General features: G+C 53.4%; 2 long non-coding RNA genes across 2 annotated transcripts in view; both read right to left on the reverse strand.

The window, feature by feature from the left end:
- Positions 1-18,617: 18,617 nt before the first annotated feature.
- LOC141370778 (uncharacterized) lies at positions 18,618-41,453 on the reverse strand. Its single transcript, XR_012375117.1, has 3 exons — positions 41,308-41,453; positions 25,718-25,913; positions 18,618-18,755 (listed from the first exon to the last, which is right to left on the reverse strand). It is a non-coding gene; the product is annotated as an uncharacterized lncRNA (long non-coding RNA).
- A 3,831-nt stretch (positions 41,454-45,284) lies between these two features.
- The window catches only part of LOC141370800 (uncharacterized), a 10,297-nt gene continuing 4,634 nt past the window's right edge, over positions 45,285-50,947 (reverse strand). The window contains exon 3 of the long non-coding RNA XR_012375168.1: positions 45,285-47,015. This is a non-coding gene — a long non-coding RNA (uncharacterized lncRNA). The remainder of the gene's footprint in view (positions 47,016-50,947) is intronic.

Raw genomic sequence — 50,947 nt, forward strand, 5'->3', positions numbered from 1 at the left:
CTCAGAGGACAGTTGCCAGCCGGTTTCCTCATCCTGGCCACCTAGAAGCCTGAACACATGCCCACCTCTGAGGGAGGCGCAGCTGTCCTGCCCCCGGGGAGCCGGATCTGGGCTCCAGGTCTCCTCCGGAGCCCTGGCTGACAGCTCCTCAATCCCAGAAGACAGCCCCAACCACAGAGGGGCTCCACCAGCACGCTGGGACAGTTACAGGAATGCCAGAAGCCAAATGCGGATGGTCGTGTGCATGGTACTCTGGCACCTTCAACATTAGTTACTCCGGTGAGAAAAATGGGAAGCATGAGCTGGAACCAGGCCCCAAACTCTCCTTATTCCTACGAGGCCATGTGTTTAAAACAAGCTTGCAAGCAAGTTGCAAAGTTTACCAGCCTACCCAGAGGAAAGGTTTATTCCCTGCCAAGCCTGCTTGATATTGGGAGTAAAATAAATGAAATCATTTCTATGAACAGTCCCTCTGGCCAGACTGATTAAATGCCTGCGTGTGTGTGTGTGTGTGTGTGTGTTTGTGTGTGTGTGTGTTTGTCCATCAGCCTCATCTGTTCTAACATTTCGGCCCCCAGAGGGCAGGCTGCTAAATCGGATTGAATGATAATCCCAGGGATTTCTGAGGGAGGGTGGGAGGAGACCCATGCCACAGCTTCACAATATGGGTTTGAATTCAAAATAAGCAAACTGATTCATGATGACGCTGCCCTGGACGCTGTCTCCTCCATCCTCAGACCCCTTCACGCCCCCCTTCCCCCCACCCCCAGAGAGGACACAGTGTGTGTCCCTTAAATCAGCAGGCTCCCCACTTCCGGGGGGGAGTGCACAGAACCTCCCCCATCTTCTCCTTGCCCCCCCCATTTCAATGCTGATTAAATGCAGGGTTAAGCACCCAAAACAGGCTGGACCACATTATTTCTGATGTGGCCTCTTTTCCGTGGTGCTACCTCGAAGCCACAGTAATCAGCAGCTTTCAGCCTGTCACTCTCTTAACACTCTTTACTTAGACCCAGAAATGACACATGTGATGGAAAGAACTTTAGTTTTTGTTTCTTTCTTCCCAAGAGAGGAAGTTGGAGGGCAGAGCATCCGGAAGCCACCTCTGCAGATGATGCTCAGACCACAGGCCGGATCGTGGATCCTAGCCCAGGGCCTACCGGCAGCACCTCCATACACAAGTCACCTTCTCAGGGGCCTCAAGGGCCACGGGGGCCGCAGACCCTGCCCTGCCTGCCCCAGAGACCTGCTCAAGGTCCATGCCTGGAAAAGTGCTCTGACCTCAGGGAATCCTGGAGGGCTTCCAGTGCTAGGCCCTGCTCTTTCCCTCAGAGGCCTGCACCCCATTTTGGGTGTGGGTCCAGAAAAGCCTGTGTGAAAATTAGGGAAGGGTGCTTCCTCGGGGCAAGTGCGGTCCTTGCAAGGCACCCATCTTGGGGGTTGGGTGCAGGCCGGATTTTCATCCCCCTGGCCTCTGGGTCTTCACAACAAAGCCCTGAAACGGGCAGGTTGTTATCTTACATGTGGGGAAACCGAGGTACCCATTCTAGGACAAAGAGCTCCCAGGGGCCTAAAACCCATTATCTTACATCTCCTAGGGAGACACCCTGCTAGGCTGCCAACCCATCCCCCCCCCAGAGACTCAGGGGGGTATCGGGACCCAGCTAGTAAAGGGAGCAGGTGACCCCTAAGAGCCCAGGCACCCCTATCTCCAGCAGTCTGGGGAGCTCCAGACCCTTCATGAGGGGGCTGCAGAAAGGCAGGTGGTTTTTATTGAGACTAAACACTGTTTTCTGTTTGTGTGAAGCTTTATCATTGTCAAAGCGTGTTCACCTCCAGGATCTTGTCTGAGCCCCTGAATCCAGTATGCGGGGAAGCTAGAGCGGGATGGCAGTGACCACGTTACAGATGTGGTCCCGAAGCTCAGAGAACGGGGCCCACCCAGCTCCTACCAGACGAAGCTGAGGCTAGGGCCCAGCATTAGTTTCAGAGGGTCCTGGGTCTCCTGGAGCTGGGACACAGTCCCTGATGGGAGCAGTGACTGGGTGCCATGCTCTGGTGAGAGCTGCAGATTCCCCTGCCTACCCGTGCAGATCCTGGCGGTTTACTCACCACTTCATGCAACTCACATTGTCCCCCAGGCAGCGCATGTAATAGAAGACTCAGTCACATCGTTTAGCAGGAAAGTATCTAACCACCCTGGGGCTCAGTTTCTTTGCCTGTGGAGTGGGCGTTTATTATTAATTATTATTAATTAATAATAGCATTATTAATAGTTATTATTAATTATAGTAATTGAATCCAAAGGGTCATTGTGAAGATGCACCGAGGAGTTGTATGTTTTTTGTTTTTTTAAAGATCTTATTTATTTATTTGACAGAGAGAGACACAGCGAGAGCGGGAACACGAGCAGGGGGAGTGGGAGAGGGAGAAGCAGACTCCCCGCTGAGCAGGGAGCCCCTTGTGGGGCTCAATCCCAGAATCTTGGGATCATGACCTGAGCCTAACTAAGGCAGACACGTATAGCCTGTGCCACCCAGGTGCCCCTGTAAAGTGTTTTTGAACAGAACCTGGTTCACAGGAAAGACTCATTCACTCATTACATTGTAGCAATTTGTGTTATGGACCTGGAAGCAGGGATGCAGCTGAGAGGAGACACATAGGCTCCTCCCCTCCAGAAGCTTTGTGTCCACTGAGGGAGAGACAGCCACACTGTGTGACCGGGCAGGGAGGCGAGGCCCATACAAAGGGAAGCCCGTGGAGGGCAGCTGACTCAGCCAACAGGGTCACGGAGGCCTCCTAAAGAAGTGTCCTCGAAGACTGGGTGCGTGCTCAGGAGCGGTCCTGGCAGAGAAGGGGGGGACTGTGCTCCATCAGAAGAAAGAGCAGGTGCGAGGCAGGTGCACTCAGGTAAGGCAGGAGGGAGGAGGCGGCCGCAGCTCCTAAGAAGCCCGTGAGAGCCCCACTGGGAGCCTGGCCTTCTGGGGGCAGCGGGGGCATGGGGACAGTGGAGCTCCGAGAACAGGAGGGTAGGAGGGAGGGTAGGAGAGAGAAGTAGAAGTGCTGAGGAGAGAGGACAGTCACAGGGGAGGAGACGGGGCGGGAGGGCGGCCGGGTTAGCAGGAGTGCCCAGCCAGGGGTGTGGCACCAGCACCCGGAAGTAAGGGGTTAAGGGCAGGGGTCCTCTTTTTTAATGCAAACGGAGGAGAGGTGCCATGTGGACTAGCTCTGGTGCTGCCGGGAACCCCCATGAGCACTCCCCCTGGACCTGAGCCCCTGTCCCAGGAAGGAGTGAGCCCCAGCCCCCCTCTTGGGCTAGTGACCGGGGGGGGGGACAAGAAGGGGGTCCCCTGGTGGCCCCCCCAAATCCTTTCCTCCAAGAGCCAAAAGCCCTGACAGCCTATATTCTGCGTGAACTCACAAAATCCCTTTTCCTGCCTGGGCCTCAGCTTCCTCCTCTGTGAAATGGATCCGTTTCCTTCCTCCCCTCAGTCCCTGGTGTTTATATCCATTCAGTCTGGGTGCTCAGCAGGCCAGCAACAGAGTCTCCCTGCTGCCTTGATCCCTTAATGGCCCACACCCTGGGTGGGCTGTGACCCGCAAATGCAGGGGACAGGCAAGGACCTGGCTGCTGACCAAGCACCAACCCCAAACCTGCTGCTCTGCCCCACACTGGCTGAGCCAGGGTCAGGCCCTCTTCAGGGCTGGCAAGAGGCCCAGGCTTAGTGTCTTTCCTCGGCCGGGGGTAGCCCCTTGTCCTCCCACATCTGACAGGCCTCCTTCTGGTCCAGGCGGCAGCCAGGGCTTGGGGACATCTCTGGCTGGCTGCCTCCCTCCTTCCCCGCTCCATTCCCACAGCTGTGGTTGCACTCCCACCTCTGCCCTGAGCTTTTATTAATGATGAATTCATGTGACATCTCAGAGGGAAGGCTCCTGGGTGGGCAGGCAGATGGGAGGGGGAGATGCTGCAAGGCCCCTTACCCCCGTTCTCCCAGAATGCTCCTCTGCCCTCATTTGCAGGGCCGGAGTGAGCAGGACAGAGTCCCTGAGATGAATGGATGGTGGCATCCTGTGCAGAGTGAGGTGTGCGGCGGGGCCCCCGGACTGGCTGGCAGAAGACAGGCTGGTGTAATTCGGGGAGGCCCCTGTGGGGCCTCACGCAACCTCTGGGGGAATCAGTGATCAATGAGTCCTGAGCAGAAGGGAGTTGGAGCAAATGATCCTAACAGATCTCATGAATGGTCTGAGTTGGGTTGAATCTATAGTCTTCCACTTCCTGGCTGTGTGACCTTGAACAAGTCAATGGGCTTCTCAGTGTTTCAGTTCCATGGTACAAAATAAAAGGAAATAGTGACTCCTACTCTAAAGGGTTGCTATCATGGAATCCATATAAAATACCTAGCACAGCACCTAACATCTAGTAGCTGCTCAATAAATGGTGCTGCGATTATTTTTATTCCCGTGGACAAGTGGCCACCTTGTACATTAGGCCATGGGCACATCGCCTCCCCTCTCTGGGCCATCCGTAAAATGAAGGGCTTCGTAGAGTAAGTCCAAGGCCTCCTTCTGGTATGAGCTTTATGATCTGTGGGCCCTGTGGGTTGCTGAGGGGAGGGCCGTGCTCACTGCATCATTCATATGAACTTCAGGTCCTGGACCCCTGGAGAGATTTGGACATGGGAGGAGAGGAAGTGAGGGATGAGAAGCAGAAGGAGGGAAAGAAAGATGGGGGAGTAGAAGGGAAGGCAGAGGAAGGGGGCAGGAGGGGAGGGAGGAGCAGGGGAGGAGGAAAAATGAGAGGGAAGATCCATCTGGGCTGCTTCAGTCTCTGCGGAAGAGAGAGCAGTGAGTTGGCTCCGGGGGCTCCCGAAGGACTTGAAGCTTGTTGTGGGTGGGGCAAGGGTGGCTCTCCCTAAAGGGCTGCTACCCAGAGCCTGGCCCCTGGGGCTGGGGATGACTTTCTGGGTTCCAGGAGTGGACCGTAAGACCTGCTTCCCCTGACCCAGCAGAAAACAGGTTGGGTGAGAGCCACCGGCCAATGCACCAGCCATTCTTTCCTCCGAGCACTCCCAGGGTGTAGTGCATGAGACCAGAGGTGGTGCCCTCGGTCCCTGTTTGGAGGTGAGGGACCGGTAGAGAGATAAGGGCAAAGAGCTTTTCTGTCCCCTTCCTGGAAGGACCAGAACCTCCCCCACCGAGCGAAGGTGGCCACTCCCAGGGGACCGCCACGGCTGGGTAGTCTGGGCAAACAGGAGGCCAAAGCAGCCGACCCTGGAGCAGCCTCTGTGGCCTTGGCCGTGCAGTTCATCCCTGGATGGCATTCCTGCCCTCTCCCCTGAAGAATGGTTAAAAGCTTGGTCTAAGGAATCAGACGTCCACGGCCTTGAATTTCACTTATGAGCTGGGAGACCTTGAGAAAGTCACTTGCGTCTCTCAGGCTTAATTGTCTACAGGAGGGAAAATAGTGGGAGCGTTGAACACTGTGATGTGGGGACAGGGCTTAGCAGACCAGTGCGTAAAGGCTAAGGGGGAGGGGGAGGCTGGGGTAAAGATCTCCTTCCTTCCTCCTCTCCTTCCTTCATGGTAGGAGCAAGAACCCTGTGGCCCACTTCCCCATCTTACCCACTTTCCAGCTACCTCTTCGGGTGGCCCGGGCTCAGTCCTCCCTAGGCTGCCTGCGTGTCAGCAAACCACCCCCCCAGATGCTTTGTGACAGGTGAGCGGCGTCTCCCCCAGTGTCTAGCAACTTGTGCATGTCCAGGGATGAGCAGTGGATGAGCAGTAAGCCAGTGGCCTGTGTGAATGGCCGTGTCCCTGGGGGGCAGAGGAGCTGATGCGAGCTAGGTGAGCAGCTCTTGGGCCCAGAAGTAGAAGGCCTGGGTCTCTCTGGCTGTCTAGGAGGGGTAGGAGGCTGCCTTCACGAGGAGCCTGGGAAACCCTCTCCCTCCCGGGCCACAGAAGGGGTGGGAAGTCAGGGCCCGCAGTGGCTTTGTACCCTACACAATTGCAGCCACTCTTCTGGATAAAGAGGCAAACAAAGGGGCCTTCGGAAGTGGCCACGCTGCTCAGCACCCGGGGAGGCCCCAGGAAGCCAGTTCTCACTAGCCGCCCACCCAGGCATCCTCCCAACACGCCCCCACCGTCCCACCATGGGGGGCCAGCTGGGCCCCAACCACCCACAGCCTGGCAGCTGGGCTAGGGATTGATGAAAGCTGAGGGAACCTGGCCCCCCCACTCCCCAGGGGGCCTGGAAAGTCCCGGAAGAGAGCCAGTCAGGGGTGGGGGTGGGGGTGGGCAGCTAAAATGCTGCTTTCTCGCTGCCAGGACAGCAACGGGAACTGGCGACCGGTGAGAAAGTTGCCCTCAGGCCTCCGGTGAGCGATGGGCCTCTTGAGGGGCTGCTGGTCTGCAAACAGGGTACAGCCCCAGGAGGCTTGGAAAGAGCTCCTCTTCTGAGGCATCCCCCGCCCCCCTGCGCAGGTCAGTCATACCTATGAGACCCACATCCTTCGCCAATTGAGTTGTCAGACAGCAAACTCCCCCGGGGGGGCCCAGCGCTAGGGCAAGCACTCCACGAGGCCCCGGACTCGGGGGTCGGCAGACCTGGGCTCTGCAGCTCCGGCTGTGGGATCTCTGCGTCAGGGCCCACTGAGTCACGGTTTCTTCCTCTCTAAATAGTGCCTGCATAGAAACAGTGCTTGCTGCATGGTGTGTGCATTGCGTGAGGCGATGGGCATCGGCCCTGACACACGGGACATGCTCTATAAATGGCATTTCACGTATTTCGTAGGCCCTATTTGAACGTTCTAAATTAGTTGTGTGCGGAAGTGGTGCTCAGACAAAGGCTTCCAGAAGTCTCAGTAAAAGAGGTGGGCTGGGGTGACAGGACAGACAAGGGCTCCTTCTTCAGTGTCCAGCTTTTTAAAGGAATTTTTTTTTTTAAATTTTAGAACAACTTTAGACTTACAGAAGAGCTGAAGATTGTGCAGAGTTCCCACAGACCCTTTATCCGCGGGGGGGGGGGTACATTCCAGGACCCCCAGGGGATGCTTGAAACCACGGATAGTATGAACCTATATATACTATGTTTTTTCCTATACTACATTCCTATGATAAAGTTGAATTTATAAATTAGGCACAGTAGGAGATTAACAACAAAAACTAATAATAAAATAGAGCATTTATAGCAACACACTATAATAAAAGTTATGTGGGGGCGCCGGGGTGGCTCAGTCGGTTAAGCGTCTGCCTTCGGCTCAGGTCAGGATCCCGGGGTCCTGGGATCGAGCCCCGCGTCGGGCTCCCTGCTCCGCGGGGAGCCTGCTTCTCCCTCTGCCTCTGCTGCTCCCCCCTGCTTGTGCTCTTTCTCTCTCTCTCTCTGTCAAATAAACAAATAACATCTTTATAAAAAAAATAAAAATAAAAAATTTTAAAAAGTTATGTGAATGTGGTCTGTCTCTCTCTCAAAATACTGTGCTGTACTCAGCTTTCTTCTTTGATAACGTGAGACACTAATGTGCCCACATGAGGAGATGACAGGAAGTGGATGATGTGGGCATGGTGACGTGGCATTAAGCTACTCTTGACCTGCTGACGATGTGTCAGAAAGAGGATCATCTGCTCAGGACCATGGTTGACCTCCAGTGACTGAAACGTGGGAAGCCAAACCCCAGATAAGGGGCAACTACTGTACCATGAATTAAATGCTAGATTTATTTGGATTTCGCCAGTATGTCCACTAACATCCTTTCTTCCAGGGTCCAGTGCAGGCTACCACATTGCCCTTAGCCACCTGTTTCTTAATGGATGAAAGAACAGAAGTGTCTTTCTTCATCAGCTTCATGGACTCTCCAGAGGGAGCACTCTCAACAAAGCTGTCCCCATTGTGGGCAGAGGATCTGCAGGGGCCACCTTGCTGGTGCGCCGGAGTCTCCCCCGCCAGGAGGTGGCTTTACTAAGCTCATTAGTGCATGGAGGAGCAGAGCTCTGGATGCAGGAAAGACTGGGGTGGCTTCTTGCTAGCTTGGAAGTCCACTGGGAGAATTTTGGAGCTGTGCTAGACCACGCACATGGGAACTGGGACCCCTCCCCCAAAGCATCGGAGAGGCCCCGTGTCCCTGCTGCTTGGTGCACACACACCCCCATCAGCCCTAAGGCAGGCCTTCCTATAGCTCAGAGGGTGGTTCTGCATCCAGACTTGAATGGGAATCGGAAGTCCCAGCCCATTCCTCAAGCCCACACCTGTGGTTCCTCACGCAGAACCCAGTTGTGGCACATGACGGTGGGCACCTCTGAGTCACAGCCCACCCTGGGAGCCCAGAGTTGGCCAGGCCCCCAAGAGCCGTGGAGGGAAGGCCCTGTTGGCTCGGCTGAGGACAGGACAATGGGCCCTTTTTCCGGCAGCTGGCAGAAACTTCCAGGCCCTGAGCTTCTGAATGCCCATTGGAGCCAGACACTGGGCTCTGTTTCCCAGGCAGCCCTGTGCCAGGCCCACCACCACCCAGAGAGAAGGAATCTTTCTTTCCTGTTGGCCAAAGCCAAGGCTCCCAAAAGAGCAACAGCGGCAAGGGGGGCTGAGCTTTGTTCAGGAAACAGGCTTCCCACCACCCTCATCCAGCCTCCGCTTGGGAACCTCGGAGCTGGACAGGGAAGTGTGTCACCCCCTCTGTGGGTCAGGCCTGCTCCCTCCTGACTCTGAAGCTACAGGATTCCCAGCCCCGCTTGGCGCGCTGCCTCTGCACCTCCCTACCTATTCACCAACTGCTCTGAAGACCTCTCACAGAGTTTAGCCTGTTGGCCCTGAAAGGGGCTTACACGGCAGCCTATGCAGGGCTGCGTTTGGGCAGAGGGAAAGATTCCGGCTGGTATTGCTGTGCCTGCTTTGAAGGTGGTGGAACTCACTGATGAGGCCGGGGGTGAGGCTCGGATGCCCAGGTCGGGATGGGAGTCCCACGGGGCTCCAGACCATTGGATCCACAGACTCGTGCCCCTAGCTCCACATAAGCGCTGCACGGAGGTGACCTCCAGAGGGCTGTGTCACGGCTGGGGTGGTTTGCTGCCCACTTCTGTCAGACCAATCTGGGGTCCAGGGATGAACAAGTGCAGAGCTCGCTGGGACTTTTGGACAGACGGGGAGTCACTGGGAAGACCATCTCAGACGAAAAGAGAGAGAGGGAGCAGGGGACAGAGTCAGTCGCCGTGTGCCTACCATACACACTACAGACACACATAGAAACACTAAGACCCCGGGGCGCCTGGGTGGCTCAGTCGGTTAAGCGTCTTCCTTCGGCTCAGGTCATGATCTCCAGGTCCTGGGATCGAGCCCCGCATCGGGCTCCCTGCTCGGCGGGAAACCTGCTTCTCCGTCTCCCTCTGCCTGCCTGCCTGCCTACTTGTGATCTCTCTCTGTGTGTGTGTCAAATAAATAAATAAAACTTCAAAAAAAAAAAAAAGACGATATCTTAAAAAAGAAAGAAAGAAAGAAACACTAAGATACCCCCCCACCAGATCCATGGAGACACAAAGACAAACACCCACAAACAAGCCCCCAGGAGGAAACAGCTGTTGGATCCTCACTGTGGGCACTTGTGTTGGGGGCCTGATCACCTCATTAATCCTTACACAGCACACGGTAGACAGACACACAAATAAACACACAAAAGAAGGACAAACATACCACAGACCCACAAAGATAAACACACCAACTGTGTCCCGAGGGATCCAACCTAGGGGCAGGTGAGTACCTTGTCCATAGACAATTTAATAAATAATAATAATAAACATAATGAGTAATGATAAATAATTTAATAAAACCCACCTTCAGTCTGTTGTTTTAAATTATCACTTTGCACCAGGAATTCTTTAGCCATGTCCATGATAAGATACTCTTTCCCCCTCCCCAAATTATTTTGTTAATTCTAACCCATTGGGGTTTTTTTCATATTGTTTTCCTTGTGGTAAAATAGAGATAGCATAAATTTTACCATATTAACCATTTTTTCTTTTTTTTTTTTTACTGTGAATAGTTCCCCATTTTTAAGTATACAGTTCAGCGGCATTAAGCACATCCACTATGTTGTGGAACCATCACCACCATCTATTTCCAGAACTTTTTCATCATCCCAAACATAAACTCTGTGCCTCTTAATAACACCCATTCCCCCTTGCCCAGGCCCTGGTGATCTCTTTCTACTCTTTATTTCTATAAATTTGCCTATTCTAGCTTCCTCATATAAATGGAATTTTACAATATGGGTCCTTTTGTGTCTTCAACTTTTGGCCTTAATAATAAATATGTAGACTTCAAGTCAGCACATTTCTATTGCATTTCCTTTCCTTAACCCCATGCTCTACATGGACATGAATTCCAACAACTCCTAGCTCCGCAGTGGCCCCCCGTGCAGGTTCCGATGTTTGGAACTGTCCAAGTGGCCTCAGGTGTCGTTTGTGTCTCCAAGCCCTAGCTCTGCGATAGTGAACTTGGAGAAACAGGACTTGAATCACTTAGTTTTATTTGTATTTAAAATTTTAAACAGGGGTGCCTGGCTGGCTTAGTCGGTAGAGCATGCAACTCTTGATCTCAAGGTTGTAAGTTCAAGCCCCATATTGGGGGGTAGGAATTACTTAAAAATAAAATCTTTTTTTTAAGATTTTATTTCTTTATTTGAGAGAGAGAGCATGAGCAGGGGGAAGGGAGAGGCAGAGGGAGAAGCAGACTCCCTGCTGAGCAGGGAGCCTGACATGGGGCTAGATCCCGGGATCATGACCTGAGCCAAAGGCAGACGCTTAACCGACTGGGCCCCCCAGGTGCCCCAAAAATAAAATCTTTAAAATAGATAAATAAAAAAGAATAAAATAAAATAAAAAAGTTTTAAACAGTGAACCAGAGAGCAAGTTCTGAGGACATAACAGTTTTGTTAGGAAAGTACAAATTTTAGATTAAACAGGAAATATTTTCCTGAATTTGAACATTTAAAATGGAAGTGTCTTCTTTTCAAATTGTTCCTATTTAACTCTAATGTAATTTTATTCCATACTGGGGCACGCCAATATATGGGTATATGTCCCTACCCTTTTTAAAAAATAATGTAAAAGTATGTGTCCATGTTTTCCCTTTTTGTACTATAATGATTACTGTATCTGTAATTTCATTTCTTTTTGAAATGGCGTGAGCTTATAGGTAAAATTCATAAAAGAAAATTTTGGCTGCCTGCCATTTATTTACTGCTATTCATTTCATGATTATTGAAATGACTGCCAATAATTTTGTCTTATAGAAAAGGGATGGTATTAAGTATCTGTAAAGGGATATGCTAGCCATACCCCAAAACACACAAGTACATCACACATGTGCGTGCGTGCATGCATGCGGAGACACACACACACACACACACACACACACACACACACTGCTACATGCCCCAAGCCTCTGATCATGGTATGGGTAGGTCTCAGGGGACAGCAGTTCTGGTGATGGAAAGGTGGGTCACCGCCCACCGGGCTCTGCCCAGGTTGGGTGCCGTTGTCAAAATGGGATCTGGAGCAGATGGACAGGGGAGTGCCTCCTATTCAGACCCCAGGGGATCTCTGGAGCCTGCAGAAACTCCACTCCTCGCCCCAAGGTCTCTCCTCGCTGCACTTCCGAGGTCTACCACGAGGTGCCGCTGTGGCAAAGAGCCTACGGGCCGCTTCCAAGTCTACTGGGCAAAGATTGCGGAGCGCCCTCTCTATGCCAGGCACTGTGCCCGGCCCTGGGGATTCCAGATGAGTAAGATACGACCTCTTGTCCCCAAATACTGCACGGCCTGGCGGGAGAGACTCACAGGGAAGCAGACAGTGACTGGCCAGTGGGTGCTCTGTATGCTTCCATGAGGAGGAGAGACACAGCCAGCTCAGCGTGAAGAGCCAGGGAAGCTGAGCCCTGGAGGAATCGCAGGAGCCAGGACCAGGGGATGCTTTGACCGGAGACAGAGGTATGCACAGGCCTGGAAGTGAGCCAGGATGTTGGGGAGTGGTCAGAAGGGGGACTGGCCATGGAGGGTCTTTAGTCCTTTTTTTTTTTTAAGATGTTATTTATTTATTTGAGAGAGAGAGAATGAGAGATAGCACGAGAGGGAAGAGGGTCAGAGGGAGAAGCAGACACCCTGCTGAGCAGGGAGCCCGATGCGGGACTCGATCCCGGGACTCCGGGATCATGACCTGAGCCGAAGGCAGTCGCTTAACCAACTGAGCCACCCAGGCGCCCGAGGGTCTTTAGTCCTAGCCTAAAGAGTTTGGTCTTTCCCATTTGGGACAAAAGGGAGTCACCCAAAGGTCTGGTTAGAAGTATACTTAGATAAAAGTACTCTGCTGTCCTTGTGTTGAAAAAAATGGAGGAAACTCCCCCCCCAATAAAGAATATGTATACATATACTCATGATTATTCATAGACTATATCTGCAAGATATACCACCGTGATGGACATTAGGGCTGAGGGCACAGGGAGGAGGGAGACTTACACTGTGTGCATTTTGTTCATATTGAATTTTGAGCCATGGAATGGATCACCTTTCTGAAAAAATAAACAAAAAATTATTAAACTGTAAAGTCTTTATAATTAAAAAAAAGAGAGAGAGAAACTAAGGTCACTTTGGCTGTGTTGTGTAGGATGAGTTGGAGAGACAGACTAGAGGCAGGGAGGCTGGGGGTGGGCTGTCTATGGAATAGAACTCATGCTATCCAGCCAGTCACCGCACAACTCACAGAGTCAATTATGTTCAATATGAGTGCACGTCAATAGGTTTGATATTGGAAAAGGGATGCCCCTGGGAGCCCTATGGGACTGGCCTCCATTCTACACTTCCGGGAGGGAGACTCAGAAATCACACCCAGATCTGGAGCAAATTTCTGGAGCTACACATACTCCAGATATCCTCACACTGAGGTCCCCTCCTGCCCCAGGTGAGGAATTTCAGCAGGGGCAGGATGAGGCAGCTCCCAGCAGTGGGGGCTCTTTCAAGGAAGGGGTATATGGAGAAATATGGTGGGATATCTGTCATGAAAGAGAACCTTGAGACCATGATGGTCAACCCCCTCCTTGGGCAGAGGAGGAAGCTGAGCCCAGAGAGGAGCAGAGACTGCCCCAAAGCTACACGGCCAGTTAGCTGCAGAACTGAGACTCACCATACCTCCTCTTTCTCCCAGCCCTTGGTGGCTTTCACTTGGCCATACCGATGCCCTGCATGTATGACCTCCATGGGGTCCCTCAGCCTCCTCAGGCAGAACTGTCAGCCATTCATGCTCTATAAGGATTGTTGGTAGGATTCATAGGAAACTCTAAATCCCAGGCCCTACACATGGGTGTGCCTTCTGGGGAGAGGAGTGGAGGGGAGGTCTTGGTATAGGCCTCTAGATATTTGCCTGACCCAGGAAGGCTCAGGGAACCACTTGTGTTGCAGGCCTGTAAGCTGGCCTTCCCATCGCATGGTTCCCATGTCCCAGCAGGCCTCCTTCACATCAGCACATGAAAACCACCAGCTCATCCAACTTTACAATCCTAATGTACACAAAGTAATGGATTTTCAGATTTGATTACATAACAATTAAAAATTTCCATGAGGCAAAAAAAAAAGCCTTATTTGAAGTTAAATGAAAAGTGACAATCGGCAGAAAACGTCAACAACACAAATAAAAGGAGGAATAGTATCTATAGATAAAGAGTTATCTTTATACTATATAAAGAGTTTCAACAAATTAACTTTTTAAAAGATGAGTAACCCAACAGAAGGCAAGCATGCAGTGAGATAGTAGCAGGAAAGGGGTTTTGTACGACAGGAGAAGCTGGACAAATCTGAGTGTCAGTGTTTTGGAAGAAGTCAGGGAAAGAGGGCTTATTCTCTCTCAGTGGGCACAGGACCAGCCCACCCTGTCCTGGCCTCCTCTCTTTCTGGCTGAGAAACATGAGTATTTTCTGTGCCAGTCAGAAACCACATACATGTGCACACACACACCCCTAATGGAACTTTCTCCTAAGAGCCCCTCTGTATATCTTCTAAGATTTTTCAACCCCAGGAAGGGACCCCAGCAGTAGACCATGAATCCTATGGGAAAGAGCTGAGCTGGAGGCCTAGCATGAACACTGGGTCACCTCTACTATCTTTGGCCCTCCTCCTTCTTGCTAAAAGAATCCCAGTTTTGTTCAGGCAGCCACCCCAACCCACACCAAATTAAAGGACTCCTGATTGGACCAGATCAGAGGTTTTCCAGAGGGGCAGCAGTATCCCTACAAGCACTTATATTTCTGTGGGACATTTTTGGTTGTCATGATGATGGGGGCACTGCAGATATTTGGTGAGCTGGAGTGGGGGCTAGAATTCCTGATATTTGCAATAGCAAAGTTTGGCCTGAATCCCACAAGACTTTCAAATGTTCCACTAAATAGAGACGTAGGTGCAAAATTTGAGCCTAGAATCTAATCCCGCTTTACATATTAACAGAAAAGTTTTTTATACAGCTTTAACATATATATTGAATATATACCACAGTGCAATAACCACTGTGTACATTGATCACCCTGTGATCATGAAAGGGAAATGTTCCCAAGGATAAAGCCAATGTGGAAGATGAAGATGGAAGACCTGGGTCCTTGGTGACCTCCCTGAGCCTTGATGCTATGATGTTCAAGGGCATCCTTCCTCTGGACCTCCAGCTCTATGTGGATAAGTGTTCTTATTGGGAAGGCAGCAGCAACCGACTGTTGGGTACAGTGGCATAAAGGGTTTGGGTTAAAGTGGCACTGCAGGTTTGGTTTCCCCTTCAGAAAGAGGGAATCCCAGTGAGCAAGGATATACTCTCATCTTACTGTTGATACCAACATGGCTGTTGATGTTTCTGACCTTCTAAAGGCCACCAAGAGCCATGCCTTAGAAGGGACAGCAGCTGCTGAAGACTTAGGCCATAGGCTTTTCTCCACCTCTGAGAAATGTTCCTGGGGCTCAAAGTCGGTCTAGCAGAAAAGCCATGAGTCTAGGTCTCCATAAGAACTTGAGATTGAGTATCCCTGGGTAAACCAAGAGTGGACTAAATACAAGCCACATGAAAGTCAGCTTGGCAGAATCATGGCCTGTTACACACATCTGGAAGGAACTTGGGAATTATCTGGTCCAGTCTTCCTGTGGATCAGTCTGCATAGCATTGCTATGCTACAATAACAAACAACGCCCAAATCTTAGTGGCTTAAAGCAAGATCATTTATTCCTCATTCATGTTTACATGCCCACTGCAGGCTGGTGAGGGGCCTCTGCTCATCATAATAACTCAGGGATGCAGGCCGAAGGGAGCTCCATATTGACTTCTACAACCACCAAGAATATGGCCACAGTTAAACTAACTGTCCCTTAAAAATGTCGCCTATCTCTGCCATTCACATTTCACTGGCCAAAACAAGTCTCATGGCCATGCCTGTGTTCACCAGGCATGCAACAAAGGGTTGGGATGTATAATCCTCCTGCAGGGAGAATCAGTGAAGAGGAGGGGGACACTGAATATGGGGGACCAGTATGACAGCGTCCCACACCTGGTTTGCAGCCTACGGGGCCATCCCGATTCTTCCTGGGCTCCCAGAGGAACCTTTCCATGGAAGCAGACCTAACTGTGCCTGCTTCCATTTGAGGGCCTTCCAGGGGACAACATCCCTGACCAGACAAAGTTCAAACTATCAGGCATGACCATCAAAGCCATGCCCCTGCCCCCTTCTTGGGCTCTTCTCCCTTTATCCCCCACTTATTCATCTATCCATAAACATCCACCGAATGCTGACCACCATGCCAAATTCTGGGCAAGAAAGCATATGCAAGACCACTCCTGTGAGCCCCTTATGGGCCAGAACCACCCCTGTTTATACCCAAGGACTCCCAGGTCCAGCAGCCCACCGCCAAGCGTTTCATACCTCAAGGCCTTTGCATAAAGCCCTGCTACCCTCCCTCCTCCCACTTCCAGCCTGGATCCTCCCTGACTTGCGCAGGCAGAAGCCCCATTATTAGGGGGCTTGTTCACCTGTCTGTCCCCCCACCCAGCCGACTGTGGGCTCCTCAAAGATTATGGTGGGTAATCCTCTGTGGAAAACGGTAACAATTTAAATGTTCAGCCATAAAGAATTATTAATTATGTCACAGGCAGTCATATTCTGGAATACTAAAAAATACTAAAAATGATGGGGTAACACTCTTTGAATTAACAAGCCTCCTTTAGAATTCCAACCACGATACAGCTTATCCATGGCAATAACCTGAGTGTCCACCAAAGGGGTACTGGTCAAATGCATTAGAGTCCAGAATTGTATAGAATGCAGCCCTTAAAAACAAAACAAAACCAAACAAAACAGGTGGCACCTGGCTGGCTCAGTTGGTACAACATGTGACTCTTGATCTTTGGGTTGTGGGTTTGAGCCCCACATTGGGTCGAGAGATTACCTAAAAATAAAATCTTAAAAAAAGAGAGAGAGAGAACGAGACAGCTCTATACATGCTGATATGGAATGATCTCCAAGATATACTGTAAAGTGAGGTACAAAACAGGGTGCATAGTGCACTTTGTTGCACAAAATGGATCCTGGGGAAAAATGTATATGCTGGTACACAGGTAGAATATCTCTAAATAGATATAAAAGAAACTGGTATTAGTGGTCGCCTCTGAGGTGGGAAACCAAGGTGGGGGCCCCAGGTAGGAGATTTACCATTTTGTCTACCCTTTGCACAGATGGAATGGAATATTTTTTACAACATGCTTAAAAAAAAAAAAAAAGGCCAGGAAGAAGTGTAACATCCCGGGAAATCATTCAGATACCTTTTCATCATGAAGTAATAAATTCAGATTTTAAAATTGTAGGTACAACATCACCCTTATTTTTGTAGAAAAAAAATGTACACTGCATCTCAATGCATAGAAAAACATTGGGGCGCCTGGCTGGCTCAGTTGGTAGAGCGTGCAACTCTTGGATCTTGGGGTTGTGAGTTCAAGCCCCACCCTGGGCATCGAGATTACAAAGAAGGAAGGAAGGAAGATGTTGCCTTATGTACTACTTTAACTTGGTTTCATCTGACATTCTTCTGTTAAAAACGCAAACAGAAAAAAAAATTAAAATTAAAATTAAAAAAACTCAAACAGTAAAAAAGGGTATAAATGAAAACATATTTCCCTTCTCCCAATTCAGCTGCCTGTAGCCTCTGCTCAGTTCTCTCTCCAAAATTTGTTAACAGTCTGTGAGTCTGGCGATGGGACCACAGCGGGTATTTCCTTTGGTGCTTTTCTGAAATTTCTAATTTTCCTCAACAAGCCTATATTACTGTGGACATAAGAAAAGTAAATACACTTGTTAAGTGCTCAGAATTGAGAGGCCCAAGCCTCCCTCCTTCCTTCCTTCCTTCCTTCCTCTCTACAGAAACAGGTTCGGCGCTTCTCGGCCACCGGTCAGCAGCCTGGGGGGCGGAAGCCACATTTCTAAGTTCCAGGAAAGGCCTCTAGTTCCATTTTTAATAAAATCCTCCTGCCTCACCTCCTGCTCTGACTTCATCGCCACCACCCTTCCCTCCCTCTCTGCACCTCGGCCACCAGGGCCTCCCGTCAGATTCGAAGGTGGCACCGGGGAGAAGAAGCGTGTTACCCTGTTGATTCCTCGGAGGGGCTGAACACAGGAACTCTTCTGTGTCTCATCCTTCCTCAGAGAGTCTCTAGAAACCGACCCAAAAAAACAGAAAGGCAGGCAAGGAAGCGAGCTGAAGAAATCCTCTTTCACAAGAGGCCAGGTTAAAAACAACAGGCCTTGTTAAAACCGCACCTTAATGAGGCTCCTTCCCAGCCTAATTGTCGCCATGGCAATGACCCCTAGCGGCCATCTTTAATTAACTCTGCGTCAGAGTCACCAAATGAGCTCCTCTCCTAAATTGCCCGCCAGCCCAGGCAGTCACGCCGCCCCTCCTCCGTCCTTTGGCCTCTGGCACGGCTTTCTTCTTTACCTCCTGACTCTCCCGCGCAGGGCCAGTGGAGGGGCCCGGACCCAGGGTAACACCAACAATAACAACAGCAGCAGTAAAAGTAATAGTCCTGGCGTATCAACATATGCATTGATCATGCATACAATCAAGCACTTTATGTGCATTTAAGCTTCACAGGAATCTTATGACCATTACTCTCCACTTTTTTCAGAGGAAGAAACTGAGGCACAAAGAAACTAAGCCAGTAAGTGGGAGAGCTGGGATTTAAACACAGGCGCTGTGGGGGCACCTCGGTGGCTCAGTCCGTTAAGTGTCTGACTTGCTCAGATCATGATCTCAGGGTCCTGGGATAGAGCCCCGCATAGGGCTCCGCGCTCAGCAGGGAGTCGGCTTCTTCCTCTCCCTCTGCCGTCACCCCCTACCCCTGCTTGTGCTCTCTCTCTCTCTCTCTCTCTCTCTCTCAAATAAATAAAATCTTTAAAATAAAACAAACACAGGGACTGTGGTAATCCAGAGCCACCCTTGTAACCCCTCCACTGGAAATGAATGAAGTTCACAGGGTCACCTGTTTCTCTTGAGCCCAGTAAAGACCTGGAGTTTCCTATCTGCTACTTCCCAGCTGTGTGACCTTGAGCCACTTACTTCACATCTCTGAGCCTGGTTCCTCAACTAGTACAGGGAAGGTGATCAAACTGGGTCAGGAGTGGCGGCACGGGCCTGAGAGCCTCATCAGTTCTGTTCACTAAAGACTCCCGACTCCGCCAGAATCTTCTTGTTGTCTTGGCCCTGGTGTGGTTTCGGAGCTGAGATGGCATGAAGGTTAAGAGATAATCAACGTGATCATCCATGCAGAGCCCTGAGCACAGTGCCTGCCCATAGTAAGTGTTCAGTGAATATGAGCTGCTATTATTTTCATGAAGTGGATGGCCCTGAGAAAGACCTCCTCCAGGATACAGCTAACAGTCAGGAACATGGGGAAAAAGAAGCAGTGGAGGAGGACCAATTGCCACCAGTTTTAGAATAGGTGGGCAAAAGGCTCAGGCACGTGTGGGAGAATACACTGGAGCGGCAGAGTATAGCCGTTGACCATATATGGTAGCCTCCATCTTGCCCTGGCCTTGACCACTGAACACACTTACATCAGCCTAACCAGATCAGATCAGGAGATCCAGCGGCGCCTGGGTGGCTCAGCTGATTAAGCGACTGCTGTCAGCTCAGGTCACGATCCCAGGGTCCGGGGATCAAGCCCCGCATCCAGCTCCCTGCTCCTTGGGGAGCCTGCTCCTCTCTCTCCCTTTGCCTGCTACTCCCCCTGCTTGTGACCCCCCTCACCTCTCTCTCTGTCAAATAAATAAATAAAATCTTAAAAAAAAAAAAAAAAGGAGATCCAGGCGCCAGCCACCGAGGCACGCTAAGTCAGAGGAGGTAAGAAAGATTAACAGGCACTCCCCCACCTCCACAACACACACATCCCAGGGACACTCCCTCAAAGGTGCACAAGATACTTCTGCTTATGTTCAATTGGCCAGAACTTCGTCACATGTCCATACCTAGCTCCAGGAGAGGTTGGAAATGCAGTGTTCATTGGAGGCAGCCATAGGGAAAGGAACATTATCTGCAGGCTTTGCCACAAACCTTCAAGTCCTTCTTCATACCACCCCAGAGTAATATTTCCAAACTGCAACTTCTGGCCAAGTCTAAATCCTTCAATGGCTCCCCAGCGCCTGCAGCATGAGCTCCAGATTTATGAGCATGGGTCAAAAGGCCCTGCAGGATCTGGCTCCATTGCTTTCCCACTAACCCTTCATTCTAGCCACATCAGGCCACAGGCCATTCTCTAAATGAGTTATGCTTCCATGTCTCCATGCCTTTGCCCATGCTTGGAATGCCATATTTTCTCTTCTCCATCTAATTAGAATATCACCTCTTCTCTCGGGCCTTCTTAGAGACAGAGAGGAAGGGGTGATCAGGGTAGACAGGAAAGGGTGCGCATTCAGACTTGGGATGGGAGCAGAGGGAGCATTCTGCGGTCCAGGGCTAATGAAAGGCCTGAGCTGGGGATGTGTCAGCCTTACGTGTGCCAGCAGGAGGCAAGCTTGAGCTACCTTTCAGTCTTTGACATGGGAAAGGATGTTGGATTCCAACTGTTCTTCTACCCCCATTTGACAAATGAAGAAACTGAGACCTGGAGGCAGGCAGTAACTTACCCAAGGTCACACAGTGGCAAAGTAGGGACCTCTGGTCCCCCATTAGTGTTCACACTACACTTGCATTAGTAGGTGGTAGCTTGTATATATAGATGTTTTATGGAACAGGGAACAATCCTGGGGACATCATGCTAGGAGGTGTGGTTCACCAGACACGGGATGGGCAAGGATGTGCTCAGAGGCCTCAGTGTCTCAGCAGCTCCCTTGGTGGCCCCAGGATAACACACACACCCATGGGGCCTGGGAGCTGCACTTGGCCTGGCTCTGCAGTTCTCCCATGATGTCGGGGGATGGGGCACAGAGCACCTCAATAGAGACCGAAGAGGCAAGGAAGCATTCAAGACCACATGAATCAATCTTCTGGCCTCAATCCAATTCCCTACTGTGGCCCCAAGCACTGGGAGCACGAGGTTTGCCTCTGTCTCTGCCCTTGGTGCTTGAGACTGGGGGCATCATCCTCCCCCACTAGACAGTGAATTCTTGGCCATTGTTCCAAAGGCACAACGACACACAGCTAGACAGCCTGCCTCTGCTTCTTGAAGCTGCTTCCTCATCAGGGCTGCTTGGGGATCACCCTGGTCTTAGAGTCCCCACTGGCTGTCAGGGACATGGCCACTCTCACAGCCCAGGTCCCTGAGAGGAAAGCCATGACCATCTGCATAAATGACCAGCCACACAGAGCCAGGCTACATTCGGGGGTGTTATGTCTTTCCCAACTTGAAAAAATAAAGTAAAAACAGGTGTCCAGTGCCTTCCCAAGGGCAGGTTGGGCAAGGAAGGTGACCCTGGAGGGCCTTGAGTTCAGGAGTATGGCTTCCCAAAGGGTGTGGGGTCCAAAGCCTTGGACTCAGACTCACTGGTTGGCAGGAGGCAAGAGTGCCTTGACACTCCTAGCACCAGTCCCAATCTGGTCCCCTCAAGGGCAAGGGGCTGTGAAGCTCTGATCCCAGAAGAGTGAATGTCAAACCATTTCCCCAGCAGGGTCTTGAGTTCAAATAAAGAAGAGGACCTTCTTGGGCGTCTGGGTGGCTGTCATTAAGTGTCTGCCTTCGGCTCAGGTCATGATCCCAGGGTCCTGGGATCGAGCCCCACATCGGGCTCCCTTCTCAGCGGGAAGCCTGCTTCTCCCTCTCCCTCTCCCCCTGCTTGTGTTCCCTCTCTCGCTGTGTCTCTCTCTGTCAAATAAATAAAATCTTTAAAAAAAATGAAGAGGACCTTCTTAAAAGCTCCCTTAAACATGTGTACCCTGAACATCTTATTAAGGCAAAGATTGAGCCTTAGAACTGGACTTTAGAAGCATGTGGAAGACTGAGGGTGTAGTCTGTCAACAGGGCACTTACCGGGCTGAAAATGTTTAGCCCAGAGCCTCGCTACCTCCTGGGGTTCCTTCTCTTTGACCTCCCTGACAGCTCCCAGTCCATCTCCCTCTTCTTAGCCTGCCTGAGTTTGTCAACATCAGCTACTGTTTCCTCCTACCGTCTCTTGGTTTTTCCTCTAATCACCCCCCTGCACCTCCATTTCTTTTTTTTTAAAGACTTTATTCATTTATTTGACAGAGAGAGACACAGCGAGAGAGGGAACACAAGCAGGGGGAGTGGGAGAGGGAGAAGCAGGCTTCCCGCTGAGCAGGGAGCCCGATGCGGGGCTCTATCCCAGGACCCCGGGAACACGACCTGAGCGGAAAGCAGACGCTTAACGACTGAGCCACCCAGGTGCCCTGCACCTCCATTTCTTAAAAAGGATCTCTTCGAGGCTATATCCAAGGGTTCAATTCTCAATCCTCATTTTAGCTGACCTGTAGGCATATTGGACACTTTTGGTCTCTCCTTCCTTCTTGAGACTTTTTCCCTCTGGCCTCAAGTTCACTGCTTTCTTTGTTCTCCTCCTACTTAAAGATTCTCTCTCTTGATCTTCTCTTACTGATTCTCCTCATCTTCCTCCCTTCAAAATCAGGGTATCCCACTATTCAGGACTTAGGACATTTTTCTTCATCCTACACTGAATCCATAGTGATCTCATCTTGCCTCATGGTTTTAAATAAGATCTGTAAGGTGACAACTGCCAGGTTAAAACCTCCAGCCTGGACCTCTCCCCTGAATGCCAGGCTTATATATCCAGTTGCCTATGGGACTTTCCCCCAACCCCTCCCCCAACTATCTAATAGGCCTCTCAAATTTAACATGTCCAGGGCCAAGCTGATATCCCCACCTCCAAAACTCTATTTTTCCTTTTACCTTCCCAGTTCCTGAAAAACAAATTCTGTCCTGCCCGGAGCTCAAATCAAAACCCCAAGGTCATCCTTGACTCCATTTTTCCTCTCACATCCCACCTCCAGTCCCTCAGCAAATCATAGCAGTTCTGTCTTCAAAATGCATAAGAAATAAGCCAGTTCACTCACCAATCCCTGCCATCCTGATAGATGTTTAAGGTGGGAGAAGTAGGCAAGGGCTATGTCATTGAGTGGGAGAGCTCTCTTGGCTGTGTCAAATACTTTAAGTTTTACTCTGAATTATATGGGAAACCACAGGAAGACTTTAAATATGATGAGATTTGCCTCTTGAAAAAACCACTGGTGCTGAGTGGGGAATGGATTAAGGGGGTGAGACTGGAAACGGTGAGAACAGCTTGGTGGATATTGAGGTTGGGAGGAGGAATGAGGATGGTGTGGACTACTTTTCTTCTATGAAGAATCGTCCACCTCGATGGCCCAGGAGCCTGTTTCAGAAGCGGGAAGGCTGGCCCTGGGTGTGGCTGAGCGAGTACACTTTGTCCGTGACCCCAGCAGAGGGGGCCCGCGTTTCAGCACCACTGCGTGGACAGCTCCAGCCCTACCTCCACGGTGGAGCCTTGGCGTTCAGCCGGGCGCCCAGCGCGCCCCACCCCCGGCAGAAGCCCGCGGCTAGCGGGAGGGGCCCTGGTCTAGGCTTAGGCGAATACCCTTCCTTTGGAAACCTCCGTTTGCAACCTTCTAAACTGCAGATAAGTGTAATGCAGCTGCGCCGCCACACAAGACCGCAGTGAGCGCGGACGAGCTAGCCACCCGCGGACTTTGGGAAGAGGTTGCCCGAGAGAAAGGCCCCTTAAGGGCCTCTTAAGATAGTTTCTATCACGGACTCCGGAGTTTATTTCTCCGACTCGGGTGATCAAAAATGAAGCCGAGTTCGCAGCGGGTTGGAGGAAGGGACTGTTGGAAACCTATTGTCCCAGCGTTTCCCGCGCAGCCCCTGGTCGCCAGCACCCTGTGCGCCGCGTCTCTGCAGACAGAGCTCTGGAGAACTAAGTTGCTTTCCGAGAGTTGGACAATCATTCTGAATCGTTCCAGACCCTGTGCAGATTTTCTCTCTGTGATAGCAGAGTTTCTCTGGGATGGAGTGGTCCTGCACCCTGCTGTTCCTGCCTCTGGCCGTGCCGCCGCCACCCTACCCAAATCTAGTTTTGCTTGATGTGTTCAAACTGGTTTGATTTTCTTATTTGGAGCTCAGCAGGATTCCTTCTCCTGGAGTTGAAGAGCACCACTTGGGATCAGCAGACTGAAGGGAGCTTGCTGTGCCAAATCAGGCTTCTGAAGGCTCAGTTTTGCTGGGTCAGGGAAGACCAGTGGGGCCTCAGGATTTCTGTTGTTGTTGTTGTTGTTTTAAGATTTTATTTATTTATTTGACAGAGAGAGACAGCTAGAGGGAACACAAGCAGGGGGAGTGGGAGAGGGAGAAGCAGGCTTCCCACTGAGCAGGGAGCCCGATGCGGGGCTCGATCCCAGGACCCTGGGACCATGACCTGAGCCTAAGGCAGACGCTTAACGACTGAGCCACCCAGGTGCCCCAAAGGATTTCTCTCTCTGAAATGACCTCTGGATTTCAGGTCCCCAAAAAAGGAGATTTCTCTCAGCTTCCCAGTCGGACTCTGGCCTTAGGGATACCAGCTAACCACAACAGGAGCCCATCAGGGCATACGCAGTGGCCGGCACACTGCTAAACCCTGAAGCGACCCAGGTCTCTGCCAGGTCCCTGCCAGGTCCACCAGGTCATCTCGCCACCTGCCTGACCCTCTCTCCTGATCTTCCCTCCAGGGTGGAGGCCTAGGAGTCCTCTGAGAGCTTTCCCACACTGGGAGGGGGCTCGATCCTTTGGCCTGCTTCTCTCTGAAATGGGGCAAGTGGCCAGGCTCCAACAGGACTGGGGCTTATGTGCCCCAACCTCAGAAAAACCCTGCATGCAAGGATAATAGGCAGATACAGAAGTGGGGGAGTGGTTTGGACTAGGTTTCTTAGTGTGAACAGGAGCCAGACCCTGACCTCTGACACCCCAGCTCCTTCTCTTTTTCCTCATTCACCAGGTGACCTTGGGCAAGTCACTTTTCACTTTATTGCTCTCAGCCTCAGTTTCTCCACCTGTGAAATGGGGGAAAGTAGTTCCTCCCAGGAGACTATCAGGAGTCCCTGAGACAAAAGTAAGCCTCTTATCATAGTCCCACTAAGTGTTGTTCTGATATGAAGATGTTGGTGCCTTCCTGGAATGGGGAGGTGCCTGAGGAGACTTCCCAGGATTAAGGGAAACTTTCCCCATTCCCAACCAGTTCATGTTCTGGTATCTCTCTAGACCTCTGGGACGTCCACTGAGGATTGGGCAGACATGTTCACATACATTTTACAGATGGGAAAAGTGAGACCCTGGAGGTGACCTGCCTTGCCCAGGGTCCCCCTTCAGTTCCTCAGACCAGGACTCCAGGTGAAGGGGACCTTAGCCCTCAACCAGAGTTACCTTACATGCCTCTCTTCCCTCCCCTGGTCCCAGCACACCAGTTCAGGAATTTCTAAAGGAGCCTAGGGAGCAACACGTGCTCCAGGAACAAGAGTGTTCATCTCCCCATATATCAAGAACTCAACTCTTTCACCTGTAAAATGAGGATGAAACTCTGCAGGTGAGTGTGAGGATTGAATGGGATTTTAAAAAAAAAAATCCAGCAATGCATCCAGCACCTGATTCTACAGATGTCCCCTGTGGGACTTACAGTCTCCCTGAAGCAGCCCACATCGCCCAGAGCCAACCATTTTGGCTCCAAATGGTTCAGAGAGGTTTAAATGACCCGGCTAGTGTCATGCCGTTGGAAATGTGGCACTCCACGACTCCAAGCCAACCTCTCTTGGAGTGTTTGGAAGGGCAGGAGCCTGGCTTCAGCCCAAAAGCCACAAGTGGGGAGCCCGCTGGGCTGGCGAGGCTGCCCATACCTGAGCTGGAGTTGCTGGCTCCCATGATCCTTGGGCTCTCAGGAGTGCAGGAAGCAGAGAGGACATGTCCCAGGTGAGGTCCCGCCCTGTGCAGATCCCGCCACCCAATCACACCCTCACTTTGGTGGGGGATCTCTCCTGTCCTGGGGCAAGGAGAACAGCTATGGTGGTTCACTCCTCAATGTCTTTCTGATTCCTGCATTTTCAAGCTGAGACTCAAACTGGTTTTTAATTAGTTGCACTGATGGACTGTTGGCAGCTCTGATATTTGACATTATCTATGAAAACAACTACTACGCACATACATATATACATACCAGGGCTCTCGAATTAGCTCTTCTCTCAGCTGTGGACCCGATACCACCTGGTGGTGTTGGAGAAAACGTGGTGCGGCCAGAAGCAGAATCAGGAATATCATGGTCAAGGCCAGTTCCGACGTGGCGCCCCCACCTCATGCTAAGGGGGATCCAGGCTTTACCTCTTCCCGAGTCTGCGCCGAGGTGGCTGGAAGGACTGGAGGAGGGGTACCGTTCTCACTCCCAAACTGCGTTGAAGGGGACCCATTATGCCCACGCCTTTAAGCTACATGCAAAGTCTCTCCGCGACTCTAGACGAGAAGTACAGGGTGCCTACTCCGAGCTGAGTGCTGGGGCCTCAGCGGAGAAGCAGAATCCACGGCCCTCCACCAACTGGGCTTCCCTAACACCGTCCCCACCAGGACCCAAACCTGGGCCATGCCGTAGAGAAGAAACCCTCGCGCTCAAACTGCGGGCACGTCTGCATTCCAGGGCGCCTCACTGCGCCACCTATGGCCCCAACTTCCCGGCCGTCCTGCGCATGCGACGCCGCCCAGCCCTTGGCAGGTACACTGTACACAGTAGGTGCTCTATCAAGAGTAACTCCCTCCCGCTTCCCTTTGGTAGAGCCTTCCACGCTGCGGCGACTCGGGCTCCCCCTGCTGGCTCACGCGGTAATGACCTGAGCCAGCACTAACGGGGAAAGCTGGAAAACTGTTTATTTTTTTAACTATAGGAAACCCTCCTACCATCCTCCTCCCACCCCGACCCCATCCCCAACTTCCGCCAAAGATACACGCGAGGGGCTTCCAGGAAGATCTTATTTTCTGGTAATTTATCATAAACTCAAGTAAAATGAAAAAGTGACTCATTTACCCAACAAATATTCACTGAACACCTTAATATTAATCACCATGGCTAACACTGAGCACTTACTGCATACAAGGCTTTGTTGGGCTCTTCTACAGGTATTAGGTCACTTAACCCTCACAATGACGCTATCAGGCTGGTACTGTTATTACCCCCACTTTACAGTTAAAGACCCTCAGGCCCCAAGAGATGTGTCCACGATCAGGCATTGCTGGTAAGTGGTTTTGAATCTGTCTCCAGAACCCAGAGCCCCGACCACTATTTTACACCATTGTGGTAAAAAAAAAAAAAATTTAAAAGACATTGGAAGTGGCTTCAAAGCATTCCTTGTTCTTTAATTTCCCTGGGGAATTTCTCCTAGAAAGAGAAACAGATGAATGTTTTATCTAGAGAGAGACGTTGGAGTTTTGCTGGTCATTGCCTGGGTATCTGTTTGCTTGTGGCACCAGCAATTACAAGGGTGAGACGGTTTCCCCACATTTCAAAAGAGCAGGAAGGTTTAAAAAAAAAAAATCAAAGCATGCAAATCACTAGCAGCTTGAGATCCCCACCCCATCCCTTCAAAACTGTACTTCCTTCCAGAAGAGATGAGAGTGAATCTTAGTAAGATTCAGTGGCCTGTTCTACACTCCTAAGAAGCCAGATATCATGAAGGAATTTGACCTACCGCTGCTCTTTGATGGCCCTCCCCACCTCAAAGTGGATTCATCCCACCCTTTATGAGTCTCTCCTTTGTTCCTGGGGACGTGAAGAAGGCCCCAACCCCACCCTCACCTTGGGCTTAGGCACGGGCTTTAGTGCGTGCCACAGTGCTGTGCAGAGTGAGTGAAGGAGCAACCACCCACCTTGGAAAGAAGGCCACAGTGAGAGCCACTGACTCAGCCCAGGAGGCTAGGAATCATAGAGTGGAGACAGAGCTTGGAGACCGGCTAATCCATCATTTATCCAACACAGGGTGCCACAAGTTAAATGGGCCACTTTAGTCCTTGATACCAATATTCCAATGTGGAAACTAGAGGCCCACTAGTCTCCACTCTGCCCCAGGCCCCTCCCCATCCCTTGCCCAGGCCTGTGAATTATATGTGTCTGGTCACCCCTTTTAAGACTCTAAGTTCCCTTGAAGACAGGCTTATAGGTTACTCATCATGTACTCCACGCTCTGAGCACAAAATCTGACACAGAGGAGGGACTGAATGAAATAAATTTCCCCATAACGTCCCTGACTGGTGATCATCCTGCCCCTATTTGAATCCTCCCAGAAAGGAAGCACTCATTATTTCTCCATAGGACTGCTTCTCTTGTGGGTCAATTGGCAGGTTGGGTTCTTCCTTCTGCAGCTTCCCAGACCTAGCATTGCTCTCTGAGCCTTTCCTGAGACCTGGAGAAAACTAGAGATTGTCTCAGAGAGCCAGATACCCGCCTTATGTCTTTGGAGCCCAGTCCAAAGGGGAAATCTGGAAAAAAGGAAATATCTCCTCCCCAAGGGCATGGGGAGACCCACCTGTGCTGCACAGGGGACTCCAGACTATCTGGGGTTCACAGCACAGTGTGTAATTGCATGGGGCTTACCCTTCCCATCCTCCTGTATATCTGGTCTAGGAGAGGCTGGCCTAGAAATGCCCAAATGCCATAATGGTATTTCGGTTCCATAGTATTTTCCTGAGTTTTCATGTGTCAGTGTAGGTTAGGAGATGTACGTGTGTCCATGCATGTGTGTGTTTGTCAATTTCTGTATTTGAACACAGGCTAAGCATGGATCCAAGAATGTGACCAGAAGCAAGCTTATATCCTGGTGGTGGGGTGGTGGGGTGGTGGGGCGGGGGGGAATGGCATCACCATAGTGTGCACAAGCTGGTAAATGTCCTATGGCCACAGAAGAAATGGGATCCGGATCATCCTAGGGATGTATGTATATATACGGGTGTGCAGGAGTGTATGTGTATTCATAAGCAAACCCCAATTTGAGGGCCGCGTGCACAGGTGCGTGTGTGTATGTGTGTATGTGTGTGTGTGTGTGTGTGTGTGTACACAAAGACAAACTGCAGTCTGTTTCTATGTCTGGGTGACAGTGTGTGTGGTATGCTATTTACAAACATTTCCCACCCCGGTTCTTGTGATCTTGTGGCTGAACATACATGCAGGCCAGTTTGTGTGTGTATATATGTGTCTACAATGGAATCCCAAACCTCTATGTGAGTGACTGTGTTTGTGTGTCTAGATGTGAAGCGATACCTGAATCAGGGTCTGCATGACTCTGGGTGTGCGAGTGTTGTACTTGCACGCCCCGCCTGGTTCCATATCCCCTGACCCCGTGGACAGACTTGGGTGCTCTGACCACAGAGGCAGAGCCCAGGCAGGTCCTGAGGCTGACTGGGGGAGCATGTATAGGTAACTGGTGTTTATGGGCAACCTCGCCAGAGCCTTTGTCTGGTGCCCATTCCCTATGGCCCCTAAATTCCTCACCTTGGCAGGATCTTGGCTGTTCTTGCTCCCAGACCGCCTTCCCCAAGGAGTCCCTTTAACTCACAACCCCTTCCCGGCCAGGGGGCTGAGAGTTGGGGGATATTCATCTCGGGGAGTTTTTGTTCTGCCTCATGAAAAGCCTCAATGGCTGGGAATACCATTCTAATTACAGGGAAGCCCAGCTTATGTAGGGGACACAAAGGGCTGTGGTCTCATAGCAGCTCCTTCCATCCGTCAAATAAGGCTGTCTAATGACGGGGTGAGAGCTGTGAATGCCTAAAACAAACTCGAAAAGGAGGGAAAATAAAGCCGCCGGGGGCTTAAAATATATTAAATTACCCTGATTAGGAGTCGTGGCTTTGCAGAGCTGGTTGGAGAGGCCGAGGAAGCTGTGAGTCCCACTATTCACGTGGGGGGGGGGAGGGGTCAGCAGGTCGGAAGGGGTTCACAGAGCCCTGGCCCATTCTCATGCTAACGCCAGGGAAGGCACTGCAGGCTTAGTGGGCTGGAAAATAGAAATGAATTTGCCATAATCCTCCTCCTGCTCCTGTCCCCAGCCCAGGAGAAGTGCTGCCTAATTGCAGCCCCTTAGAGCCTGTTGGGCTTTGGGGCCAGGCCACACCCTGGAGCCTGTGCCCCTGGGCCTTCTCACCCCTTCCCTCCTCTTTCCAGTGGGGCCTGCTCAGGGCCTAGCAACAGGTTCCAGTGGAGTGGGGGTTGGCAGGAGAGGGGAGGGGCAGTGTGCATGTGCACATGCATGAGTGTGTATACACACTCACACTCACCCCTTCTGATGGTGCAAATATTCACATGGACACACGCCATTCACAGATGCAAATATGCCTTCCCTCCTCCACTCGCACAAATACATCTCCACACAAGGTATAGGCACAAATACCCCTCTTTGGGGGAACACACACAGGCCTCCCCACACTTTCACAGGCACCCATGCACAGATCCACACCCCTTCTTAGGTAACCACATGCGGCTTCCCGGGCATGAAAACACACACATATGCACATATCCCTTCAGATGTGCTCCCAGAACCAGGGACTTAGAATAATTTCAATGTTGTACAACAAAGGAAACTGAGGTTCAGAAGGTAGCCAAGGGACAGGCCCTTCCCAGCACCACCTGGGTCATCCCTGTCTCCACCCAAGACCTTAGATAAGCCTCTCCCTTAGCTGGGCCTCAGTTTCCTGCTATTAAAATGAGGTGCTTTGGGGGTGCCTGGGTGGCTCAGGTTGTGATCCCAGGGGCTTGAGATCGAGCCCCACACCGCCAGGCTCCCTGCTCAATGGGGAGTCTGCTTCTCCCTCTCCCTCTGCCCCTCCCCCTGCTCCTTCTTTCTCTCTCTCTAATAAATGGATACAATCTTAAAAACAAAAACAAAAACAAGGTGCTTGGGGGCACCTGGGTAGCTCAGTTGGTTAAGTGCCCGACTCGAGCTCAGCTCAGGTCTTGATCTCAGGGTCCTGAGATCAAGTCCTGAGCCTACTTAAAAAACTTACTTAAAAAACAGGGTGCCTGGGTGGCTCAGTTGGTTAAGTGACTGCCTTCGGCTCAGGTCATGATCCTGGAGTCCCGGGATCGAGTCCCACATTGGGCTCCCTGCTCAGCAGGGAGTCTGCTTCTCTCTCTGACCCTCTTCCCTCTCATGCTCTCTATCTCTCATTCTCTCTCTCTCAAATAAATAAAAAAATCTTTAAAAAAAACTTGCTTAAAAAACAAACAACAACAACAAAAAACAAGGTGCTTGGACTAAATGGTGTAGAAAACCCCTTCCAGCTCAGAAACTAGGAGGGACCAAATGTCTGGCTACTCCTCCCGCCCCTCCCTGCCTCTACACACTTAGGTGTGTGCGCACACATACTTCATGTCCCACATAACAAGGATTTTGTTCAGTGTTATTACAAACTAGAGGGCAGGCCTAGGGGTCCAGTGGCCTGCATCTGTACAGGTACCCCAGCAGGTGGCCCCGCCACCCCGCCCACCCTGAGCCTCGCCCATCTGTGGCTCTGTCTGTGTGATTTTTGCCAGTTTGGGACACGGGGGACTCAGGTACGGATCTGAACCACAGAGTCCCACAGTGTGGCGCCCGGAACCCAGGAGAACCATCCAAATGTGCGCTCCTCCCCAGCCTGGGGCTCCCTCTGCCGGTGGATCTGGAACAGGAGTGCCCGGAGGAACGTACGTGACCCTCAGAACCGACCCGTCTGCGCCATACATCCCCTACCCCTGTACTCTGCTCCCCTGTAAGAGGAGTCAGGGAACCACGGGCTGGACTGGAACAGAGACTGCGAGAGTAAACTGGGAAGAGAGCATCGGAACCACAAGGTCCAACCTCACTGCCCCTTTCCCCTCCCTGTTCTCTAGGAACACCTCCTCTTTCCATCACCCTGCAGAGAACCAGCAGGCGGGGGTGTGTGGAGGGGGCCAGGGTGAGGGCAGGCACACCCTGGGTCCCCCATGGGCAGCTGGCCAACCTGAGGCAATGGGCCCCGGCGTTTCCATCTAGGCTGTGGTTGAGGCAGGGCCCTGAGCAGCCAAGAAGAGCCAAGGAGAAGCCCCCGAAAGGGCAGGAACCTCCCCACCCACCCCATGCAGAGAAGGCGGGAACCCTGAGCTCCCAGAAGACCTCCCTTGGGGGTCCTCAAGGTCAGCCAAGGCCGCTGCTGTCCCCTCCTTCCTGGAGGGAGGCTAGTTGCTGAGACTAGGGGAATGACTCCCTGCTGCAGCTGGAGAAAAGGAGTACCATCCAGATGTTCCAGGCTTGGGCACCCAGACGGTGCTAAGTGCTGACCCGGCATGGGTACCAGGGAGGCAAAGCAGGGGGCTTTAATGGAGGCCCGTCCCACAGGCTGGGTTGTTTCAACCAACAGAGGGGTTTCAGAAGGCGAGAAGGTACAGAGACAGCAGATCCGGCCCCACCCACTCCAAGGTACCAAGGTATCTGCAAATGTAAATATCCGGGGCCACAGGTACTCCCGAGGTGGGGTGGGAGAACTTGAGTCGGCGGGAGCCTAATTGTGAGGTCAAACAGCGGACTTCAGGTGCCCTCCACTCTCCTTTCTAGGCCCTAAGTGTTCGCACGGCTGCTTCCCCAGTCTGGGACTTGCTCCGCTTGGTTAGAGCTCCGTTTGGGGGTTTTAGCTGGGCGGAACCCCACAAGCCGCCTCGGGCTTCCCAGGTCCAGGCCAGGTGGCCTCGCGTGCTCGTCACAGGGACCAGGGACCGTGAAACTCCTGCAGGTCAGAAGGACCAAGATGAAATGGGGGTGGGGGTGAGATTTGGGGAGGATGGGCTGTTTGAGGACAAGCCACGTTGGGTGGAGAGGGCCCGGCTCACACCCAGCACCGAAGCCCAAGTCCAGCCTGGGAGGCCTTGCCCTGGTCCCCAGCGTTTTCCAAGGCCTGCCCGAGCTGCCAGGACCTGCTCCGGCTCGTTTCCACTCCTCCCTCGTTTTGGGGGAAGTCAGGTTGGAGCCCTGAGGGACTGCAGGGACTGAACCAAGGGTGTGGTCGAGACTGAAGCTCCCACCGAAGAAGACTGAAGCCCTAATTGCTCCCGCCAGGCTCCAGCCGCGCCTCAGGGGCCAGTCCCAGTGTTTGGGGAGCACACCCAGGTGCCCTCTCTTCCCGGTCCCCAAAGCCCCTCCACGCAGCCAGCCCGCCCTGAAATCCATAGACTCCTGAGGAAGCGCACACACCCTCGCCATAGAGGCGTTCAACGCAGCATACAAGAACAACGAATTCGAATTCCAGAATTTTCTCCAAATAAAATAAAGCCGCAGGAGGCGACGCTCAGTCTCTAGACCCTGAGGTGGGGAGGAAGCACTGGAGAAGAGGTTTGCTGGATACCCTATGGGGCTGAAGGGAACCCTTCCAGCCGGCCATCCCAGAGAAGCCCCGCGGCCCGCTGCCTGGTGCCCCCTTTCTCTGGGGGAGGAAGGCGCCTGGCGGATTCCGTGGCCACAAAACGAGACTGCCTTGTGCTGGAGGCGGCCCACGAGCTGCGATACAAAAATGCCCGAGTTCTGCTAACACAGGAGCCACCCGAGTCCGATGTGTAGACAGAAAGGCCAGAGATTCAGAATTTTGAGTCGTTTTTAGTATAATGTATATGTCCCTAAGTCACCCTCACAGCTCCCCTCTCTACCCTCATGCAAATGGCCCACTCCATCAATTACCTCCCTTTATTCCTAAAGAGAAACGGGATCTTGTTTTTTTTCTAGAATATTCCAAAAATGAGCGGCTGTATTTGGGCGAATTCCAGCGGGGCCGAGCTTGTTCTCTTCGGCATGACGGTGCTGCCAGTTCTCGGGAAGGATCTCAGCGGGCCTGCTGCCGGCACGGTGGTGGAGACCAGGAAGAGCTGGGGCCTCGGGGCCACTGGCATTTCTGCGGGGGAACCGCAACCTGGAGTTCCCGAGGCCGCCCCGCAACAGTCTCTGGGTCTCGTGCTCAAACCCCGCGCGCCCGCCCGCCGCTCGAGGAGAACCCAGTCTCCCTTTGCAGGCCTCCTGCGGACCGAGCCAGGCACACTAGCCAGCAGGACAGCAGCACCCCAAGGGTCCTACATAGTCGTTGGCAAGAGACCGGAGGCTGGATTTTCAGAGGCTGCCTGCCTTTAGCATGAAGGGAACGAGCTAGGAAACCCCCATATGCAGAGGTTTCCTAAACATTCCGGATTCCTGAACCCCCGTGACCACCGCCGGGAGCCATGCGAGGGCTGGGCGGTGGAGCGGGGCTCTTGGCAGTGGCTCCGGGCTTCTATTTGTAAAACACAGAATGAAACCAGGAGAGCGGAATGAAGACAAAGCCATCTTAAAACGTTCGATTGGCGAAATCTCCACACTTAGCAAACACTTTCATTTTCAGAGCTGCCTGTGGCCATAGGCAGGTCCAGAAAATCGATTGTGTTTCCAGGCGAATTCCACCCAGGGAACAGAGCCCTGGGAACGCCAGCCCGTGCACATGTGTTGGAAGGAATGGAGGAGTTAGCCCTCTAACAAGCGAACCCTCTGGACCCAAACGTTTATAAACTTCACTTGCGCGACTTTGACGGCCTCTACGCATTTATGCCTGTTTACCCTGCTTTTATACCCTCCGTGGGGCGGCCACAGCTGTGTGAACTAGGCTGGCCACCCCTTCTCTTCCCCCGCGCAGAGAACCCTTAGCTGCGTGGGCTGGAAGCTACCATTTGGACCCGCCAGGAGAGCCATTCTTCCTCATATTGGCCAGGGGTTTTGCAAATTAAGTTGCCCGGATTCTTATATCCGCGGTCCTGGAGTCCTGCATTCCCACTCCTTAACGGTGAGACCCAGGTGTGGGGCCCTACTGGAAAGAGGGAAGCCGAGAATAGGGAAGGGCTGGGAAAGCGAGTCAGCTGGGCCCCATCCAGCCAAAACTGATAGACACTGTAGATACGTTGGGTCACCGTTTACAATATTTTGCCCAATGTCTGGGGACCCGCGGGGTTCTGTGCACATGTGTCCTCAGGCGCTGTAGCCGGAACACAGGACAAGGCTTTGCGAAGACCGTGCATTCCCCGTGCTGACTTTTCCTATCAATGGGAGAGACGTGGGCAATTGACCCAGCGGCCTCTTCCTCTCGGGCTATTGTGGCGGCTCAATCACGCATTTACCGAAAGAAAAGCGAGTTTATCTTAGCCTGGAGGAGCCTCGTGTTGCGTGTGTGTGTGACTAAAGGGTGGGGGAAATTCTGCAGCCACGACTGTGCAGATGGGCTGAGGATAGACACTTTCAGAAAAGGGCCAATTTCCCCTTCACAATGAGCGCTAAGTACCTGATAAATGGGGCTGGTGTTTATTCATGAGCAGGTACTTTGGAGATGGCGATTAGAACAGCCGCCCGCGCTGCCTCGCCAAGGTACTTAAAGCCGGGCAGGTGCAGCGCGGCGCGCGGCCCGAGCGCACAAAGCCCGCGGCCGCCGTGGCGCGGGGAGGGGCGTGAATGCGGGCCGTGTCGGGCCCCAGGGGCGCGCGGCGCGCCGGCACCTTAGCCTTTTGTTCGTCATCCGAAGCCAAGGCCACTTCACCGAGGGACGTCCCGGGAAAACCTCCCCTCTAATTACCAAGAATTTCCCTTCCTCCCTCCTCCCGAAGCCCAGCCGGGCAACTTTCGGTCTGGCGGACGCGGGGACGCAGCGTGAGGCCAGGTTCGGCGTTCGGCGCTTGCGTAAATGCTGCCTGTGAGCAGGCTATTAGCTAACCGGCTAAGTAACTTACTCAACATCTAGGAAAGAAACAGAACCCGGGCCTGGGAACCACGCGGGCACGCAGCTCTGGCCGGCCCCGCCGCCGAGGCGCCACCTCTGGCCGTGCGGGTAACCTCGGGCTTTCAGGTTTTGTTTCAACTCCAAGGGGAGAAAATTGGGGTCTGTCTCTTTCCACAGCTTCCTGGAGCCAAGGTCGTGGGACAAACTCGATCTCGCTCTTAGAGTGGCTCCAGAATCTCTAAGAACCCCCAGTTTTTGCCCATGACCGGCGGCCTCGGCTGGGCGCGGCGCCCGGGCCTTGGGGGGCCAAGTACAGGGTCCTCTGCGCTAAGAACGTGGCAGAGTTTCCCTCCCGGCTCAGAGGGCCAACCTGGGTCCGACATCCGCTCCCTGCTCCCCAGCAGCTTCGAGGGTGCTTCGTGTTCCTAACGTTGGGCGCTCGTGGGGTGACCACTCTCCGCCTGATCCCCCCCTTTTTTTAATCGTTTGGAAAAACCGACCAAGATCATTTCTCTCCAGTCCACAGAATTAGGAGAAACCTATGTTGCAAACAGAGTGGGCTTCCCCCGGGAAGAAAATTCTTTCAGAATGACCGTAAGCAAGGGGCAGGGACCTGATGTGACCCACCACGAGGCAGTTTTTTCATTTTCCACCACGAAGAACCCAAGGACTTGCGCACTCGATCAGACTGACCAGTAAATTGTAGATAACGAACGTTCATCATAGATTTTCTTGGAACCTTAGGGTTCGAATAAATTGCAGATATAATAATCCCGAGGCCCGGGGAAATTCGACCCCCGGCCTGTGAGCGTAAACCGAAAGTGGTAACCCAGCAGCGCGGCGGGGAAGCGGGCGAGGTCAGCCCAGGGCCCGCGCCGCCACCAGACAGCCGCCAGCCGGGCCGACCCAGGCCAGACGCCCGGGCGGCCGCGCTTAGGGAAAAGGGCTCGCAAGAGAGGCTAAGGCTTCCCCTCTTGTCTCCGGCCAGGAGCTGAGTTAGGGTGGGAGTGTGAAGCATTCTCTCGGGCGATAGCCTGCGTCCCCTGCTCCAAGGAGACACCAGGGGACGGCGGGACAAACGGCTAGCCGCAGAGGGCCCGAGACCCCAGAGGCGGCCCCCCTCCCGCGCGCCGCAGCGTTGCCAACGCCTTGCAACCAGCGTCTCCGCACGACGGCCTCGGGTGAATGTTGCGGGGCCGTTGAGGAGCGCGGGACAGGGCCGTGCCAACCCCTACGCCCGAAAGGCGACGAGCCGGGACCGCCGGGCCCTGGAGGCGAACCGCGTGGTGGGCCTGGGACCGACCTGTCTCCACCGCAAGATGGCTGCCGGCCGCCGCGTGCGGCTCCAAATTTCGGCAGTTGGGCAGAAAGTGAAAGATGAGCGGGAAGGGGGGAGGGTGCGGTCGGAGGACTGGAGACGACGCATCGCAAAGGACTTTTTATATTTTCCATTCCCAAAATCTTTAAGGCACGCCCAAAAGACGCAGGTGGGGTCAGAAGGAGGGCCATCAGTACTAACCCCAAGATTGATTTTCTTCACGTTACAGATTTGGAATACATCATAAGAATATAATGAATAATATTCCTGGGGAAAGCAGATAAGCCCAGATGCAATCTTTGGCCCTGGACTCCTCAGGTCGGCTTCCATCAGCTGACAGTCTGTTTTGTTTTTTCCAGGAAAGCCATTTGGGCAAATGCATTTGGGCCCCCACCCCCACCCCCGCCTGGGAGTCCCCAGCTTCTGATTCGTGCGTTGTCAACTCTTGCAAAGCCCCACCGACCGAAGGCCTCTGTCAAGTGGTCTAGTGAGTTAGGCCATCGCGAGGCCTGCCAAGCAGGAGCCCTAGGTGGAGCTGCTCTTTAGGGTGCCCTAATTCCGGCCTTAGACTCAGACCCCCCCCACACACACACACAGCTCTTTCACCCATGCCAAGCCTCAGCTGGTTAAAGGATTTTTGTTACTCCAGCTATTATGTCACAAATGCTTTATATTTATTTCAGTTGGTTGGTGAGAGACTCTCTGCCTCCGGGAAGAACCAGGAATATCTCATTAACCTGGGCTCCTCCTCCTCCCCAGGCCGGTAACTGATGTAAAGTGGGTTTTACTGGTTCAGACCAGAAGGCTTCAGGGTAGAGGACAAGAAGACTCCTTGACCGGTCAGCTTGGTGTGTGTTGTTGGCCCACCCCCACCCCAGCTTCATCCTCACTGCACAGAGCCCCCTCCCTGGAGGAGGACAAAGGCAGCCCTCCAGATGGAGCCTGCGTGGGGGAAACTCAGAGAAAGCCCACCCCTCCCTGATCAACTTTGGATGCTGTCTCTGGGTTTGTGATGGAAGGACTGAGAGGTTCCTCTGACCCAGGACATTTGAAGAGTCTCCAGTAAGGGAAGGAGTTCTTTGCCCCAAGTCCTGGACATGCAGCCCCACTCCACCAAGAAACCAGGGTTTTGATACCCACTTCACCAATGACTTTGGGGGAAGTCCCTCCCCATCTTCAGTTTCCTCATCTGCCCAAGGGAGGAGGATTGTAGAGAAGGCTCTTAACATCTCTAACCCGGGGCTCCAAGAAGCATGAGGGAAGGTAGCACACGGAGACTCTTGAAGACTTCGAAGGACACTGGGGACACTTGGTTTCACCCCGAGAAAGTGCACATCTCTTTCTGAAATGTGGTCCTTTGATAAGCAGGTTGGTAGTAGAGTTAGGCACACCGACCCTGGAACCAGGCTCCCTGGGCTCAACTCTGACCCAGATCTGCCATTTACTCCCCATGTGGCCTTGGGCTACTTTACTCAGTCTCTCTTTGCCTCAATCTCCACACCATTGAAACAGAGATTAAAAGCAACACCTATCTCACAGGGCGCTGGCGGGATTAACTGGGCTCATGCACGGAGAGCACTTAGAAGCGTGCCAGGCACGGGGTAGCTGTTGCTATGAGGTGCCCAGACCCCCGGATGCAACCTCACCCCTTGCCAGTCTTCTCGGCTTTCCTCCAGTGACTGTCCCTGCACCAGTGGCAGCACCCCAGGCAGGGGATGGAGGAGGGCAGGACGCCTGTGTATTGGCTGCTCGATGAGCACTTTGAGGAATCTCTTTGTGCCAGTCCTTTACTGATCTTCTGATATGGGAACAAGTGGAGTCAGTGTCTCTCCCTTTCTCTCTCGTCAATTCCCCCCAAAGACAAGAGAGCTGCGTGAAGAGACATCTGCGTGAAAACCTGTGCCCGTGGCTTTAAGGAGGAAGACAGTGAGGGAGCCGATCCATCCCCACAGGAGGGATCCTGCTCAGAGGCAGGTAGTATACTGCACAGAACTATTGATGTTTTCTCTCTCTCTCTCTCTCCACACACACACCCTTCTAAGTGCTTATGCTACAGGAGAGACAAGATTGCAAGGGTCTGTATTTATCACCTTCAAAGACATTGGGGAACCCATGTGACCTCCTGGGGGTTCGGTGATCTGCTATAGAAAGGAGCTGGTGTCTTTCCACAGTCCAGGCCTCTCCTTGGCTGTTTGGTTAAAGCACGAGGAGACCAACTGGTTTCAGTTTTTTCTTTTCTGAGGGAGGGGGGACCTTGTTTTTTGAAAATGCAAAGTGACAGTAACATTGTCATTAAAGGTATTTGTTGTTAAAATAATAATAGCTCTCACTCATGGATACATTGGCAGCATCTCAGGCACCCGGCCAAGCACGACACCTTCTTTTTTCCTCACAAAGAGCTCATGAGACTGATTTTCAAGCCCACTTTACAGATGAGGAAATGGAGGTTTGGCAAAAGTCAACCGGTTAGTAAGGGAGAGAGTCAGGCTTTGAACACAACATTCCAAGGGCTCTTCACCCCCCCCCCCCCCCCCCCTCTAATTCCTTTCTGCCTCTGGGTGACCAGGAAGGCAAGAGAATCCCTGTGGACTGTGATTTGGGAGGAATTTTCAGCAACTAGCTTAGGAACAAAGCTAGAATATTGGTAGTTTAGTCAAGCACACTGAGTCTAAACCAAAGGCACAGGGACCTCTTTCTAGCTTTGACACCGAAGGCAATTTACTTAATGCCTTCACACCTTAATTTCCGCTTCTGTAAAAGGGGGCTAATAACAAGACCGATGATCTCCTTTAGCTGGGAGGACTCAATGAGCCACTATATATAAATAATAAAGCATTATTCCCTCCCCTCAGTCTACCACAGAGTAGTACTTAGTAGAATTTAACTCACTGCCCTTTGCAAACCGCTGCCTTAAATTTTCTTATTCTACCCATCCACGAGTTGGGAACCTCAGCTATTAGGAGGAAAAACAGCAGTTTGTCCAAGATGACACAATAACCCAGGGAGAATCAGATTAGGGCTCAGGCCAGAAGTTCCCGCAAGGAAGAGGAGAGTTTGCGGATGGTTTTGCAGAAAAACATTTCAGTTTCCCTTTTAAAAAAGGATGTAAACATCTTGCCGGGCTCGTGTGACATCAGCCTGTCAGTGATGAATCATTGGGAGCATGAAGACATACACTAGGTAGGTCACAGTCTCCAATTTTAGTCAACTTCCTGGTGGCCCCGCTGAGGCCTTGCAGGAGGGCCCAAGGTTTGATGCAGTGCCCGAAACACCATCCCCTCCAGGCCCTTGGACCCAGCCAAATGGAGAGCGGAGCCTTATAGAAGTGGAGGGGTTCCCTTCTGACATTTCTTCTTTTTTAAATTTTAAAGCAACTTGCATAGAATTGGTCTTTTTTCTTTCTTTCTTTCTTTCTTTTTTTTTTTAATACCAAGACCTCTGCCTGCAGGCTCTTGCTTGTGAATGAGACCTCTTATGTCATGGAACAGAGGGTAGAATTCCCTGGGAGATGGTATCTCAGTTTGAGCCAATGTTTAAAAAAATCTCAATCGTCAATGCTTTTCAAATTTATGTGTTTTTTATTAATCCAGAAACTATTTCATTTCTTGAGTGCCTACTAAGCACTTGGCCGTGCAGCTGAAGGTGTTAGGAGGGGAAGCAATGTGGGGGAAATCTGGGCCGACCTCCTGGAGAAGGAGGCCCTTGTACTCTTGGAGGCAGAAACTTCAGCATGAGTAAAATCCCACAGGTGAGAAATTTGGAGACTACACAAAAAAGATGGGAAGGAACCCAGAGGGGAGCAATGTGGCTTCAAGCAGAAGGCCATCTCCCCCTTTTTAATTTGCTACTTCTAATTGGCCGTGAATTTAGAAACCAAGTATCAGGGATGTTAGAACTGTTTGTAAAATAAAGCATGAGGACATAAACGACCTCCGAGTGAGCATCTGAGAGTGGAAGGCAGGAATGGAGGACAGGGTTTGGACCACTCAGAAGCAGCTCTGTGTGCCGGCTCAGCTGGGCAGAGTCTTGGTTGAGGTACAAGCTAACACCTGTCCCCACGCAGAATCCAGGAGCTAGGCACACTCGAACAGAAAGAGGTCCTATGCACAGAAACAAGAGCCTGTTATGGCCCCTTGCACTGCCACTAAATCACAGCCCACCCCCCTTCACCCCGCTACCACCGTTTGGCCCAGGGCCTTAATTTTGGTGCTAGAGATGGGGGCGAGGAGGAGTGCCCACAGCTGACTCTCCTTAGAGAGCTGAGCAACACTCTCTCTCTCTCTCTCTCTCCCTCCCCTTCTCCCCTCCAACTCTCCAGGAGGAGCCTCAGGGCCTGGGGAGCTAGATTCGAACTGGGGGCTCCTCAGACCAGAATCTGAGAGGAGTCGAGGGGGGGCCAGAGTCAGAGTTAGCAGGGCAGAAAGTGGAGACCAAGAGGCTAACGGACGATGGATGAGCTAGACGCCCTTGGGAAAGGCCGGCCACCTCATCAGGCCGTCACAGGGCGCCCTTCCTCTGTGCCCTGCCCCCCCCCCCCGCCCCAGGCCTACTACCCCCCAGAGCCCTGGAGCGGAGCGCGCCCCCCGGAGGCCCAGTGGGGCTGCCCAGCCTCCCCGCCGTTTTGCAGCTCACCGCCCTCCGCGCCGTTCCTCCCGGTCGCACAGTCCGGGGCGGGGGGCGGGGCACGAGGGGTGCGGGCGCACCCCGCCAAGGGTTCTTACCTCAGCGCGAGCATCCGTCCGACCAAGCTCGGTTTGCTGATGGGACTGCGGGGCTGGGGAGGCTCCCACGGACGCGGCTCGCGCCTCCCCCCCCCACCGCCCCGAGCCCCTAGACCCTATGGTGGCCCCGAGCGGGGGCGCCAGGAGCCGGGGACAGGCGCCGCGCCGGCGGGAGGAGGCGGCTCCTGCGGGGCGCGGTGGGGCGGGGCGGGGGCGTCTGTTGGGCCCCGCCCGGAGGGGACTTGGGAGCGATTATCTTGAAGAACAAAGGCAGCCGGGGAAGGCTCGGAGTTTCCCCCCCCCCCCCCGGGCCTGGCCCTGAACTTGAACTTGTACTTGACACTTCGTCCGGAAGGTGGCGAGGGAACCCATCTGAGCTAGGACGGGGGCTCAGCCGTTCACCTCACGTCCCGGGGAGGGGGCGAGCCCGTCCCCCTCGGCGCCGGGTGGGAGCTTGGCATCCCCAGGTGCCCCCGGGCCCTGTGCGCCCCAAAGTGCCTTGGACCCGAGGGCCCTGGCGTCTCCGCGTCCCCTGGGAGAGTCTGGTGCGGACGAGGCCTCTGGGTCTCCTGCTGGGAGCAGTGGGCCGGGGCCCTGCGCACCGCCCCCCCCCAACTCCCACCCCACTGTGGGCCCGGCCCGCAGCCGTGGCTGCGCGGGGCTGGCCGGATTCTCTGCACGTCGCGTCGGCGGCCGCTATTCAGCCGCTAATTGAACGTTAATGGCAGGTGCGGATGAGGTCACCGGAGCTGGCTTTTCTCACACATTTTTCATGCAAATTCGCGAAACTCTAAACAAATTTAAATAAAAAGCTCTTTGTGCCGCGCGCGCCCCTCCGTCCTCTCCCTCCCGCCCGGGGTCCTGGCTCCTCCCGGGGCCCTGAGGCCCGAGGGGGGAGCCGGGCGCCCCGGGGAGCGCCGCCTGCCGGCCAGTGGTACACACCCCGCCGCACCGCCCGTGGCCGAAGGCGCCCCGGCTGCCGGCTGCCGTGGGGCCCGTGTGAGAGACGTTTCCCTGGCGTCGTGGGGCAGGCAGGGCGAGGCCGGCGCTGCGCGCGACCCTCAGGGAGGCAGTGTGGCCAGTGGTTAAGTGCCTGGCATCTGGACAGGCGTTCGTGCGGGTATCCTGGCTACAGCCACATCCGCACCCATGGGCCATCTTGGTCACCTTGCTCGGCCTCACTCTCTCTGTTGGTTAAATAGGAAGTAAGGTAGTGCCCAGTTATGCGTACGCAGGTCTGAGGCTTAAACCATGATTTAGGGCATGAACCAGCACTTAGACTAGTGCCTGGCCGAGAAATGTTGATTATTATCTGGGCTCCAAGGGCCTTGTGGAAATGAATGCTGTGATTTTGCATGGAATCACCTGTCAGGGGCCTTCGGGAGTTTTAGGACCCCCTGCATCCCATTCTGGTCACAGGTAAGAGATCGGGAGCCCAACCCCACTGCTTCTCTCACTGTGTGTGGCTCAGCCCTCAGCTGCGAGGCTTTGCCTCTTAGCCTCTGTTTCCTAGTTTGTAGAATGGGACTAAGTCTCGTGGAGTCACTGTGAGGATTAAATGAGACACACTGATGGCAATTTAGGAGGAGCTCAGGAGCTTGGAACCTGGCGGTACACCTGATTGCCACCCTCAAGGCTAGTGGCAGGCCCTGGGCCAGCCAGCAACTCCATCCTCTTCCCCCAAGGACCCTGGCCCAGGCCAGGGAGACAGACTTTCCCAGACCTTGCTCCCCCTTCCCGTCTCCACCAGGCCCCCTTCACACCCCCCACACACACACCATACGTTTTCTTTGCTAGTGGCTAAGGCATACTTTGCTCATTCATGTCCTCCCAGAAAACCTGACCAGAGACAGGAATAGTGCAGAGAAATACCATTCATTGTGGGCTGGGAAGACAGAGTCAGGGGGTTCCCAGGATAGCAAGAGACCCCTCCCAGAATTTGCCCTAGTCTTCCCTCAGGACCATTCAGAGGGACCCAGTGGTTTAAGCTGCCCGGGTGAGGCCTCTCCTGTCCCATTTCTGCGTCTGCACCTTCAGCTTTCCCTTGGCCTCCCATCAGGCCAGCCTCTGGGAAGCACGGGGGCAAGGCCTGGGAGCGTCCCCATGTTCTTGCTAGGCCCCTTCCAGCCAAGGAAGAAGCAGCCTCTTCAGGAGTGCAGATGACCAGCAGCCAGGGGACTGTGGGGGTCGCATCTCATTGACCCTTAGACCTTCCCCACTCCCACTTCTACCAGATGGAGATCCTGGACCTTCCCGAGGACTCTGCTCCGGTCTCCAGTGCTCACTTAGGCTTGTCTTAACCAGCTGGGCAGTATCTTTGCCTCCAGGCCACCACCTCCAGGGAGCCCATCTGGACAATCCTACTGCCCCCGGACAACTCTGGAGGAGAGGCTATACTACCAGACAAGACAAAAGCCCCAGTTGTGAAACCCTCTATAGTCCCCCCCCCCCCCATTCCCCACGCCACTGCCCAGGCCAGGGCTGGGCACCCTGCAGGAGATAGATGGCATTAGGTGAAACTGGGGGAGGACCTCAGGCAAAGGACCATTTGTGGTGACCTTGCAGAAGAGGGGTGACTGTCTCTATGCATGGGGATTGGCAAGGAGGCCTTGCAGCTTTGGGGACCTCCTTTACGTGCCCAGGCCAAACAGGATCGCTTTGGGGTTAGGAATACAGACTTTAGAGTCAAAGAGACTTGGCTTTCAACCTCAGTTCTGGCACTAATTGTGTGTGTGGCTTGGGACCTGTAACAACTTTTCTGTGCCTCATCGTCCTCATCCCTAAAATGAATGTGCCAATTAATACCTGCAGCCCACAGGGGCGCCTGGGTGGCTCAGTTGGTTAAGCGACTGCCTTCGGCTCAGGTCATGATCCTGGAGTCCCGGGATCGAGTCCCGCATCGGGCTCCCTGCTCAGCGGGGAGTCTGCTTCTCCCTCTGACCCTCTTCCCTCTCGTGCTCTCATTCTCTCTCTCTCAAATAAATAAAATCTTTAAAAAAAAATACTTGCAGCCCACAGAGTTACGAGGAGTCACCACTTTTCGTGTGGTCATTCTTAATGCTTCTTTCCTCTTCTCTCTGCTGGCCCCACAGCTTATTTGGGGCGACCATTGCTACCACCCAGGCCCCAGGGACCCCTGTGGGGTTTCCCGCACCTGCTCAGTCTGGGTCAGCGGTGCCTGTTCTCCCTTCCCCTCTCAGGCTGCAGTGGGTGGGGGTGGGGGTGGTGCCCTGGAGAGGCCGACCCCAGCCTGCAGTGGGTATAGCCCACCCTGAGCTGCCTCCTCAGAGACACTTGCTGGTCCACTTACTTTTTGGGGGGGAGGGGCAGGGGCGAAGCAGATAGAGGAGGCAATTGGCACTGGGCACCCGCAGACGATGATGTCTCTCTCATGAAACATGCTGCTTATGCAAATTGGGCCTTTCACAGCCCCGTCCATTCTCCCCGCTGGCCCAAGCCCAACCAGCCCCCCAGCATGATGACACCTCTGCTGGGTAGCAGGGGCAGTGGATGGGGGCACCTTCTCCCCAACCCTGGCCCCAGCCTAGCCCCACGACTGGACCGGTTGCGGGGGGGTGGTGGGGTGGAGGTGGCTAGGCTGGCGCTTCCAAGATCCTCTCCCAAAAAGGCAGCTCTGGAAGGCAGAGGGGTGAGGTCTATTCCCAGTGAAACAGGGAACCCCCCAACCCCCTCCCTGCTGAGGAGCTCAGACAAACCAATCAACTACTCTTTCATATGGTGAAACTGGAATGATATCCACTGAGGCAAGACCCAGAGATACTAAGCCTGGCACTTAGTAGGCTTTTAATTAACCACAGTAGCCATGACGATGATGATGTGCGCTTCTTAGGCCTGAAAATGGCCAATGGCAGAGTTTCTGGGATGTTTTTCTCCTGCAACATCACCAACCATCCTCTTGGAGCTCTTACCCTAAGTTGGTTAATAGAAGTTAAGCCCATTATATTAAATAGCGTCTTTATATTTTTCAACGAAAGTATTCCACGAGCATGGAAAGAACATTTAACAGTACAGAAGGAATCCGTCCATCCCCACTCCCCAGAGACAGCCTTCCAATACATATTTCCAGAAACTCTTCGGACATAAGCATACTTAGGACTTTCAAATACACATAAATAAGATCATCCTCTATTGCCTGTTCTGCAATTTATTCTCTTTATGCAACAGTATATACTGGCCAACCTTCCATATCAGCTTATAGAGAGATCTACCACAGTGATTTTTGCAGCTGCATAATATTTCACCGTATGAATGGACCATAGCTTCATTTCCATGTTCTTACATTCTTAAAAAGAAAATGCTCTGACAAACATCCTTGTACATACTTCTTTGGAAATTTTTACATATATAACCATAGAGTAAATTCCTAGCAGTGTAGTTTGTCACTAAGTACGTCTTTTACATTCTGATACAGCCACATTACAGAACATACTGTATGATTTACATTCTCCAGCCAACAGTGTTTGAGAGTGTCTTAAAATAGACACATGATGGTAGAGAAAGGCACCAAAATAGCCAGTTGTGTGAGATCCAGGCTATGAAGGCAACTAAGGAGCCCTGTGAGAATGGGCCTGTTGTCCCGAGGGCAGTGGCCAGTGGCTTCGTCCTGTCTGGGCTTGTGCGTGCTGGTGGCCCGGGGTAACCCTGAGTCAGAGGGGAGTGGGGCCCACAAGGGTGCTGGGAGCAGAGGGCGGGCCAGCATGGCTAGAGTCCCGCCTGAATGGTTTCCTGTGGCCATTGTCTCTGCCCTGCCTGGTCTCCTTGGGGGGAGTTTATTTAGGGGCTTCTGGAGAGGGGGTTGGGCAGAGGAGGGTGTACTCCTCACCAAAGGCACCCAGGAATGTGTCACAGGAGGGAAAGAGGAAGGGGGGGGCGGAATCCCATCCCTGGGAGAGACGGGACGTCAAGAACCCCTGACTAATGAATAGTGAGTTTGCCCTTGAACCTCACTGGGCTTCGCCATTCTCAGGCACAGAACAAGAGCCGAGACACATCTGAGCCCAGCTGCACGGGGACGGCGGCGGTTCATCTCAGACACTTTGACAGGCTGGGCCTTTTCCCTGCATAGCTCAGATCTGCCTCCCGGCTCCCGTGGCAACAGCACAGCGGCATGGCTCCCAGGTCCAGGCCCTGCCTGCTGTGAGCAGGAGGAGGGAGGAAGAGGAGCACCAAGGGGAGGACAGCTGGGGAAAGGGAGTCGTTAACTCCTAGAAGGCTGGAGCCCCTTGCTTTGGCAACCTCCCAGCATGCTGCCCTCACTCCTCCGGGGTGGAAATATGGATGGCAGAGTGGCTGTTTGCTGGAGACCCGGCCAGAGGCCCTCAGACCTGGTGTGCCAAGGGTAGAAATGGGAGCCCACAGGCCAAAGGCCAAGGCCCCTCCCTGCGGGATGGTCGTGGTAGGTCTCCCCAGGTCCTTCGCCAAGTCCCAGATGGGCAGGGACGGGAGCGGAGCTTGAGCCTCTGCCCACGGCCGCCTCCTCCATCCGGGCCCCTGACCACTGCAGCCTCAGGACAGTGGCTCCTGCATCTTCCCTTTCTGCTCTGCTTTTCCCCGGCTGATGACTTCCCGTGTCCTGGAGTGGCGTGGCTCTGGATTCCAATCCTGTGACCTCAGCAAAACCCACCGTTCCTGTCTCCATCTTCAGAGAAGCTGAAAAGAGGCTGTCCCATCACACTTCCCAGGACAATCTAAAGATAAGAGAACAACATGTGAGAAGGAGCTTTGCGCTCTGGGGAGGAAGGTGTCCTATAAATCTCATTCAGGTATTATTAGGGCTGAAAGTAGGTATTTCTGCTCCCTGGGGCTAGGGGGAGGAACTCCCCCGAGATTGTTCCAGAACGTCCCCAGCACAGCAGGCCTGAAACTCAAAGGCAAGAGGTCAGGAAAGAACGGTTTATGTCTGTGGCCTCTGGAACCCGCGGGTTTAGCTGGCACTGGGAGCTGAAAGAGAGTAACCGTATAATTTCAAGGTGTTTTACCTGTATTATCTCTAGGCCTCACTACAACGTGATGAAAAGGGTGTGGTTATTCTCATTGTAGAAATAAGAAAACAGGCTCAGGAGAGGTAAAGGGCTGGCCCCAGGTCACACTGGCCATAAAAGGCCTTGAGCCCACATCCACCTGACTCCACGGCCCACATTTATGCCCACACCACGGCACAGCCACCTGGCCCGGGGTGCTGGGGAGAGGGGCCGGGCTCTGAGAAGTAGCCTTTCCCCCAGGCTTTGCTTCTGGGGGCTTAGAGTCTAAAGGCCCTGGCCTGAGGAAGTAGGGTGGGGCGAGCCCCAGGGGGAACACTGCAAGGCCAGCCTGAGGGCCAGCCGGTGGCAAACAGAGCCACCAGGGTAAACACTCATCAGAGAAAAGAGAAACAGCAGAGAAGGCTCCAGATCAGAGGCTGGGAGCAAACTCGGCTAAGATGTGCTCTCCCGCCTAGGTCTTGCTCCAGGGCAGGTCACCGCCCAGCTTCATGTCACTTGCCTGCACTGAGCTGGGTTTTCATGTTTGTAGCCTCTGGGTGAAGGTGCCTCCCTGCATCCCAGGGCAACCTGAAGGGAGCTACGGGGGCTGGGTTTCCTGAGAGCCGGGGCCTGGGAGTACAGACCGACCCTTGGCAGGTAACAGAGGAGAGAAAGCAGGAACAACTTCCAGATTATAAAACGTTACAGCTGAGGCACATTCAATGCCATTCAATCCAATGCTCCTTTTCCAGGTCCAGCACGGGAGCTGGTTCACCCAAGGCTATTCATATTCAGCAGGAAGATGGGCTGGGGTCCAAGTCTCTGACTTTCAGGTGAGTAGGGCTGTGTCTTCTTAGGCCCTTGTCACTCTACCAGGCCACCCTGGGCCCTCAAAGGCAAGGATTTCACCCAGTGAGGCAAGGGCCCGAAGCTGGGAAGGACCTCAGCTCACTGCCCTGTGTTGCTGGGTCCTCTGCCAGGTGGGGCACGGGACCCCATGCCAGGCCGACCTGAGCTGCTCAGAATGCAAAAGAGATCCAGGGACCCCACATCCTCCAACCTTGTCAGGAACTGCCCTTGAGGGAAGTCTGCATGCTTGCTGATGAACAGACAGACAGACATGTGTCGGGACAGAAAAACACAAAGACGCACTTATTCCCGCCCAGCTGTGCCCTCCTCCCTGGGCTGATGATTTGGGCCAGATGCCATTGTGACTGGCCAGTGCCCATGGTTAAATATTCTGTATCTCCTCGCTGTCTCCCTCTCTCAAATCCCAGCTGTATAAACTGACCTTGAGAAGCTCAACGCCTTCATACCTGCCCCATACCTAACGGGGAAGTGGAAGAAAGAAAATGAACCCTATTTGATGTTCCCCATGTACTTAACACTCCCCAGAGCAGCTCAGAGCTAGGGATTAGTCTGCCCATTTTGCAGATGAGGGTTGAGAGACACCGAGAGTCAGGGGGGAGCTGCTGCACAGGGAGGCCAGAAGCAGAGCTCCGATCTGGATCTCGTCCCCCAGCAGCTCCTCCCGTCTCTCCTCTCCAGCTCAAGTCCCCGGCTGGGGCCACCCCGGCCTGGTACGCCAGAAGCCTCCAAACCACGTGGGTTTGTGCTCAGCATCCCTGCCTCAATTTCCTATCTCCCCGGGGTTCTCTCAGGGCTGTTCGGTCAAAGCTGGTGAGCAGAGGAGGCACGCTGCCCAGCCTACTTCATTAGTTCCAGAACAAATCCCTCTCTTCTGACCAGCCCCGACAGGTTGTCAGAGGAAGGAATCCCCACCAGTCACAGATGTCCATTTCTACCTGGAAAGGGGAGCTGGAGGACTTGGGAGGCTGGGGTAAGGGTGGGGACAGCTACCGAACAATAAAACCCTAGCCAAGCAGACATGGCCGGAGAGCCTCAGTCTTGGGAGTTTTCTTCCTGAGGAACAAAGAAGGTGACACTGGCTGCATGCAGGGCCTGTGCCCGGCCCTCCACTGGGCACCGCTCATGCTGGGTCCAGCCTCAGGAGGGGGAGCCGCGCTTGGAATGTGATTCCCTGGCTTTGCGTGCCGCTCGGTTAGCGGAGTGCGACGCCCGAGATCCCCTGTCACCTCCTAAAGCCTCTGCCAGCCCACCCCCCACACACACACTGATCACCAGATTAAGGGGCTCAGGGCTAGAGCTGAGGCAGCTAAAACCCAGAGGGGAGGGGAGGGGAGGGGCGGGGAGGGCAGCGGGCAGCCTCCCAAGGCCCTGCCTGCCCTCTCTCCCCCACTCCTACTGTGGGCCCTATTCTCTGTTCCTGTCATGAGCTCTAATCTCTGTACCCTTCCTCACTGAGCTCCTGCGTACCCCCGCCCCCCAGAGATACCCAGCTGGAGCTCGGAGCAGCCCAGGAGACTGGCAGAGGGGAGGGACCAGAGAGGTGGAGGGAACAGCAGTGACAGTGAGGGTACAGGGTGGTGGGGGCTGGCTGGAGCCTCGCACGAGGGAAGGATGGGGAACGCCGGAGGGCAGGCCCAGGGCCTCCCTGCCTGGACGGGCCCCACCAAGGGTAATCCCCGAGGCTCCCTGTTAGACCCTCTGGCCAGCTGCCGGACTCCAGAGTGAGGCACCTCCAACGCCCCACACAGCGGAGGAGAAAGGCGGAGGGAGTGCCAGAGACGGGGGAGGCTGGCAAAGGACAACAGAAGGAATTAATTTGGACATGCAAAGCTTTTCCCTAAGACCCCAGCATTTCCTGAACCAAAGTCTTCCCAAGTCATTTGAATCACAAACACAGGAAAAGTTCCCTTCTGTATGCATGCTGTCACCAGATCTGTAAGAAATGAGGTAGGATGGGTCCATCCATGGTAAGGACCCCACAGGAAGGAACTGGAGGTTTTGGCACAGGGCTTTCTAGACTGTGAGCACCCAGGCTTGCCCTTTCCATTACCGGGAAGCAGTGGTGAGAGGGTTGGGCCAGTGGGCTGAGTGGGGGAAAGGCCAGGGAGGGCCTGAGAGCCAGGCCCCCTGGTCACTGGATCCTAAGACCCGTGCCACCTGGACAAGAGGGGCCATGCCCCATGTTCCCCTCCACTTCTCGACGCTACTGGGAGGAGCCGTGACGCCTTGGACATTCTGAAGGCAGGATCCAGAAAGTTGTCTGAAGGCTCAGTTCAGCAGGCATTCAGCCCCTTCTCAGCCCTGTCCCCCATGCCAGGGCCTGCAGGGGGCGAGCAGGACGTGCCCAGGGCCCTGACCAGCAGCTGTTCTCACTCCAGCTTCTCCTTTGCTGCCACTGCCAAGCTCCCTTCTGCTGGGTGGGGGCAGGAGGAGAAGGGCTTGGGCTGCTAACAGGGGTGTCTGTGAGGCCTGGGCAGAGACGCTCTGTCAGCTCCTGATCCCCCACCCGCTCCACAAACGGCCTCCACAAGAGGCCCGCACTCCAGTGTCAAGGGAAATGAAATCCTTGCCACTGTACCCTTCTTCACCCCTGGCCAGAATCCACCAGTCCCGTTCTCGCCCTTGTGCTAAACCAGGGAGTGCGACATCAACACAGCTTTGCAGCGACCACGGTCACAGACTTTCTGAGCTAGAAGGTTCCCAAGTTCACCTCGCTCGTTTTGCCAGTGAGAACACTGAGACTCGGGGTGTGGGGGGGAACGGGCCCGCCCGGGGTCACACGGGAAGAT

The sequence above is a fragment of the Callorhinus ursinus genome, unplaced genomic scaffold (assembly GCF_003265705.2).
Source record: "Callorhinus ursinus isolate GAN/ISIS: 27379988/994484 unplaced genomic scaffold, GSC_fseal_2.0 scaffold45, whole genome shotgun sequence".
Taxonomy (NCBI): Eukaryota; Metazoa; Chordata; class Mammalia; order Carnivora; family Otariidae; genus Callorhinus; species Callorhinus ursinus.